Below are 59,328 nucleotides of genomic sequence, written 5' to 3'. Positions count from 1 at the left end.
TAATAGTGTGCAGTTGAAAGAGGTAGTTGAAGAGAGGTCACAACTCCTCTTTCCTTTCTCTCTTTGTAATGAAAGGGGCTTGAGTTTGTACATAAGGAGAGGCTCATGGGCATGATTATGGCCGGTCAAGTATGAGGCCCAACATTAATGAGTGTGAAATGGTGGGCAAGTATATAAGTGAATATTGTAACTAAGGTCATAACACACTTTTACTAATGAAATCATACTTCTTGGAGCTCCATGCTTTCATGGCGATAGTGGTACTCCCTTGAATGCATGTGGTACTCCATCACGAGTGCATGCGGTACTCCATTATGAGTGCAATCTTTCTTTCTTTCTTCTCCCCATCATTACAATGGTATCAGAGCCTTGTCTTGGATCCAAGATTTCTGAAAATTGTCATGTTTTTCTTGATTTTGATTGATCTCTTGATCAAGAAATGGGGCACGGGGAGTGTGGAATGCTATAATTCCCTTTAAATTTTGAATTGATTAAAGTATTGGGGTCATGGGTTGGCTGAGGACCAAATTCTGAGGCGGTCGCTCCAAAATTTGAAAGAAGGGACCAAATTTGGGAGAAAATTTTGTTAATCTTAATTAAGTTTTCTTAATCAAAATGTTTATGATTTTTCTTCCTTCCCCACATACTTGATTCTGAGGGAAAATAGGGTTTCATCCTCTTGCCATGGAGTAGCATTGATCTAGGGTTTTGATGGAGCATCTCATGAGATTTCCAAAGATCTACTGAATGTTGGTTCACGTTTTTTTTTTCTCCATGGAGGTTCACAGCCTATTAGCGCACATTTTCATATCATTGGCCGATTTACGCGATTTTGGTCCACACAGCCATTCTTAAGCTTCCTTAACCTTGGATCAAGGCTTCTATGAATGCTTCTCACGATTAGACCGCTATAGTTTTGCACGTTTTCTATGGATGTTCAACATCGTTTTGTTGCGATTTCCATAGCCGGATATTCAACGCATTTTGTTGTGATTCTAGCCATGGAGCAATCAAAAACGTGCTTAAGCTTGTCTTAATAAGCAAGAAGTGCTTTCAACAGCTGCGTTCGCATGGCCGTGGGGGGAGTTGCTGCTGTGAACAAAAGAGTTCCTTAAGTTGCAAATTGGAGTGATTACAACCATTTCCTTCAAGTCTTCAAGGTCTCAAGTCATTTTAAGCAGCATCAAGGATGTTGTTTTTGTGGTGATTCACAATCACAACTCACATGTAAATGTTAATTTTGTGGTGATTGATGTGACGGAGCCATTTTGGATGAATGGGGAAAGCACGAGTACATGCTCTTTGTAATGATGAAATGAAATAGCATGAGTTATGTTAAAAACATTGTAACTACTCCTATCTTATCCTTTTGAAGCTACGTCAACATACCCTTCACTTGTATCCCACTTCAATTCATAGTATCTAGTATGCTTGTGAGGGTACCTTGGGCATTGGAGGAGAGTTCCGGGGGGAGCATGACATGAACTCTCCTTGTCGTGAGTGCTTGTGGTGGTAAAGCGGCAAGGAGGGGGATTAGGTACTCGAATGTGATGAATTGGCCCCAACTTGTGCCTAGAATCGAGCTAGGTACGAGGGTCGGAAGGAAGGCTTGGTCGGGAGATCGGCAAGAATAAAGCTCTTCTTCGACACACAATCGACTATATTGCAAGCATGTCGAGGCTATGGAAGCCAATGGTCACTTGACTGGGCATGCCATGGATGTTTGTTAGTGGTCAAAGCATAAGGGCTACATGTGCAAGTATATGCTTTAAAAGATGATAATTTGGGGCATTATATCATAAGTGAATATTGGACAAGTGCTTTTGCATTTTGATTGAGATTTGAGCCAAATTGAGGGGAGATTATGGCAAAATTTTGTGATTTTCTTACACTCTGCAGTGGGTAAAGAAGTGCAATTCAGTCCCAATCCGCTCAAGATCTCTCAAGGGTCTTTGGAAGTCTTGAAATTTCAGGTTCTACACAGGTGTTTTCGTCATTTTGTGCAGAAACTTCGACAGTGCAGTTTTCTGCAAAACAGGCATACGTGTTCTATTGTGGACCGTGCTACATAGCACGAGTTTTCTTCTGTTCTGTCTTTGCTTCATTACAGGTAGCTTTTACATCAGTTTCAGTCAGTGGCCATGGCTGATAACAGTAATGATGTATTTCGCATGTTGTCTGCTAACTACTACTGATGACAAATTGGATGGAGACAGCAACTACCCGCTTTGGGCATATATGATGCAGCATGTTTTGGTTGCAAAAGGAGTGTGGGACATTGTGTAGGGTATGGATGTAGATCCAGGTTCTGTGGATGTAGGATCTATTGAGAATGTTGCAGGTTCTAGCAGCTCTACTATTGCTGCTGTTTTACCCACTGCTGAACAAGCTCGTTGGGATGGTAAAGATGCGCAAATATGCCTTGATTGCACTTTCTATCAAACATAACATCACCCCACATATTCGTTCAGCTAAAACAGCAAAACAGGCTTGGGATATTCTAGCTGGTTTGTATGCAGGTCGTAACGAGGCAAAAATCTCTTACCTACGTAAAGAGCTAGAATCGAAGATTATGTAGAAAGATGATGACATGAATGTTTTTCTTGCTGAGATTAAAGATCTCAAGGAACAGTTGATTTCTGCAGGTGAGATTATTCCTGATCATTCTCTTGTGGAGACTTTTCTTGATGCTTTACCTTAGTTATATCAGACTTTTGCTTCCACATGGAGACTTGTTACTGATGAGGACAGACCTGATGTTGTCAAGTATGATACTTTAGTCAACAAGCTCTTGCAAGAAGCGCAGTCCAGGAAAAACAGGGCTAGGCAGCGTGCAGTTGATCAAGCATTTGTTGCCCAGCAGAGAAGAAGTGGTAAGGCTGTCCCTTCCACTGTTTCTTCTCCTATTAGTAGGTCTGCAACATCTTCTCCTTCCACAGGTAGCAACAATAGGTCTGAGAAAGCTCTTGATAAATGCAAGAAAAAAATGAGGTGCAACTATTGTAAGGCAACTGATCATGTCATTAAGAATTGCCCTAAGCTAAAGGCTAAAGAGGCAAAGAAGAAAGAGTTAAATGCAGCCACAATAGCGGATGCTTCTACAAATGCAGATTCTGCAAATGTTGTGCAGGACACAGAATGGGGGTTTAGCGTGTATTGCCAGTATGATCCATCTGTACATGATGCATGTTTGGCAGTTTCTGTTGACTCTCATGTATGGTATTTTGACAGTGGTGCTACAAAGCACATTACCTCGCATCGTGATATGTTCACTTATCTTGAGGCTGTCCCTAATGGGAATACTGTCACATGTGCCAATAATGCTTCTTACCCAGTGAAGGGCATTGGTAAAATTATGCTTACTACTGCAAATGGCAGCGCTTTCACACTTTCAGATGTTTTGTATGTGCCAAGGATAAAGAAGAATCTATTGTCTGTCTCTACGCTTGCTAGACTTGGACTTGTAGTCAAATTCGTGGATGACAGATGTACTGTTCATTATTTGACTTCTGGTGATACGATTATTGCATCTGGCACCTTGTTTCATGGGCTGTATAGGCTCAATTCTTATGACAAGTGTGTGGAAGATTTAGCAAATGTAGTTTCTGATGAAAAGGCAGTTTCAGATGCAAAACTATGGCATGCTCGTTTTGGTCATCTGAACTTTGCTAGTTTGATGCGTTTGCAGAAATTTGATATGGTTGCTTCATTGTCCCCTCTTGAGGCAGCATTGAAACATGTTTGTGAAGGTTGTATTTTGGGCAAAATGCAGTGTTCTGCGTTTCCAAACGATGGTTCTGTGCGGGCCACTCGCGAATTGCAACTTGTACATAGTGATGTATGTGGGCCTATGCAAACTCTGTCATTTGGTAAACACTTGTACTTCGTGACTTTCATTGATGATTACTCAAGGCATGCATGGGTATATCCACTGAAGGCAAAGTTCGAAGTGTTTTTGTGCTTCAAACAGTTTTTACTTATGGTTGAAAATGTATCCAATTGTACTGTGGGCACCCTCCGTTTTGATCGAGGGGGGGAGTACATGTCTAAAGAGTTTGATGCATTTCTGGCTAGTCGTGGGATAAAACAGCAATGTACAGTGCCGTATACGTCTTAGCAAAATGGTGTTGCTGAGAGGAAAAACAGGTCACTTAAAGGTGTCCCAATAAGGCCTTGCAGTCTGTTACTCCATACGAAGCTTGGCATGGCAGGAAGCCTTCTATTGGTCAGTTGCGTGTCTTTGGTTGCTTGGCCTATGCTTTAGTGCCTGTGCAACAACGTAGAAAATTGGATGATAAGGCTGTCAAATGCATTTTTGTTGGTTACAGTGCTGAGAGCAAGGGTTACAGATTGTATCATCCGCAGTCAAAGCGTATCTTGATTAGTCGAGATGTTGTTTTTGTGGAAGATGTTGTGCAGCCTTTGTTATCATGTACCAAAGAGACAGGTGTGAGCTCACGGGATGTATTTGATACATTGTTGCCTCTATTTACAGGTGGGAATTCAAATTTAAGTCCTAATGAGGCAAATATTCAGCCTATGTAGATTTCAAATGACATCATCAGCCCATTTCTGATGCAGATTTACAGGATGTACTTTATGAGGATAGGGCTGAAAATGAGCAAGCTATAGGTATGCCTAAATGGCTGGTGCAAACCTTGCGTGATAGTAAAATTGATGCACCTATGTCTAGTCGTACTCGTTCAGGTTTTCAGCATGCCTCTTATGCATCAGATTGTTATGCTTTGGCTGTGTCTACTAGTATGTGTGAAGAGGAAGAACCTCTTTCATTTGATGAGGCACAAAAATCAAAAAATTGGCTGGCTGCAATGCAAAGTGAATATGATGCTATAATGAAGAATGGTACATGGTCTTTGTGTGATTTGCCTATTGGTAAAAAGGTCATTGGATGTAAGTGGATTTTTAAGTTGAAACGAAAGCCATACGGCAGTGTTGATCGCTATAAGGCTAGACTTGTTGCAAAGGGTTATGCTCAAGAAAAGGGCATTGATTTTGATGAGACCTTTGCTCCCACTTGTCGTATGACTACCATTCGTAGCATTTGTGCATTGGCAGCTCATAATGGTTGGAATGTACATCAGTTGGACATAAAGACTGCGTTCTTGAATGGAGATTTGCATGAGGAGGTGTATGTATCGCAGCCTCGTGGTTTTGTTCAAAGAGGCCAGGAAAACAAAGTGTGCAAGTTGAAAAAGACTTTATATGGTTTAAAGCAAGCTCCACGAGCTTGGTATGAAAAGATACATGCATATTTGACTATACATGGTTTTGAGAATAGTCCAACAGAAAGCACTTTGTATATTAAACATGTGGATGATGTACATCTAATCATTGCTCTCTATGTCGATGACATGCTGCTCACAGGACCAAATGAGAGTCATATTGCTGATCTTAAGGCTGATTTGAATGCCTCTTTTGAGATGTCAGATTTGGGGCATTTGCATCATTATTTGGAGATACAATTTAAACAGTGTGATGGAGGTATTGCTTTGTGTCAGACAAAGTATATTGAGACATTGTTGCGGAGATTTGGCCTTGAAGACTGCAAGCCTATTGCTACTCCAATGGAGACAGGTTTGAAGTTGAGTCTTCATGATGCTAGAGATCACTTTGATGTCACACTCTATCAGACAGCTGTTGGTTGCCTCATTTATGTATGCATTACGAGGCCGGACATTCAGTTTGCAGTCTCACAGGTGAGCAGGTTTATGCATAGCCCAGGGTCTCAACATTTGAAGGTAGTTAAACGCATCTTTCACTACTTGAGTGGCACCATACATCTTGGGTTGTTTTATCCCAAGGGGGGATCGTTGCCGCCAGATTTACATGCTTTTTCGGAATCAGATTGGGCTGGTTGCTATGACACAAGAGTGTCCACAAGTGGTTTTTATTTCATGCTCGGTAGCTCATACATATCTTGGTTGAGCAATAAGCAACCTACTGTGGCCACTTCTAGTTGTGAAGATGAGTACAAGGCAGCTTTCACAGCTACGGTTGAGTGTGTGTGGCTCAGACGGCTTATGGCTGACTTGGGTGTTGGACAGGAGTCTGCCACCTCTATCTACACTGACAGTCAGAGCGCATTGGCAGTTGCAAGAAACCCAGTTTTTCATGCTCGCACAAAGCACATTGAGGTGCATTATCACTATGTCAGGGAGAGACTCTCAGCAGGAGAGATTAGCTTGGCCTATGTGCCAACACAGGACAACCTCTCCGATCTTTTCACAAAGGCACTTCCTCGTGAGAAGTTCGAAGCTTTCCGTAAAGCTTTGGGCTTGCTCCCCTTTATGGACTGATCTACTTCGGGCATGGCACTTCCCTATACATGAGTGCCAGCTCTTGTTCACACCATCACTCCCAAGGGGGATTTGTTGCCATATATATAGGCAGTGATGTGTGTGAATACACTTAGGACAGCCGGGGCACCTTTTTCCTCTTTAGGAGGTTTGTTTTTTCCCCCGGCTTGTATATATGCCCATCATTCTAGGGCTAACTTATCTTTGTACATTGACACAATCTAATACATTGTGTGTTGTGTGCATTCTTGCTTCTTCTTCTCCAAGCTTGGTGTGCTTTTCTGTAACCCTAATTCCAACATTTCACTATACGGGCTGATGCAAGTGGGAGAGGAATTGGTGCCGTGCTATGTCAAGAACATGGGGTAATTTGCTTATGAGAGTAGAAAGCTCACCACGATGGAGAGGGAGCTTCATGTGTATGATCAAGAAATGTTGGCCATTTTGTATGCCATAAACAAGTGGCATCACTATTTGTATGGTGGGCATTTCAAAGTAAGGACCGATCATCGAGTACTCCAATTTTTCCTCACCCAACAAAACCTTTCTCCCAAGCAAAAGAGATGGCTTGCTACCTTGCAAAATTATGATTTCGAGATCTTTTACACCGTGGGAAAGGATAATGTTGTGGCAGATGCACTTTCTAGGATGTGCGCTTGCACTTTATATGCTATTTCAAAGGTACATTATGATTGGATTCATGAGATACAAGAGGAGTATTTGATGGATGGCATGGCTGGTCCAATGTTTCAGAAATTACAGCAAGGGTACCTATCACATGAGTATTGGTATGTCTCGATTTGAAGCCATGTATGGGTATAAGGTGCATATATCTTCCATTGCATTCAATGAGGAAAAGGTGAATCCTCAAGCCAAAGAGGAGATTGAGAAGATGTGTGCAATAATACAAAGGTGCAAGGATAACATGACTAAGGCACAAAAACCAAATGAAGCAATATACCGATGAATCAAGGAAGCATGTGGAGTTCAAGGAAGGGGATTATGTGTTCTTAAGAATCCCTAAGTCAAAGTATCCTTCTTTGAAGGGAGACACCTATACAAAGCTTGCTTCTCGCTTTTATGGACCATACAAAGTGCATATATCTTCCATTGCATTCAATGAGGAAAAGGTGAATCCTCAAGCCAAAGAGGAGATTGAGAAGATGTGTGCAATAATACAAAGGTGCAAGGATAACATGGCTAAGGCACAAAACCAAATGAAGCAATATATCGATAAATCAAGGAAGCATGTGGAGCTCAAGGAAGGGGATTATGTGTTGTTAAGAATCCCTAAGTCAAAGTATGCTTCTTTGAAGGGAGACACCAATACAAAGCTCGCTTATCGCTTTTATGGACCATACAAGGTGTTGAGAAGGATTGGTGAAGTAGCCTATCAATTGTTATTACCTTCTACCACAAGGTGTTGAGAAGGATTGGTGAAGTAGCCGATCAATTGTTATTACCTTCTACCACGAGGATCCACAATGTATTTCATGTGTCACATTTGAAGAAGTATGTGGGCCCTCAATTGGAAGTAATTGATGAATTTGCCTCCAATGGATGAAGAGGGAATGATTCAATATGTGGCAGAGAAGGTGATTAGAATGAGGGAGAGACACCTTCGTAATAGGTCTACTGTTGAGTACCTTGTGAAGTGGAGAGGCTTGCCTAATGAAGAGGCTTCTTAGCAGTCCAAAGGCTTCATGAAAGACCATCGGGAGCTTCTACAAGCAATGAATCAAAGTGGATAAAGTGTACAAGTGTTGGTGTTTTTGGACAGCTATTTGCATGGATTTGGATGATGATATGAAGGATGCCATTGCTGTAAATTTACGGTATATGGACAGACATGGTCATTGGTATACTTCACTACTCATCAATCAAATTCAACAAGACTCTGCGGGCTTATGGATATCATAGAGAGCAGTCCATATATGTACATCAAATAAGTGGACAACTTTATGTGGAGTTTTCTTGTGTAAGGAATTTTTGGAATTGCAACAAATGTACTTACACATTCATGTGGGAAGTCAAGAAAGATTCATACAGCTCATACATTACTCCATACATGGGTTCAAGGATGAAACCTTTGGGTGGGGATGGTTTGTAATGAAAGGGGCTTGAGTTTGTACATAAGGAGAGGCTCATGGGCATGGTTATGGCCGGTCAAGTATGAGTCCCAACATTAATGAGTGTGAAATGGTGGGCAAGTATACAAGTGAATATTGTAACTAAGGTCATAACACACTTTTACTAATGAAATCATACTTCTTGGAGCTCCATGCTTTCATGGCTATGGTGGTACTCCCTTGAGTGCATGTGGTACTCCATTATGAGTGCAATTTTTCTTTCTTTCTTCTCCCCATCATTACACTCTTCTTCTTCCTTCCCTCCACTACACTCTTCTTCTTCCTTCCCTCCACTACAATCCCCTACTCATCCCATTGCAACTCTTATTAAATGTCTTTTGCATTTTTATTATACCCTTTACTTTGTGAACTTGGGTGAGAGCTTTGTTCTTTTAAGGGCCTTCCAGTGGTCTTCATTTTGGTATGGGATAAGAGGAAGCCATGAAGAACTTTACAAGCATGGAAGAAAGAGGCGATGATGAAAGATAAACCACCATATGTATAAATCAAAGTGTAAGACTTTTTATTGGAAAAATAAAGAGAAGAAGCATCAAGATTAGTTTCACATTGTTACAAAACTTTGCTAACTGAGCCACCATATGACATGTGGAGATAAAAACTCGTGGTAAAAAATACAAGATTTATCATTTTTATTATGTAAGAGACACTTTAATTCATAGTTTTGGCAATGTATATATATGAGTTCAGATTTCCCATCCCATGGACCAACAATTTTAATTATCTATATACTTCATGTTTCTTTTGAGATCTAAGCATGATCCAATAAAATTTATTTACTTGGATTTAGCAACTACTGAGCACCTTCACGCACGCGCACACACACACACACACACACACACACACACACACTTTTTCTCAGTCTACATCAATAACATGACGCCATTAAGACATCTCATTTGTTTTCTTTCTTTACACCTATGCTTATGTCATGCATGAGAAATAGATGGGCAGAGGGCATTTTTACAAATTTTTTATGAGGGGTGTTCATCATTTCCATATCCTCTTTTGGGTTAAATATGAGCTTTGTCTAGAGGTGTTTTCTTATAATTATTCATTGGTTGTCAGGTTTTCTTCATGTGACAAATTTATTTAGTGGTGTTTTCTTATACTTATTCATTGGGTGTCAGGTTTTCTTTATGTGACAAATTTAAGAATTATTCTATCATCGATGGGAGAACAATTATCTTTTCATGGAGTATTTCAATGTGGGAGAGTAAGTGAGTTAGACATATCCTCCGTATTTAGTCATGGCTTAGTCATCCTAATGCTATCATGGTCTACTACCCTTTTCTTTATCAACATCTAAAAGACCCTTGGAGTTGATTTATGATTCTTATTTGAAATTTACCTCTCAATGTAGTAAAATACAAAAGACAATTTTCTTATGAGCGCAATTTGCCTTAGTGTGAGGAAAATATGAAGATAATTTGTGTATAAGGACAATTTACCTCTTAGTGTAGGAAAATATGACGATAATTTGCTTATGAGGACAATTTTCCTCATCCTAATGCTATCATGGCCTACTGCCCTCTTCTTTATCAACATCTAAAAGAACCTTGGAGCTTAAATATGATTCTTATTTGACTTGTAATTTGCCACTTAGTGTAGTAAAATACGAAGATAATTTGCTTTATGAGGAGAATTTGCCTCGGTGTGTAGGAGAATATAAGATAATTTGCTTATGAGGACAATATACCTCTTAATGTAAGAAAATTCACCTCAATGTGTAGGAAAATATGAAGACAAATTGCCTCAATGTGTAACAAAATATGAAGATAATTTGCTTATGAGGACAATTTACCTCTTAATGTCAAAAAATATGAAGATAGTTTACTTATGAGGATAATTTACCTCTTAGTGTAGTAAAATACGATGATGAGGACAATTTGCCTGAGTCTGTAGAAAAATATGAAGACAATTTAATTATGAGGACAATTTACCTCAATGTGTAGAAAAATATGAAGATAATTTGATTATGAGGATAATTTACCTCTTAGTGTAGGAAAATATAAGACAATTTGCTTATGAGGATAATTTGCCTCTTAGTGAAGGAAAATATGAAGACAATTTCCTCATGAGGACAATTTACCTCTTAGTGTAAGAATATTTATACCTCTTAGTGTAAAAAAATATGAGGACAACACATTTTAGTGGTAATTTCGTCATTTTTCATATATGCTTCATTAATGAAACCAATGTTTGATTATTCTTTTATGGCAGTTTAATGCCCTTGATGTAACATTTTATATATCATTCTCATTTACAATCTATTTAGGATATTAGTAGGTGTCCAGATGTAAGTACAATCTCTTCGACTTGATAGAGGCATAACAACTCACTCCAATTTGCTAGATATATCATTCTCATTTACAATCTATTTAGGATATTAGTAGGTGTCCAAATGTAAGTACAATCTCTTGGACTTGATAGAGGCATAACAACTCACTCCAATTTGCTAGATATAGCAAAGAATACACAATAAAACCCTACTATTTTAATAAACTAAGGTGGTTTTCAGTGAGTACTTGGAAAAGGTAGTTGAAGAGGGGCATGACTCCTCTCACCTCCCTCTCTCTTCTTTTTCTTCTTCTTCTCTCGCTCCTTCCTGTTACATTCACCTCCTCTTCCCATTGCAACTCTTCTTATTATCTTTTGCATTTTTACATTCACCTCCTCTTCCCATTGCAACTCTTGTTAATATTTTTTGCATTCACCAACTCTTCCCATTGCAGCTCTTCTTAATATCTTTTGCATTTTTATCATTTCATCCTTGTGAATTTGAATGAGATCTTTGTCCTCTTTTGAGTGTTGGGCAACAAGACACATTGGGCCTAACTTTAGTAATAAAGCCAACACATTATGGCCTTTTTTGGGCTTATAATACATTCCCTCCTTTGATTAGACCTTCTTGTCAAATATTAGTTCTAGCAAGGAATTTGAAAAGGCGCCAATTAAAAAGCCTATTAATAAAATCCTCACGACACATTAGGCCTAACTTTAGTAATAAATCCAACACATTATAGCCCTTTTGGGCTTATAATATATTCCCTCCTTTGATAAGAACTTCTTGTCAAATATTAAAGTCTCTAGAAAGGAATTTGAAAATGCACCACTTATTAAAAAAAGGCCTCTTGAGCCCATAACATCTACAAATATTCACAAAATCCTCTCTTTAAAATTTTTATAATTTAACACTATTTGTAATCCTTCATGCATTTTTAATCATATTGTAGAGTTTCTAGAGTTCCAAAGGAAAGATACTCAACTGCATAAACCATCAGCTTGTGTCGACATCCAAAAGGTCCAAAAATACACCCCTCATAGCTAACATCCATATGGGCATAGGTGTGATCATCCAAATACACATGCTCACTGTGTATACAGAAATATCCACCATCAAGCATAGAGTAAGCATCATCATAGTGGGTATCTCCATTGTCAAAACTATCATCAAATGCTCCACCATCAAGCATGCATGCATCATCATAATCATCCATGTCTTCATGATAGGTGATAGTACAATGATAATATGACAAACCCTCCATAGGTACGACTCTCTCTATGTCATCCTCTATGTAATGAGCATAGCACCTGTTATTGTCCCATGTATAAAAGGAGAATCGCCATCATACACATCTCGAAAACAAGAAGCATCTCCAATAGGTGTATGTAAGGCATCCCTGCAATACACAACACTCTAATCAATACATATAAAATCATCATGTGCATAACCATCACCACATGTGTAATCTGCCCATGTGTCCAAGGTACAATCCTCAAGACCATCATAAGCATGATCCTCATCAACACTAGACTTCGATAAGGCATCCACACATGAAGCAGTTCCATAGAGCTCACAATCATAGACTTTCCACTCCGAACCCGGAAAAACATCATAAGTTGGATTCACAAATGTAGTCCACAAACCATCCTTCAAAGCATCTATAGGTGAATCCCTAACAAGGCTGTCCCCACCAATCAATGCATGTGTATCACCTACCATAGGTGGATAAAAAACAAAGCTATCCACACTATGAGTATCACATATGTCCACATCATGAGCATCACAATCATGAACATCACACAAACTAGATGCATAACTATCTAATCTTTTGTGAACATAGGCATCCATCTCTTCTGCAAAGTCATCATACCCATGAATACATGCATCAATATAGAAGGTATAGTGCCCAAAGAAAAACCATTCACCTCTATAACACATATAGACTCCATCATCTTATGCATATCAATATCTCTTGAGGATGACTCCATATCAACCCAAAGAAAAGATAAGTCACCACAAGAAACTTGGTGCCAATCCACATGTGTATACTGCCCATAACTATCATCAATCGATGCATCACCAAGCCAAGTGTGAAGAGTATTTGAAGAAGGTGAAAGAGGCTCCATCAACGAGCTGTGAATTTACAGCCATCACAAAGCTCATCATTGGCTCACAATGGGCAGCTACATCAACACATATGGATGTTTCCAACATAGGAAAAAGATCTATGCATGCCAGAACACAATCAGTACATGAGATAATGTCCAAAACTTCTTATACTTGAGTCTATGGTTTCACAATCACTTGCTTTATAAAATTTTCAGCAAGTGTGGTATCCCTAAGGATACCCTCAATGAACTCACAAAGGCCAACATATGTATTGACCATTTGATTCTTGCAGAAGCAGAAAGCTAGATATGTGGTGAGGGTACCTTGGCAATAAGGAGAAGAGGCCAAGGAGAGTGTGTCTTAAACTCACCATACCATAAGTGCCTTGGTAAAGTGGTATGGTGAGGAATTGGGTACTTAGTGAGACATGGCCCAAACTTGTGCCCTCGGAATTCAAACTTGGGTACAAGGGTTGGAAGAGCTTGGCTAGGAGATTAGCAAGCTTCAACACGCTTCTTCAACTTTGCTTCATCGACTACCAATTGTGGCAAATGATGTATTCACATTGGGCATAGTGTTAACAAATTGGATAGTGGATGCATTACAAAAGACAAAGTGTTATGCACATTGGATGCAATTGGGAACACTAATTGGATGATCTTGGATGCCTATTGATGCAGTGTGAATGCCTTCTAATGGCAATTACAAGAGGAGTTAATGGGATTCAAAAAAAAATTGTTTATATTGAGATTCGACTCTAAAACCAAACAAAATGCTGCTAAAATTTCTAAAAATCCATGCATACCTGCAATTAAGCCCTAAATTCAGTCATGGGGGTTTTTAGGTCTTGCCTAGGGCTTTATACCCTCTTGTAGTGCTCCATAAGTACTTCGCATCAGGCCTTAAAGATCTTGATTACGACATCAATTAGGGGGCTAAATTAGGGTTTACTAAAAATTACAAAACCCTAATTCAGTCATAAACCCAAGTCCTATGTCCCATATTATGTGCTTAGGCTCTCATCCTACATGTGCATGTGTAGTAGTACAACCAAACATATAATTTCCTACATTACGCAATGCCTTATGTACCCATGATTATCATCATCTATTGTTGTGTCGTGAGTGAGAGTTTGTCTAAGTGAGAGAGTGAGAGTCGAGAGTCAAGAGCAAGGGCACGAGCATGATTAGTCTAGGCTTAGCAACCTGGATGTGGTGACTGCAAGTCACTTGGCAATCATGAACCCCCAAGTCCCTAACTCTTACAAGAATCTCAACCAAGAGTAGGAAGGTGGACAACTCATCAACTTTGTTAAGCCTTGAGTGATAGTCACGATCACTCTTTACAAGGCAAAGTTGAGAAAGAACTAAAAGGTATTTTCTCAAAGTTGTCAGCGAGAATCCAAGTATCCACTTTTGGAAAATTTGAGACATAACCAAATACCTTGAGTGTATTGCAAGCTTGGTGGGTAAGATTAAAGGAAGACATAGATGTGTGTGTGTGTGTGTGTGTGCACGCGTGTGTTTATGTGTGTGTGTTTGTGTCACACACACACACACACACACATGTATGTATGTATAATCGCTCTCCCTTCCTCCCAACCCCCTCTCTCTCTCTCTCTCTCTCTCTCTCTCTCTCTCTCTCTCGGAATGTTAATTGTGCTACAATTGCTAACATGATAATTTTTATGTGGTGCACATGGAATCATGGACATAGAGTGCATGTCATTACATATGGTAGACCAAATATTACTATAGGTCTGAAGAGTTTACCACAAAATGCACACATTATATTCCTACTTTCCAACCAATGTATCATGTGTGTAGTAGAGAGTAATTAATTGCTTGAGGATTGCAAGGGCATGAGGAAATGAGAACAAAAAAGAGAAGCAAGGTTAAGGATGACACAATTAAAGACACAAAACACAGTATTAGAGGATTTATAGAGGTGGGAGATTTCTAATAGTCTAGCATAGTAATCTTTGTAAGCTTACTGATGTTATAGACACAAAATATAGAAATGGCATTTTTTATTGCTTGCTAGAGACACCCTAAATGAAAGGGCTTACATGACATAAGAAAGAAGGACAAAGTAAATCTTGAGGCAACAACTCTAAGAATTCATAACTCTATCAAGAATTCACAATATCTTGAGGCAACAACTCTATTAAGAATTTCACATCTCTATCAAGAATCCACAATATCCTGAGGCAACAACTCTATCAAGAATTCACATCTCTATCAAGAATCCACAATATCCTGAGGCAATAACTCTATCAAGAATTCACAATATCCTCAGTGTGGTGAAATAACCCAAACCTAATGATAACTCTTTCTCAAATTATTTAGTTTATTGATGTTGATTCAAGATTAATTGAATTAAGCATTGCTACATCCACAAGGGTTCTCAACATACATAAATAAGGTTTTAGTTACGTGGGATCAAATTATTATTAAGTAAAGGACTAGGTGTGAAGCATCCTAGATTATATGTTTTTAATGCATGTAAGTCAAATTCCAATGGACTTTTAGATAAATTTTGCTCTAAACTTTTGTTTACTCCACTCTCCCTTAAGATTCTTATTTGTTAACTTGCTATATATATCCATTATTGTATTTTTTAATGTATGTAAGTCACAATGTCTACATTTTAATGGACTGTTAGACAAGTTTTGCTCTAAGCTTTTGTTTGCTCACCCTAAAGCTTCTTATTTGTTAACTTGTTATAATTTCCATAAATAGTATCCTAGGGTCACTCTTGCTTGTTGAGAAGAGGTGCTTATTACTATCACTACTAGTTTTGGAGATTTCAACCCATGATTCTTCCTCTTATAAAAGAGGGTTTTGCTAAAAGAATGAAGCTTTGAACCTATATGAATCTAATGTGTGTGAAAATACACACATTGTAGATTGGAGTATCAAGACAATAAGATTATAGGCTTCAATCTCTTAGAATTTGTCCCGAATTTGTAATAGGAATACTCTTTTACAAGAGGGATGGAGTTTACAAACATGAAGAGAAACAGAACTAGTGGATGGAAAACCCTATGAAATATGTGAAGTCTAGGTGTTGTGTACAAGAAGAAATGTTATGGTGCTGGAAGGGAAAGTTGGAGTGAAGAACAAGGAAAAAGTAGGAGGAGATACTTTAAGTTTGAGGGCAAGTAGGAGTGAAGAACGATGAAAAAAGTAGGAGACACTTGTAGGGAGAGGGTTTTGGAAAAAAATTCCTTATATAATTGTTATTTGAACTCACCATATTGAAATGGAATCAATGTACTAGAGTAGAATTGCTCATATAGGAGTGGATTCAATGTATTGGAATGGAATTTCTTGTACTCAAGTGGACTTATACTATGATGGGCTCACTACTCTCAGATAGTCTTTTACTACAATGGGCTCACTGTACTCAAGTGGACTTGTACTACAATGGGCTCACTGTACTCAAGTGAACTTGTACTACAATGGGCTCACTGTACTCAAGTGGACTTGTACTACAATGGGCTCATTGTACTCAAGTGAACTTGTTGTACTATAGTGGGCTCACTATACTCAAGTGGACTTCTTATACTACAATGGGATCATGTACTCAAGTGGACTTGTTATACTACAATGGGATCATTGTACTCAAGTGGACTTGTTATACTACAATGGGTTTATAACATCGAGTGGAACTCATCGCACTAGAGTGGAACAACTTTATTATAGTGGGACTCACCATACCGGAGTGAAACTCGAAGTATTGGAATTGGATTGGAGCTAGAGCGGAAGACATTCTCTAAATTAAGGTTGGGAAGTTCCATACATTTAGGGATATGAGAGCAGAAGATGGTGAGAAATAAGAGTGGGATAAGTAGTCAAAAGCCACACTACCACAACCAAAAAATACCAAAGAAAACTTATAAATAGAAAAACCTAAAAAGCAATAAATTGCTCAACTCATTTAAGTGATAGATATGTATAGTTGTAGGGTTGATCACCTACATTAATGTACATGGTATTTTGCATCATTGCTTATGGAGCTTATCCCTTATAAAAATAATTGATAGCCAAAATGCTGTGGTGTAATGACACCATCACAATCTTCCTTGAAAAGAATTCTTCTCACATCATCTTCCTTGGAAAGATATCTTCCCACACTATCTTCCTTGGAAATAAATATTCCTTTTAAATAACTCTTGCCACACCATCTTACACCTAAGTTTTGATTCTTTCTTGGCTCTCTAAATATTGTGAGCTACAAGACATCCTCGTTATTTTGCACCCCCCAAGCTCAACCCATGTAAGACATTTTGGTTGTTCTACAACCCCTAAGCTCATCCCATGCACCTCATGAAAAACCTACCTTATTGTTCGATAGAACTCCTCAAGTGCTACTACCTCAAGTTCAAGAGAGATCACCTTTTTTATGACGTCTATGCAAAACAAAGTTTTTTATCAATTATATATTATAAGGAGATGACCTTATTCATGGAATTTTCAACTTGTTAAGAACACTCACTAGCTATTACAAGCAATGCTTTATAAAATTTGTAGCAAGGATTAATTACTAGTGATGCATTAAAGAACTGTTTGACTACTTGTAAGCACTTTATTAATTCTTATAAGTAGTGATGCATTAAAGAACTATTTGACTACTTGTAAGCACTTTATTAATTCTTATAAGTAGTGATGCATTAAAGAATTGTTTGACTACTTGTAAGCACTTTATTAATTCTTATAAGTAGAGTAATGCTTTCTTTAGTACTTTTAAAACTACTTTAATTCTTTTAACCACTTATTCAATTACTTCTAAGTAGTGTAAAAAGACTAGTAGGCATCATTTTAGTAGTGTTTTGAAACATTGCTTATCCATGAAAGGGACTTTAGTGCTTTAAGCACCTTTATTTTGTTGGAATTAGGGTTGCAGGAAAGCACACAAAGCTTGGAGAAGAAAAAGCAAGAATGCACACAACACAAAGTGTATTAGATTGTGTCAATGTACAAAAGATAAGTTAGCCCTAGAAGGATGGGCGTATATACAAGCCGGGGGAAAAAACCTCCTAAAGAGGGAAAAAGTGGCCCAGTGGTCCTAAGTGTGTTCACACACATCACTGCCTATATATATGGCAACAAATCCCCCCTGGGAGTGATGGTGTGAATGAGAGCTGACACTCATGTATAGGGGAGTGCCATGCCTGAAGTAGATCAATCCACAAAGGGGAGCAAGCCCAAAGCTTTGCGAAAAGCTTCGAACTTCTCACGAGGAAGCGCCTTTGTGAAAAGATCGGCGAGGTTGTCCTGTGTTGGCACATAGGCCAAGCTGATCTCTCCTGCTCAGAGTCTCTCCCTGACATAGTGATAATGCACCTCAATGTGCTTTGTGCGAGCATGCAAAACTAGGTTTCTCGTAATTGCCAATGCGCTCTGACTATCAGTGAAGATAGAGGTGGCAGACTCTTGTCCAACACCCAAGTCAGCCACCATAAGCCGTCTAAGCCACACACACTCAACCGTAGCTGTGAAAGCTGCCTTGTACTCAGCTTCACAACTAGAAGTGGCCACAGTAGGTTGCTTCTTGCTCAACCAAGATATGCATGAGCTACCGAGCATGAAACAAAAACCACTTGTGGACACTCTTGTGTCATAGCAACCAGCCCAATTTGAGTCCGAAAAAGCATGCAAATCTGGCGGCAACGATCCCCCTTGGGATAAAACAACCCAAGATTCATGGTGCCACTCAAGTAGTGAAAGATGCGTTTAAGTGCCTTCCAATGCTGAGACCCTGGGCTATGCATAAACCTGCTCACCAATGAGAGTGCAAACTGAATGTCCGGCCTCGTAATGCATACATAAATGAGGCAGCCAACAGCTGTCTGATAAAGTGTGACATCAAAGTGATCTCCAGCATCATGAAGACTCAACTTCAAACCTGTCTCCATTGGAGTAGCAATAGGCTTGCAGTCTTCAAGGCCAAATCTCCGCAACAATGTCTCAATATACTTTGTTTGACACAAAGCAATACCCCCATCACACTGCTTAAACTGTATCCCCAAATAATGATGCAAATGCCCCTGTATCCAACTGTATCTCAAAAGAGGCATTCAAATCAGCTTTAAAATCAGCAATATGACTCTCATTTGGTCCTGTGAGCAGCATGTCATCGACATAGAGAGCAATGATTAGATGTACATCATCCACATGTTTAACATACAAAGTGCTTTCTGTTGGACTATTCTCAAAACCATGTGCAGTCAAATATGCATGTATCTTTTCATACCAAGCTCGTGGAGCTTGCTTTAAACCATATAAAGCCTTTTTCAACCTACACACTTTGTTTTCCTGCCCTCTTTGAACAAAACCACGAGGCTACGATACATACACCTCCTCATGCAAATCTCCATTCAAGAACGCAGTCTTTATATCCAATTGATGTACATTCCAACCATTATGAGCTACCAATGCACAAATGCTACAAATGGTAGTCATACGACAAGTGGGAGCAAAGGTCTCATCAAAATCAATGCCCTTTTCTTGAGCATAACCCTTTGCAACAAGTCTAGCTTTATAGCGATCAACACTGCCATTTGGCTTTCGTTTCAACTTAAAAACCCATTTACATCCAATGGCCTTTTTACCAATAGGCAAATCACACAAAGACCATGTACCATTCTTCATCATAGCATCATATTCACTTTGCATTGCAGCCAACCAATTTTTTGATTTTTGTGCCTCATCAAATGAAAGAGGTTCTTCCTCTTCACACATACTCGACACAGCCAAAGCATAACAATCTGATGCATAAGAGGCATGCTGAAAGCCTGAACGAGTACGACTAGACATAGGTGCATCAATTTTACTATCACGCAAGGTTTGCACCAGCCATTTAGGCATACCTCTAGCCTGCACATTTTCAGCCCTATCCTCATAGATTACATCCTGTAAATCTGCATCAGAAATAGGCTGATCTATGATGTCGTTTGAAATCTGCATAGGCTGAATATTTGCCTCATTAGGACTTACATTTGAATTCCCACATATAAACAGAGGCAACAGCGTATCAAATACATCCCGTGAGCTCACATCTGTCTCTTTGGTACATGATAACAAAGGCTGTACACAATCTTCCACAAAAACAACATCTCGACTAATCAAGATACGCTTTGCGGATGATACAATCTGTAACCCTTGCTCTCAGCACTGTAACCAACAAAAATGCATTTGACAGCCTTATCATCCAATTTTCTGCGTTGTTGCACAGGCACTAAAGCGTAGGCCAAGCAACCAAAGACACGCAAGTGCCAAGCTTCATATGGAGCCTTAGTGGGACACTTGTTGAGTACATATGCAGCACACATGACATCCCCTCAAGCCAAAACGCATGTGGCAAAGCTTGGCTCTTGACCATGCATCGTGCCATCTCCATAAGTGACCTATTTTTTCTCTCAACAACACCATTTTGCTGAGGGGTATACGGCACTGTACATTGGTGTTTTATCCCATGACTAGCCAAAAATGCATCAAACTCTTTAGACATGTACTCCCCCCCCTTGATCAGAACGGAGGGTGCCCACATTACAACAATTGGATACATTTTTAACCATAAGCAAAAACTGTTTGAAGCACAAAAACACTTCGGACTTTGCCTTCAGTGGATATACCCATGCATGCCTTGAGTAATCATCGATGAAAGTCACGAAGTACAAGTGTTTACCAAATGACGGAGTTTGCATAGGCCCACATACATCACTATGTACAAGTTGCAATTTGGGAGTGGCCCGCACAGAACCATCCTTTGGAAACGCAGAACACTGCATTTTGCCCAAAATACAACCTTCACAAACATGTTTCAATGGTGCCTCAAGAGGGGACAATGAAGCAACCATATTAAATTTCTGCAAACGCATTAAACTAGCAAAGTTTAGATGACCAAAACGAGCATGCCATAGTTTTGCATCTGAAACTGCCTTTTCATCAGAAACTGCATTTGCTAAATCTTCCACACACTTGTCATAAGAATTGAGCCTATACAGCCCATGAAACAAGGTGCCAGATGCAATAATCGTATCACCAGAAGTCAAATCATGAACAATACATCTGTCATCCACGAATTTGACTACAAGTCCAAGTCTAGCAAGCGCAGAGACAGACAATAGATTCTTCTTTATCCTTGGCACATACAAAACATCTGAAAGTGTGAAAGCGCTGCCATTTGCAGTAGTAAGCATAATTTTACCAATGCCCTTCACTGGGTAAGAAGCATTATTGGCACATATGACAGTATTCCCATTAGGGACAGCCTCAAGACAAGTGAACATATCACGATGCGAGGTAATGTGCTTTGTAGCACCACTGTCAAAATACCATACATGAGAGTCAACAGAAACTGCCAAACATGCATCATGTACAGATGGATCATACTGGCAATACACGCTAAACGCCCATTCTGTGTCCTGCACAACATTTGCAGAATCTGCATTTATAGAAGCATCCGCTATTGTGGCTGCATTTAACTCTTTCTTCTTTGCCTCTTTAGCCTTTAGCTTAGGGCAATTCTTAATGACATGATCAGTTGCCTTACAATAGTTGCACCTCATTTTTTTCTTGCCTTTATCAAGAGCCTTCTCAGACTTGCTACCTGTGGAAGGGGAAGAAGTTGCAGACCTATTAATAGGAGAAGAAACAATGGAAGGGGCTGCCTTACCACTTCTTTTCTGCCGGGCAGCAGCAATAAATGCCTAATCAACTGCACGCTGCCTAGCCCTGTTTTGCCTGGATTGCGCTTCTTGTAAGAGCTTGTTGACTAAAGTATCATACTTGACAACATCCGGTCTGTCCTCAGTGTGACAAGTCTCCACATGGCAGCAAAAGTCTGATATGACTCAGGTAAAGCATCAAGAACAGTCTGCACAAGAGAATGATCAGGTATAATCTCACCTGCAGAAATCAAATGTTCCTTGAGATCTTTAATCTCAGCAAGAAAAACATTCATGTCATCATCTTCCTGTATAATCTTTGATTCTAGCTCTTTATGCAGGTAAGAGATTTTTGCCTCGTTATGACCTGCATACAAACCAGCTAGAATATCCCAAGCCTGTTTTGCTGTTTTAGCTGAACGAATATGTGGGGTGATGTTACATTTGACAGAAAGTGCAATCAAGGCATGAGCCTGCGCATCTTTACCATCCCAACGAGCTTGTTCAGCAGTGGGTAAAATAGCAGCAACAGTAGAGCTGCTAGAACCTGCAACATCCTCAACAAATCCTACATCCACAGAACCTGGACGTACATCCATACCCTGCACAATGTTCCACACTTCTTTTGCAACCAAAACATGCTGCATCATATATGCCCAAAGTGGGTAGTTGCTGTCTCCATCCAATTTGTCATCAGCAGATAACATGCGAAATACATCATTGCTGTTATCAGCCATGGCCACTGACTGAAACTGATGCAAAAGCTACCTGTAATGAAGCAAAGACTGAACAGAAAACAACTCGTGCTATGTAGCACGGTCCACAATAGAACATGTATGCTTGTTTTGCAGAAAACTGGACTGTCGAAATTTCTGCAGAAAATGTTACACCTGTGCAGAACTTGAAATGCAAAAACGGAGCCTGAAATGACCTCAGATGCGATTTCTGAGAACGTAAAACCCTACGGGCCTATTTACAGAGTTTAGGGATCTGCAAACGCTTGTGAAACCTCACCTCAATCGGAGAACGTGAGTCGGAGGGTGTCGGCGGCGTAGCCCTGGGAGCCGATGCCTGCTCTGATACCAATTGTTGGAATTAGGGTTGCAGGAAAGCACACAAAGCTTGGAGAAGAAGAAGCAAGAATGCACACAACACAAAGTGTATTAGATTGTGTCAATGTACAAAAGATAAGTTAGCCCTAGAAGGATGGGCGTATATACAAGCCGGGGGAAAAAACCTCCTAAAGAGGGAAAAAGTGCCCCGGCGGTCCTAAGTGTGTTTACACACATCACTGCCTATATATATGGCAACATATTTCACTTGCAAGTAAAGCATTGAGAGCATGCTTTTAAGAAATAACACATTTCCCTACAATATGCATGGTGTTTTTAATGTCTGCAATCTTAACGTGAAGTTCTATATATATATAAATTACAAGAAACACAATGTAAAGTAAACTTACCCCAAAATACAAGATCAAAGGCATAAATTTCTAATATACATTGTAACACACTACAAAAATGAAGTTATAGCAAGAAACTATTTCTTACATGTACAATCCTAGAAACTTATTTTTTAGGTTTATAGAAGCTATTTCATATATGTACAATCCTAGAATAAAGCTATAGCAAGAAACTATTTCATATATGTATAATCCTAGAAACTTATTTTCATGCATGTTGGTGTTACTAATGATTACAATCTTGATGTGAAGTCCTATCAAACAAAATTATACAAAAAACACAATAATGTGAAGTCTTCGCAAGTAAACTTAACCTAGAATACAAGATCAAAGAAGTGTATGTAAATGAAAGCAAACTAAATGGACTGAATTCTCACTGTTAGTTAAGTTTGCTTATAATAGTTCTTGGCATAGTTATATTGGGATGTCTCCTTTGAGCTTATCTATGGTCAAGATTACAAGATGCCTACAAATTTTTTAGATCCTACTAATTGAATAGAGGTATCTTGTGAGATGTTAGATAGGATGGAGAATGCTGCCAATTGGTGTATAAAGAAGGCCCAAGATAGAAAGAAAAAATATTATGATAAGAAGAGGATTCCACGTGAGTTCAAAGGAGGAGAAATGGTCTTTCTAAGAGAGAAGTAACTTAAAATTAGGGAGAGATAAGAGCGTATCTCATAGGTATGATGGTTCCTTCAAGGTCTTAAAAGAGATCACATGGTATAAAAACTCATCATGTTTTTCATGTTAGTTTGCTATGTGCTCCACTCACATTTTATAGGACGCAAATAGATTAGGAGAACACAAGTTATCAAAGTGAATTGTGAAGCAATCTTAGATAGGAGGATTAGGTAGCTTATTAGGAATAAGACTATAGAAGAAGCATTAGTTAATTGGGATGTTCACCTTGTAGAAGATGCTACTTGGGATGATTTAGAAAGATTAGTTTTGGAGTTTCCTTCCTTTAGCTCTAGGGACAAAGCTTTTTGAGAGAGCGTTAGATGTGATGCCCTATATTTTTTTGGGCTTAAAATTATTAGCCATGTCTAGAACCATATACTTTTTTGGAAGAGAGTTGTGGGTTTTTCATAGTAGTCAACTTTGCTTAGAATGCCTAGCCATGCCTAAAACTTAATTTCCTATCATTTTATGATCATATACTTTTTTGGAAGAGAATTGTGGGTTTTTAATAGTAAAACAACTTTGCTTCCTTACAACCTAGCTTATTCACTCATTTGAGTCCCTAAACAATGGTTGTAACTTGATATTAAAGTTGTTTTACGTTGAAACATTGCCTTTGTGCCACAAGATTGCAGGGTTGTTTTAGAGCCCTAAATGACGAAATTTTGCTCCAAGACCCCCAGACAAAGTTGTGAGTTTTCAGAGAGCTTAAAAATGGTCTCGTGGAAAGTCTTATGATTCCTCGCAATTTGGGAGATATTGCCTCTCAAAAAGGGTTGTTTTTATAGTGGAAAAAAAAGCACCACTTTTGCCACCTCATGGGGCCATTCTATTAGCAACGAATCACATGCCACTTTGAGGCGATTTGGCTATTTTTGGCGCACGTTTTTGAGGCACCTTTGTTTGGGGGAAAGAATGCCATTTTTTTGGGTGTCATCTTGGACATCTCAAGGAACCAAATATGCTCATACACATTTTTACATAATTTGGGCTTTTATTTTAATGGAACACTAAGAATTGTGGAGTGTGAGTGTGATAGCTCAACAGTAGCCCAGGAGGCTCGTGAGCAGTTAATTACACTTGACCAACAAGCATGAATATTTAAAAATGAGAGGGAGAAAAAAAGGGGGGCGGTGGGGGACGCGAGCAGAGGGGGTGTAACTTTAGAGAGAGAGAGAGAGAGAGAGAGAGAGAGAGAGAGAGAGAGAGAGAGAGAGAGAGAGAGAGAGAGGGGAAAACAATGGACCTCAAAAAGTGTGTGGAGCAGAAAGTACAAATGCCAGAGAGAAAACACCAGATTGGGTAGTACTAAGTGCCCCCCCCAAGCATGTGCCAAAAGCATCCCCGCTTGAGTATTTATAATTTTATTATTACTAAAAACAGGTTACAAGGCCATTTTTGCTTGAGCTTGCTCTACAAGTTTTCTCTTACAAAAATTGAGTAATAAAATATCAAAAAAATCTCACTCCTATGATAGTCCTCCATGTTGAGAAGATAATTGTCCTCGATTGTAAATATCAGCGCACATGGGTGACTAAACGCATTAATCGTTCCCATGTGTAAGCAATGATTGCAAGGCATCCCTATTTGACCAAAGAGGTTATGACTAACATACCCTCTTGTCAGTGCACACAATTGATTAACACACAGTTAATCCTAACAATATACCAGTGCACACACTTGGTTAACATATAGTTAACCTTGGTTTAAACCAAAATATGTCAACGCACACAGCCAATTAACATGTAGTTAATCTTGACAAAATTATACAAGTGCACAGAGCTGGTTAATGCAAGGTAACCTTGGTTTGAACAAAAATATGTCTGCTCACACAGCCGCTTAACACGCAATTAATCCTGACAAAATTATACCAGTGCACACAACTAGTTAACGTAGAGTTAACCCTGGTTTAAGCCAAAATTGGTATGGTTTGCGAAGTAAACTCAGAGGTCCGAACATGACTTAGAGGCTGATCAGTCATGGCTCAGAGGTTCTCATGGACATGGAATACCTCAGACAAACTCAGAGTTCAGTGAGTAACACTCGAATCCAATTGTATAAATCCAAAATTCACTTTGTTTCTACAAAATAAATTGCAACACTAAGATCAAAATGTTAGTAAGTTAGTTCAAATCCATTATGTATTGCGAGTTTGGAATATAAATTTTGTTTTCCCAAGGTATTGGCAAAATAAATTAAGACTAGAAAAACATACATAAATCTATATATTATTTGTTAGCTTAATGTCAAAACAGGTGATGAAAATAAGATAGCATGTGCATTTGAAACTTTTTAAAAGTTGCTACAAAAATAAACTTAAATAACAAATATTAAATAAAACTTGATGACATAAAATAAAATCAAAAAGTAAGAAAGCCTTACCTTGATGTATTGTTGGCTACAAAATGAAAAAGCTAAAAAAATAGAGAATTTAAAACAATTCATAAATAACTAAAAATGTAATGATTTGGTAAAGATGAGGACTTATCATGTGTAAATCGACCTGATAATTGTCAGAATTTAAGGATGGTCTTAAATAACTGCTTCTCGTATTCCGTAGCTAAGGCCCCGCTCTAATTATTGGACAGTTCGTTCGGTCTCGTTTGTCGATTGGATTCGGTTTCCGAAGACCGAATGCCCGTGGCTGTGCAACCTCACTGCCCTCCACCTGCTGCGAGGATTTGTCAACTTCCATGAAACGATTGGAGCGGGACTGCACCATCTGTTCTAGTGCCTTAAACTACACCACACAAAGCAACATGCCTACCCGCATGCATAATCTCAAGTCTATAAACTAGTTAACTGAAATAACCACACGGCATAGAATAACGTTGGCCTTGAGTTAGGTGCATAATTGGAAAATCTACCCAAGTCCCGAAAAAACATCTAAAACCATTGTATCTGGGCTGGTCAAAATCATATAACAATAAACACTTTTGGGCTCATAATCGCTTCTTTTTTCTTTCTTTCTTTCTCTTCTTCTTCTCTCTCTTCTTTCTCTTATTCTTCTCCCTCTTCTTCATCTTCGTATTCTCTTCTTCATCTTCTTCTCTCTCTTCTTTCTCTTATTCTTCTCCCTCTTCTTTCTCTTCTTCATCTTCCTCTTCTTTCTCTTCTTCTTCCTCTTCTTTGTCTCCTCCTCCTCCTCCTCCTCCTCTTCTCTCCTCCTCCTCTTCTCCTTCTCTCTCTCTCTCTCTCTCTCTCTCTCTCTCTCTCTCTCTCTCTCTCTCTCTCTCTCTCTCTCTCTCCTCCTCCTCCTCCTCTTCTTCTTCTTCTTCTTCTTCCTCTTCTTCTTCTTCTTCTTCGCTTGCGCTACTATGGAGCCTTCCTTTTATCCCATATGGTGTTTTGAAGGGCTCACAAAGAGGATGGAAAGGGTAGAACGAAGTCTCTATTGTATTTGTCACTTAAAGAGACATGCGTGCTACTTGCTCCTTGTTGCCAATGTGTGTGCCAGCACCGTCGACTATTGACACCGGTGATGCTAGACGTCCGTTGCTCCACTGTCGACCGTATGGGTAACAATTGCCTCTTGCTTTGTTGGCCCGCGTTGGAGGGTATCCCGTCATTGTAATACCTTGTGGTGTGCGCTTGGCCTATGCTGGTGTTCACTATTGCGGGCCGTCCTAGTCGGCGTTGCTTGTCCATGCTGGTCTCTCGGGCTTCGTGTCGACACTCTGTTACCTTCACACACAAGGTTATTAATCCCATGCTGGGCCATCCGAGTGCCCTAAACACACACCCTTTGATGGACAGAGCGTAGCCATGCTCTGATACCAATGTGACGGAAAACATCGGACCTCGGAAAGTGTGCAAAGCAGAAAGTACAAATGCCAAAAAGAAAACACCAGATTGGGTACCAACTGCCTTCCCTAAGCGTGTGTCAAAAGCATCTCCGCTTGAGTATTTATAGTTTTATTATTACTAAAAATAGGTTACAAGGCTATTTTTGCGTGAGCTTGCTCTACAAGATTTCTTTTACAAAAATTGAGTAATAAAATATAAAAAAATCTCACTCCTGTGATAGAGATATTTATTGAGACAGGCTAAAATGCCCTATGAGACTAAGAAATGTACCATGTTTATGAAGCTGCGGAGCATTGCTAAGATCTATAACAATAAAGAAATAGAAGATGACCTAGGTTGGCTGATGTAAAAAAGCATATGCATGACTAGTCAAAGGAAGCACCAATGGGCTCATGTCGTGTATACCTCTACTTTTATTGAGATGAGCACATGTGAAGTACATGATGTCAAGCCAAATGTGTGCTTGAAAGGCATCAAACATGTCTTCAAGGAGCATTGTGGTATTGAAACATCAAAGAAGGCACATGAATAAGAATCTTAGGCAGTGGAGTGGATCGAAGTTGTCCACCCTCGGACTCATGAATAGGGAGGTTGACTCTCGAGCTGCATTTGGCCATGGGGATAAAGCCACCTCAATTTTAAGCCTTGGCCATGAAGCACACCTTAGGGCGTTTACACACTGCCCTGGATGGGGAGGGAAGATCTTCCCCCTTTTTAAGGCTTTTTTTCCCCTTTTATGCTTCCTTTAAAAAAAATTAAAAAAATAATAAAATGATGCAAAATAGATGCCAAATAGAAATGTAGTGTATCCTAGCTCGATAGCTTTGAGAGCAAGGGGGCCAGTATGTTGATGTGCGTGCTCTTCACCAACACAGCGGGCAATATTCTCCTGGAACGGTATGTCTTCTCGCTATCACCTTTTGCAAATTTCTGACGATATGCATGTCACCTTGATCGCTCCAAAAAAACACGAAGATCTGTAGTTCAGATCAGCTCTTTGCAAATGGGAACAGCAATGTTGTGCAGGTGGCATTTTCGACCATGACCGGATCTGAGAGCACAAAAGGATCTGGGTGACCAGGGAGCAGGTGTGTACGGCACCATAGGCAGATGTGGGCTTGCAATTCTCATAGAGGGTTAGGTGGAAGGCTGGCCAAGCATGGTCGGTCAAGGTTGGCTGTTGGTGTCGGTGGCGGGAGAGTTTCCCCCACTCATTTTGAGATCACGAAAACTTTGAATTTGCAACATAAAATGCTTCCTCTGTATTCCGACCCCAGCCAGCACCATGCATGTCATCATCGTGCTTGGGGTGGAGCTTCTTCTCAATGTAGATATCCTCCCCCCCCCCTCCCCGTCCTTACCTTTTTCGATATTGCAGAGTGGATGGTGGCGATCATGTCTTGACCTGTCGCGTAACTGTGCTGTGTGCGACAGTGTTGCTTTAGCAGCAGCTTGAGGAGAAGAGCCAGGAGCCCTATGACTCAGCAGGGCCAGCATCCAAAGCTCCCCAGGCCAAGTAAGATTGCAGGTCCAGTTGGTGGACAGAGGACAGACACGGAAAGTGTGTGAGTTCAACGACTGGGGTAGTTGCTCTTCCTTTGCTGTTTGGCTCTGGAAGAGAGTTGGCCCAGGCAAGTTGGGAGGAGGATAAATCCATTGACGAAGACTGGCGGAGATGAAGATTTTGGCAGGCAGAGTCTCTCCTGCTATTATGATGGGAGTGCCTCAGAAGGACTTCCAAGGCATCTCTCCAAATTGAAGGGCCGCGGACATTGAGCATACAAAGTAGGGATCTGCTAAGAATCTCTAGGTCTATGATGCCTAGGCCTCACTGATGAAGACCTAAGATGATGTTATCCAAGGGACTTCATATGCTAGAAACTCATATGCCCAAGCACAACTTGACTTTCCTTGGCATGCCAGGTTCTCGTCACCATGATGTGGTAATTACCTATTTTTGGTCTTTCTTGCCAGGGCTAAAACCTGCTGTACCAGGGCTACCAATTGCTGATCCAGCTTTGCTTTGGTGCAGGGGGACTTGGCAGGGCAGTTCTGTGGGTGAGTGGCAAGCTCTAAACCTAGCCCTACTATTTAAAAGCTCTTAACTGCTCCAATCAGTCAGCCTTTTGCAAGCCTAAAAATAATGCAAGAAAAATCACTTAATGTGCTCATACTGCGCTTAAGAGGTGCGCAACCCTTGGCCCCTTGGCTAGGCTTGTTTACACATGCTTTGGCTTCCCAAAACTGGTCCTCAACTGCCCCAAACCCGTCCATAAACTACCAGATTATGTCCACATGCCACCAAATTGATTGGTGCATGTGACACTACATTGCCCGAATCGGGATGCTTATTGAGAGTTATCTATGATGAAGAAAAGATGGCAATCGCAACACCCATGCTAAGGCCTCCTTGGATACCATCATTATACCTTTCCATTAGGGGTGCCTAGGCATCATCAACCAAGATTTGAGTCCTACTATGTAATATCACTGTTTGCGGTCGTCAGCTTGCACAAGGGAGCCTTGGAGGCATGTGCATTGTGATTCTCCCAAACAAAGATAATTTAGTCTATGTTGGAGTGAGAAAAAAACGAAGAAGAGGTAATAGAGGCCTATCTGTCCAAATGCAAGTGGTAACAAGGGATGGGAACAAAGGAAGAATTGGGAAGGTTTACAAGCAGACATACTTATGAGAGCACATCATCATACTACGAGACATCAGAGCATAAGTGACCTGTTCAGTTTCCTCTGACTGACGAACACAAGAACTACCAACATCAGTACTGGAAAGTTCCTGCCAAATGCTACCATCTACTGGCAAGCTATCCACCATTTGGTCCCGGAAAGCCTGCACCTGCAGCGTATCCACACTTAAGTGGCCATTAACAGACTATCACTCATCACAAACCTGAGGACCTGGGAGAGAGAGTGCTGAAAGCTTGTAAACTCCATTCTCCACTCCGCCTTCCCAAACTACCTGGCCTGTTGCTTTGTCTCGAAGAGCAACAAAATGCTCATCAAACTCCACCGGTACGCCAGTCTTGCAAACCTGATGCACTGACAACAGATGAAAAACAAGTGACGGAACATACAACACCTGGGAGGAATGCTTCCCCCCTCTGCCAGCAAGGAGGGTGGGAGGGCCTCTTTATAGGTTTACTTTGTGCTCTTTTACTAGTCAGATGCAGGTTGGTCTGCACATGGCCAGCTGAGCAGGAATTTGGACTGCCTTGCATAGGATACCCGTGAACTTGATAAGGAATTGAAGCGCCGTGCTTGAATTGATGAACGTTTACTTGTTTTAGAATCACACCTTTGTTGAAGTGGGCATCTCGCTTGCATGTGGGCATCTCACTTGTTTATGCTGACCTTTTGGATGTCATTGTTAGGATTCGGGGCTCAGTGTGTGTAAACACCCTCTTAAGGTGTGAACACCCTTTTATGAGAGGATAGGATGTGTGCCATGTGTCATTAGTGTAGTGTGTGTGTGATTTCTATGGGACAAAAGATAAGGCTACTAGCCTACCAAAGCCTATGCTTGTGAAGTGTTTCGATATCAATCAATAACCATCACTGAGTCGTGCAATTCTTTCTCTCTCTTGAGCTTTGGCATCTCTCTCTTTCTCTACAGTCGCCATAGCTCTCTCTCTCTTCTCTTACCTTCTGCACAGCTCATGACCACCATGTAAAGCGTACATGGTATTAGAGCAAGGTTCTTTGTGTGAGGACTTCTTAGCCTAAGGATACTTAATATTGAACGTAAAGATAAGTACAATGGAAAGCTACTTCGGCTGGCCTACTGTTCTACCAAGGACAATGCTGGCTGATCTCTTCACCAAACCACTTCTGAGAGCTACTTTGGAGGTGCTACTGTCAAAATACGCAGCGGAGATGATAACCAAACCTGAGACCACAAGAGCAAGTAGAGTGCAGAAAATAGACAGCTCAAGAGAAGGAGAGAGATAGGCGTGTAACTCTTCTCTATACACAAGATCCCGAATCTGAAAACTGGATACAATGATGTGGGAGCCATGGGACCATTTTATATGGCCCCATACATGCAGTCGGCTTGTGCAAAAAACAGCCGACTTGGCCTATATGTCCATGACCAGCCCACTCCAGCAGGTCGGCCAACTGCGCATAGTGGGCCAGTATGCAGGAGAGGTCGGGGACCACACAGGGAAGTCGGCCAGCATCTAGATCATCCGACCAGTAGTCGGCCACCATCTGGATCAGCCGGGGTGCAGAAAACTGCCTCCCACACCATGGGAAAAATAGGGAAAAATGGGGAAAAAATACGGGGAGTGAGGAAAAATGAGAAAACACCTATACAGGGCGGGCACACCCACAACAAAGGCCCTGGTGTCTGATAAAGACAGGAGATGACTTCTAACACCCCCTCTCAGCTCCTGGCTGTGAAATCAACCCTAGGGAGCTAGAGTGCCGCCTGAGCGTAGCCTGAGGTAGAGACTTCGTGAAGAGGTCCGCCGCATTTTCCTCCATCGAACAATAAAGTAGCAAGATGTCACCAGCCAAGATCTTCTCACGTACAAAGTGATACTGTATCTCTATGTGCTTGGTCCGGGCATGGAAGACCGGGTTCCGAGCAATAGCTATACAACTGTGGTTATCACACTGGAAGACTGTGGACTCCTTCTGTGGAAACCCAATCTCGCCTAGCAGCCTCCGTAGCCACACAACAGCACCACAAGCAGCCCAGTACTCTGCCTCTGTCGAAGATAGGGCAATAGTTGGCTGCCTCCTCCCCAATCTAAGTCACTCCAACCTTGGAGTCTGACTCCATTCCTGTGTAAAAGATTCCTAGATCCTTTGTACTTTGCAAATACCGCAAGATCCGCAATCCTGCGTCCCAATGAGACTTCAATGGTGTCTGCATAAAAGAGCTCAACAGCCCCACGGAGAAGCTCAAGTCCAATTTGGTGTTCAACAACCAGATAAATGAACCAACCAACTTCCGATACTGCAAGGCATCAACTGGCTCACAAGGATCATTAACAGTTAACTTTGTGTTTGGGTCCATCGGCGAAGTAATAGGCTTGCAGTTCTCCATCCCAAAGGCCTCAAGCAACTCATGAACATACCGCTGCTGAGAGACAAAAAACTCCCTCTGGGTCTGCTAGATCTCCAATCCCAAAAAGAAGTGGAGTAAGCCTAGGTTGGTCATCTCAAACTCCTTTGACAAGGTAGCCTTCGTCACGCCAATGTGCTCCACTTGACCGCCGGTGAGAATGAGATCATCCACATAAAGGATGATAATCGTAACCATGGCGCGTTCCCGAAAGAGATACAGGTTGGGATTTGCAACCGATCTCTGAAAACCAGTCCGAACAAAGAAGGAATCAATCTTCTGATTCCAAGCCCTGGGAGCTTGCTTAAGACCATACAAGGCCTTACGTAACCTGTAAACCATCCCTTCTGATCCTAGAACAACAAAGCCTGGAGGCTTCTCAACATACACCTCCTCGTGCAGGTCACCATTAAGGAATGCAGATTTTACATCCATCTGATACACTGGCCACCTCTGAGAAGAAGCAAGGGCAAGAACGGTCCGAATCGTGGTCATCCGTGCTGTCGGTACAAAGGTATCCTCGTAGTCAATGCCTGGCCACTGAGCATAACCTTTAGCCACAAGTTTGGCTTTGTGTTTGTCCACCGACCCATCCGACGCATATTTGGTCTTAAAGACCCATTTGACACCAATGACTGACCGTTTCGACGGCCTCGGTACCAACTCCCATGTTTTGTTCTTCTCGATGGCATCAAGTTCCACCTGCATGGCTTTCCTCCAAGTATCCTGTGAAAGGGCTTCCTTAACGGAAGCGGGCTCCTTGTCCCGCATAATACGAGACATCAAAGCATAGTTTACCTGAAGAAGCTCCGCTGTATTGCTTTTGTCGCGGATTCTGTGCGATCTTCGAGGGCCGTCCTCTGTGGTCCACTCGGAGGGTAGCTCCGTGACACCTGACTCCCGAAGGGTGTCCAACAACCACCTGGGTACTCGAACGGATGTGGAGCCTCCTGCCGTTGCAGGGGCTCTACTCCAGCTACGGGCTCAACCTCCTGTACTGACTGAGGTTGATCAATTGGAGTAATAGTCTGGGAATCATCATCAGACTCTTTTGGATCTCCAAGAAGTGGCGGCTCCTCGACAGTGGATACTGGAACATGCTCATCAAAGACCACATCTCGGCTGACAACAATCTCATTCCTCTCTGGATCATACAATCTGTATCCCTTGGAAAGAGAATTATATCCCACAAATATAAGCTTGCGGGATTTGGAGTCAAGCTTCCCCCTCTGCTTCTTCGGAATATGTACATACGCATCACTCCCAAAAACACGAAAGTGTGAGACATCAGGTTTCCCGCCAAAGTATGCCTCAAACGGAGTTATATTAGGTACTGAAGTCGTTGGAGACCTGTTGAGGGTATGGATAGCCGTTGTTGCCAGAGCCTCTTTCCAAAGTGGACGAGGAAGATCACGATGCTCTAGCATGGTCCTCGCCATCTCCACCACAGTCCTCGCCATCTCCACCACAGTCCTGTTTTTGCGTTCTACAACTCCTTTCTTTGACGGCGATCCTGTATTGGCCAGTTCCCTCTTGATGCCATGATCTGCACAAAATCTGAGAAATACATTCGAGGAGAATTCATCCCCTTTGTCAGCCTTGAGAGTCTTTACCTGCAATCCAGACTCTTTTTCCACCATCACGTGCCAATCCTTGAACCGTGTAAAAGCTTGGTTCTTTTGTGAAAGAAGATAGACCCACGTGAATCTGGTACAGTCATCAACAAGCAGCATAAAATAGAGAGATCCTCCTAATGATGGTGTTTGCTGAGGTCCACATAAGTCAGTGTGAATCAACTCCAATGGTTTTGAAGCCCGCCTAGAAGCCTGCTTCGGAAAGGATTCCCTGTGCTGCTTACCACGTATGCAAGAACTGCAACGTCCTTGCCTGCTACCAACATTTGGCAAGCCAACCACCATCTGGTCCCGGAAAGCTCGCCGTCGCAGTGCATCCACATTTAAGTGGCCAAAACGAAAGCGCCACAGATCTCCAACTTGAGAACTTGCCAATGAGGAGATTGCAGAGAGCTTGTAGATACCATTCTCCACACCGCCTTCCCAAACAACCTGGCCAGTCTCACGGTCTCGTAGAGCAACTGAATGCTCCTCAAATTCCACCCGAAAGCCAGTCTGGCATACTTCATGCACTGACAGAAGATGAAAACCAAGAGCAGGGACGTAAAGAACACGGGAGGCATGCTTGCCCCCCTTGCCGTCGGGAATAATCCCCATCCGGCCCTCACTGTGTATCAGAATGGTGGAGTTGTCGCCAATGAAAATGCGACCTGACTGTCGTTTCAGATCCAAAAAGAAGTCATGGGACGGAGTCATGTGCCTGGAAGCTCTACTGTCAAGAATCCATTCCCAGGTATCCTTCGCGATGAAGCCAACTGCCTCCTCGCTCGAAGACAATGAAGCATCGGAGTCCATCATCTCTAAGTGCACAAATGCAGGAGTCTGTGCAGTTGAGGTTGAAGAATCAGCACTCTTCCCAGTCCGCTTAGGACACTTACTCCAATAGTGGCCTTTCTCGCCACAATCATTGCAAACCGCTTGGCCTTGAGTTTCTCTCGTTCTATGTCAAGCTTCTTCTCAAAAGACTTCTCCGGTGAAGCCTTCCCTTTGCCCTTGTTGTTATTCCGGCCTTTCGGCCATTGGCCAGTTAAGGCCTCCGAACCTCCGCTGTGAGGAGGGTTCGTGAAACGTTCCTCCTGGTCCAAGACCATGGGCACAAGCTCCTCCCAGGTCATGGTGCTGAGCCTGCCACTAGTAATCAAAGAGGAGTAGAAAGTGGAATACTGAGCAGGCAAGTGGGACAGCAAAGTAATGGCCATATCTTCTGATAATATCTCCTTCCCAGTCTGGAGGACTTCTTGCTGAAGGGCCTGCAGCTTGTTAATGTGCTCCCGCATCGTCGACGACTTTGCAGGGTTCATAACCCGCATCTGCACTTCCAAGGAAATCCTCTTCATAGGCGGTACCCTGTTATAAAGAGAAGCCAAGTGCCATATGCCTCTGGCCAGCGTCATATGCTTAACGTGATTGATTACTTGCAGTGTGCAGTTGAGGAAGATAAATGACCGGTCCCTGGCGTTGACACGATCCCACATCTGTGTCTGTGCCTCGCGGTCCTTCTTCGTTGACAGTAACTCCCCTTCCTTTGCTTCCGGCCGTGAAACCCCGATAACGATGAAATCAGCAAGGTCATATGACTCCAGCACAGACTCCATCATAACCTTCTAGATGCTGTGGTTGTTCCCGTCCAACTGACGGTCCACTGGGAACGTAGGGAGAGTTGGGATCTTCACATGCTTCTCAGCCAGCTCTAACAAATCTGCCATCGCAGGGATGTAACTGAAAAGGGTGGGTGGGTAAAAAAAAAACTTTAAACGTGCAAGTGGCTGTCCAGCAACTTAGCCTGCCTTCCTCTTGCTACTTCTCTTCCCGAACAGTCCCTAACAGTCCACCAATCAGCAACGCAACAATCCCCCTCTTGCTCAGGAAAAGACCTTTAAAGAGCCTAGGGCTTTGATACCATGTCAAAATACGCAGCGGAGATGATAACCAAATCTGAGACCACAAGAGCAAGTAGAGTGCAGAAAATAGACAGCACAAGAGAAGGAGAGAGATAGGCGTGTAACTCTTCTCTATACACAAGATCCTGAATCTGAAAACTGGATACAATGATGTGGGGGCCATGGGGCCATTTTATATGGCCCCATACATGCAGTCGGCATGTGCAAAAAACAGCCGACTTGGCCTACATGTCCACGACCAGCCCACTCCAGCAGTCGGCCAGCTGCGCATAGTCGGCCAGTATGCAGGAGAGGTGGACCACACAGTCGGCTAGCATCCAGATCATCCGGCCACCATTTGGATCAGCTGGGGTGCAGAAAACTGCCTCCCACACCATGGGAAAAATGGGGAAAAAATATGGGGAGTGAGGAAAAATGAGAAAACACCTATACAGGGCGGGCACACCCACAACAGAGGCCCTGGTGTCTGATAAAGACAGGAGATGACTTCTAAGAGCTACTTCAGCGTGTTGGTATTGGACTGCCCCTTTGGCACTGAAGAGGAGGTGTTGGAATATATCATCTCTAGAGGGTCTACATCACCTTTTCATGCTTGTACTGGTCATTTTATCAGACCCTACGTTGGCATATTTATCTGATTTTTAATCCATTTTTAAGGCATTTTATAGTAGCTCTCTGGAGGGAAATATAAGGGTTCTCACCCGTCCCCTCGCTTTTCATCTCATTCTTGCATATCTGTTGGAGGTCATTGGCTGTAGCAATAGTCTCTTATGCTTGTAAGCACCTACGGGTTTCCCTCGTGCTCATTTTCAGCAATAATCAATTGTTTCCAGCCTTCTACAGTTTGTGCTTTGGGCATGGTGTGTGTCCGGCCGCTGGTGGGCACTGAAAGGCCAGATCTAGGAAGGCATAAGGGTAGCCAGATCCACAACCCTATTCAAGCTGCAAGACATCACTTAGAAGCGGCCATTTACAACAACAAAACGCATTAAAAGGGCGCCTCCAAGAGGGTGCTTTAGGCCGGCTTGTGTGGATTGAGGGGGCACATATTGGACACTATAAATAGGAGTCTAGGCCTTAGCCATATTCATTTATTGATCAATCAGTCATCATTGAGTCATTGAGAACTCACGAGAAGTGCTACCATTGGGTATCTCTATTCAGCATTGTATATACTTCATGTTAGTAATACATGGTAGAATAGGTCATCTCTATGCGGTGTATTGGGCATGAAGAAGTAGTTTGTTGTGCATGGGTTTATCTCTCATTAGGTGCTTATCACAATTAATCAATCATAAACATGCTTCCGCAAGCACCCATGTTACATTGGTATCAAAGTGTCGGGTTTTGAAGGCGGAAAGGCTGTAATTTTTTCTCGTAAGGGTGTGGAGATTTATCGTGAAGATTTGCATTTTGCAAATTTCAGGAGCAGTGCTTCCATTGGGCATCTCTATTCAACATTGTATATATACTTCATGATAGTGATACATGGTAGATTAGGTCATCCCCCTCTACTGTGTGTTGAGCATGAAGAAGCAGTAGTTTGTTGTGCATGGATTTAAGTCTCTGATTAGGCACTAATTGCAATCAATCAATCATAAAGGTATCAGAGCATCAAGTTTTGATGACAGAAAGGTTGCAATTCTTGGCATGGAGATCCGTTGTGAAGAACCCTACTGTTATCAGTGTTTTCACTCAAATTTGCGTTTTTTTCATCAAGGCTGCCTTTTTCAAATTCTATACTAGATAGTTCTTTTGTGTGAAAAAGGGAAGCTCAGCAAAGGGCAAGAGAGATTGCCAAATGCACCAAGTAGAGGGTGGATAGAGCAAGCATGCAAGGCAGCTTGTTGGTGCTTCAAAAGCAGCCAGGCGGGTGGAAGAAGGTGCATCAGGGAGATCCAGTGGAGGGCACTCAAAGGCTGGGTCTGGGAGAGCATAAGAGCGGCCGGATCCAGCAAAAAATGCAGCCCTATTCAGGCTGCAGAACATCATAAAATAGTAGCCATCCAGAACAACAATAGAAGGGTGCCTACAAGGGGGTGCTACAAGCCAGCCAGTTTGTGGACGGAGGGGGCAGATAGGGTAGCGTCTATATATCTGAGTATATGTCCATGTGACAGCTGCTGGAGAATACCTTGGATCTGAAGCTATCATATGGAGCCTTCTGGCCTGCTGCAGATGATGGGCTCTGTGCAGGTTGACTTAAGGTCGGGATTGTGCAAGTAGAGGGTGGATAGAGCAAGCACGCAAGGTGGGTTGTTGGTGCTTCAAAAGCAGCCAGACGGGTGAAGGTGCATCAGGGAGATCCAGTGGTGGGCTCTCAAAGGCTGGCATAAGAGCGGCCAGATCCAGCAAAAAACGCAGCCCTATTCAGGCTGCAGGACATCATAAAATAGTAGTCATCCACAGCAACAATAGAAGGGTGCCTACAAGGGGGTGCTACAAGCCAGCCAGTTTGTGGAAGGAGGGGGCAGATAGGGTAGCCTCTATATAGCTGAGTATATGTCCATGTGACAGCTGCTGGAGAATACCTTGGATCTGAAGCTATCATATGGAGGTCTGCCTCAGGCTAGAGTGCCTTCTCGCCCGCTGCAGATGATGGGATCTGTGCAGGGTGACTTAAGGTCGGGATCGTGCAGCCCCCAGCTGTATGCGTAGTTTGGTCCTCGTTTTTGGGGGCAAGGGGGGATCCTTGGACTCCTATGTCCCTCGGATTCAACGTCTACAAGGGTGTATGGGACCAAAAGGATGTTACATGTAATCCATTTGTAATCTGGATGTCAAGACAACATGAAAAGGGGTTATGAACTACGTAGGCCTCACGTATTCAATGAGAGAGTTAAAATCAAACGTCTATCAAAGACCCAAAGGGCTTCATCCCTCCCTAATAGAACATGCTCGCACTCCTGCGCGCACGTGCACGCACGCGCGCGCGCGCGCTGTCGTGCCATGGCACGTCTATGATGTGAAACCGTGCATGTGAGGCCATCAAATACACATCTAGATGCATGGGTTAAGTGCCATGACGAGTCATTATATGATGCCATGTACATATGTTCATATTGTAAATGAGGTTCAATAAGACGAGCTGAGGCTGAGCCAGATCTAGGAGTTTTTGTATATGAGTATGGAGGATGATGTTTTTGCTGTTACTCAGAGCTCATGGGCAAGTTAGAAGCATCCAGTTATATATGATGGCATGAGGGCATACCAATGCACAAAGGAATGTATTTATGAAGGCATGGAGAAATACTTGAATGAGCAATTGGGGATTCTATAAACCACATGGGCCGATACGATGATTTATAAACTATGAAGGTGTCAAGAGAAATGGAGATTTAATGAACATCACAGTGCCGAAGAGTTCATTGAATGTGGGGGAAATGTGGAGATAGAAAACATGGGGCTTGTAAGCATGTTTTCATAGGTGTGAGAATGCTTTGGGAATCTTGTGGTTATGCCTTGCAACCTTAATGCTAAGGTTAAAAACAAAGCACTAAGGCTAGCAGCATACGTGGCTAGCAGCATACGTGGAAAAGGGAAGATAATTCTTTTATTTAGAATTTTCTGGAGCAAGCGCAGCATTTTGTAATTGGAATATCCGGATGAATAGCTGCAAAAGGGTGGTAAGCCGAGTTCTCCGCGGGGAAAGAGAGATAGATACCGGAGGCAGACGACGGCGAAGGGGAGTGTGAGAAAAATTTCTGCAGAGTTAGGGAACAGTGGCGTTGATGACCAGGCGATTTCAATTGAAGGCTACGTCTTCTGTGTATAGCTTTTAGGTGTTAGAAATGAAGGGAAAATCAAATACTACAGGATGATATGCTTTTTGAAAAATCGAAGCTTACAGTCAGCGCAGAAGCGACTGCTGCATCACGTTTTTCTTCATCGCGTTATCAGCGCAGAGGCGACTGTACATGATGTAAAAAGAAACGAAATCTGAAATTCGCTTCTTTTCTTTAAAAGAGATAAGTGAATGTTTTTTTTTAAATGGTTTCTCTCCAAAAGGCTTTGGGAATGAGGTCTTGTATAGTTTTTTTTATATACTTTGGAGAACCATAAAGCTTGGATTTCAAATATTATTTAACTGGGCTTTAGAGTGCAAGATAGGGAACTTTCAAAAATTACAGAATTATGTGGTACATATGCCATGCTATTTTGCTTGTGAGATGTTAGAATATTAAGGCAGGTTTTCAGGTGATAAAAAGTGCATCTCGAAATAATAGTTTTGATGGCACTGGATTAAAAGGATGTAACTGGACACATGTATATTGGAAAAATGGGAAGGCTTTGTTATGCCCACATGTGAATGGTTCAAAGGATTTCATGCAATTTTGTGCAATCATCGGGATGAATTCAAGGATGTATTGAGGTGAATCGACACATGTATTGTCATTGGAAATAGTGATGTTCAATACTCCTTGGGAAATTTTGTGCGTGAGTTTCCTTGTTGGATTTGACATTCACTCTCACAGCTAGAAGTTTCGTACTTTCCTGGCTGTACCGCACACATCACGACAGCTTTTTGGTGAACCCGACGTGAAACTGCTAGGGTGAGAGTGTGGTGAAATATACAGGGAAGCTATGGCTGAGAATTTTAAGGTCAGGGGGTTCATTTTGACCCCGGAGTTATGCAGATGTTTCAAATGTTTACCATGTACATGCAACAGCAACAGGCTGCTGAGAGGGGACAGATTTCCACGACCAAGGCATTACAATCAATTGTGAAAAAGGTGGATCAATTTGATGGGAAGGACATTACAAAGTACCTGCGCAATTATATAAAGGAGATGGAGCTAAACAGGGTGACTGAGGAGGATATGGTTCGAAGTTTCGAGCTGGTATGCGTTCTTGAAATAAGAGAGCGCATAAAAGGATTGCAGACAGCACAGGGTGGCAGAAATTGGGAAGAGTTCAAGCTTGCTTTAAAGGATGAATACTTCATGGAGGATTCTGAGCGAGTGACCAAACGAACTTTCTTGGAATGGGTCACAAAACCTAAAATGGGAATTTCTGCCACAGAATTGCTAAGGGAGTTTGAGAAGCGTTATGCCCAGTTGTCAAGAATAGAGCGTGCAACTTTGGACAGAGAAAAGACAGAGCTCTTCTTGCAAGCAGCTGGGAAAGATCTCCAGGAGAAATTGGAAATCCTCCTTGAGGATAAGGATACAGAGCAGGGATTAAAGAGTGATTGGAATGATGTTGAGGATGCAGTCACTATGTTAGCAAAGCGACAGCGGAGGAGGGATAAAATGGTGATGGGCTCTGCAACCCCCATAACTGCTGTCACCCCTGAGAATCTATCCAAACCAGCTGCTACAATTCCAAAGATAGATGGGCCGATGGATGAGCTTATCAAGGGTATGCGTGACTTAAAATTGAAGATGTCCAGGATTGAAGAAAAAGGTCTACCATTGGGGCAGGCTTCTATGCAAAGGCCTCAAACCAAAGAAGGGTTTACATATAGATGCATATGGTGTGATGACCCAGAGCATGCAAAGAAGGACTGTACTAGCTATAAAGAAGCTCTTAAAAATCAACTTGTGTTTTTCAAAGATGGGAAAATCCATCTTACAGAGACTGGTCTTCCATTGAGTACAAACTTTGGGAAAGGAGGGATGAAAAGCTGGTAGAGGATATGGCTGCTAGTCATGCCATTTCTATGGTTGAGGCAGCAACCTATGGATTAAAGGTTGGTCAATTAAAGCAGGGATTTGAGAATGATGAGGATTATGAGAATGAGGATTTTTGGCCATCAACAATGGAATTAATTGCGTCAAAGAAAGTGTCAAAGCAAGCTTTGCATGAGGCAGGTGATTGTATACGTCTTGAGACTGGCTGGGAGGAGCCTGTGGATTCTTTATCCATTCATGCCTATATTGCCAAATGCCAAAATAATGAGGCACAGGTAGAGGAGAAGCGAAAAAGGGAAAATGAGGAAGGAGGGCCATCAAAAAGAGTTACACGTGGAAGTGAAAAGAAGGATCCTGGGCCATCACATATGCCTCCACAGCATAGCAGACCTCCACATGATGTTTCAATGGAAGAAGTGCCAGCAAAAATGAAGGACAGGGGTAAAGGGAAAAGTCCACTCTACAAGCTTCAATCTGATATTGAAGTTGCAACAGATCTCAAAAAGGTGCTTGAAGAGAGAATTCTAAACAGCAGGGTGGAATTCACACTAGGGGAAGTCTTGGGGATTGCAAAGAAAGAATTTCATGATGAGATAATTGATATTATACGAAGAAAAAGGCAGTCCATAATTGAATCTATTCCATCACAAGGGGAGGCAAGCACTTCCAAGACTCATGGTGTACAGGTACAGAAAAAGGAAGAGAGAGAAAATGTGGTGGAATGTAATCACTCTGCTGATGGGGCACGACAAGTGCGTTTTGTGAAAGAGGATGATGAAAAAGAAGTTCTTACAAAGAGTCATTACTCCAGGAGTCATTGGGCAAGAGCAACCACTGAAACCCTTGTCAAGATAGGTGATTTGGAAGAGCCATATGTCGCTCTAATTGATCATGGGTCTGAAATAAATCTTATGGCTAAAAATCTCTATAACAAATGTAAGTGGCCAATGGATGTGGATCATGGGTGGATGATTAAAGCAGCTAATAATTCATCTGGAGAGCTTTATGCAGCATGTCCAAATGTAAGGGTAACTATAGGGGATGTGAAGGATGATCAGAATTTCTTTGTTCAGGAAATGTCATCGTATCCCCTTATCCTTGGGCAACCCTACATTACAGCTGTAAGGATGGAAACAAAGGTTTTGGATGATGGTTCAGCATATGCAAGAATAAGGAGTAAAGATGGCAAAAAGGCTGTTCAGTTTTTGACAGTTTGCATTAATCATGGAAGGAATCGTGAGTCTCTTCGGGCACAGTCACTCCCAAAGATAAACAGAGAGTTTATGAATTACAGGGAGATGAGGGATTTTGGCCAGGTGCCATTGTAAAGCGGGATTCCAATGGTACAAGGGAAAATGAGTTCTCGCAGGACTCAATCAATGTAAATAGTTTTTCAGCAAATTTTCAGGGATTCTCCAGCTATGGGTCACTGGTTTTTGTTAAAAGCGAGGATTTGAAGCGTGGCATGCAAAAACATATACAAAATGAACAAAAAAGTTTTGAGCAGTGTGGTCTTTTGGAGAAGAATGAGTTTATTTCAGGGGTGCTTGATGAGGTGTCATTTATAGATACTATGGATGTGCTTTTTGATATGGGAAGAGCATGCTTACAGGGTGGAAATGAAATGATAAAGGTGTCATCTGTGGAGATGTATGATATAATCCAGGAATTTGAGGGGGTGGAATGTAAAAACATGAATTGTGAGATGGATGCTCATGTTGATACAAAGTACAAAACGGTTGCAAAGAAGGTGAAACCAGTTGCCTTGCCCTTGCCACCAGGAAGCAAGGAGAAGATAGATGAAGCTTCAAAGCAGCCAAATCTTAGAGATCCGAAGAAAATTGGACATAAATTTACTCAAGAAACTCTGAAAGAGCTGAAGATTGGTGAGAAGGATTTTCTGTTGGCAGTTGAAAGGGAATGCTTTGAGGAGATGCTTGTAAAACATGGGAAAGCCTTTGCTTTTCAGCCGCATGAGATAGGCTGTGTTGATCCAAGTGTAACAGCACCAATGGTGATCTTTACTGTTCCACATGTGCCCTGGAACCTGCGGCCAATTCCAGTACCAAAGGCTCTCTTGCCAAAGTTGATGGAATTACTAAAGGAAAAGATCAGGATGGGAATCTTGGAGCCTTCATGTGCCCCATATTCCAACAGATGGTTTACTGTACCAAAGAAAAATGGGACATTGCGCTTTATTCAAGACATGCAACCTGTAAACAAAGTCACAATCAGGAATGTGGGAGCAGGTCCAATTGTGGATGAGTTTGCAGAAGCATTTGCAGGGAAAGCTATATACTCTATGGGTGATCTGTATTCGGGATATGATCAGTTCCAGCTGGATATACAAAGCAGGGACTTGACCACAATGAGGACTCCTTTGGGATTAGTAAGGATGTGTACCTTACCACAGGGAGCCACTAACTCAGTGGCACATATGATGAATGGAATGAATAAAGTCTTACGAGACTTCATACCACAAAAAACTATGCCATTTTTGGATGATGTGCCAATAAAGGGCTGTGATGAGAAAGACAAAGATGAGGATTTGGATTCAAAAGGGTGCCGCAAGTTTGTGGCAAATCATATAAAGGATTGTGATATGATTCTATCCAGGCTTGAAGAAGTGAATCTTACTTTATCTGGGCTGAAATCAGTGTTTGGAGTTGGTGAAGTGCTAATAGTGGGACATCTTTGTAGTACTAGTGGACGTCGACCTTGTCCAGCCAAAATAGATGCAATACAAAGAATGAAAGAGACATGCATTAATGTTACAGAGCTGAGGAGATTTCTTGGAGCATGTGTCTTTTATGTTATTTGGATCCCACATTATGCACATGTAGCAGATCCTCTTTATCAACTTTTGAGGAAAAATCAAAAATTTCTGTGGAGTGCAGTACATATTAAAGCTATGCGGAAGCTGAAATATTTGCTCCAATCATCACCCACATTGAGAAAGGCAGATTATGAGTGTGGCAGGCCTGTGATTGTTACAGTTGATACTAGTCCTACTGGGATAGGATGGGCAGTAGGGCAAGATGATGAGGATGATCATAGGTATGTAATTAGATTTGGAGCAAAGGTATTAAGCTTTCGGCAGCGAAAGTATCCACAGATCAAGAGAGAATTATGGGGGATAGTCATTGCTCTAAAATGTGAAAAAGAATATCTTATTGGGGCATCTGTACTTGTGGAAACTGATTGCTTGCCACTTCTTGGGATGATAGCAAGTTGTACCACTCCAGATATTGCTATGCTTAGGTGGATTGCTTATATCAAGTCACTAAATCCTGAGTTTGAGCATATTGCGGGAAAAGATAATCCAGTTGCAGATATGCTATCAAGAGCCAGGTATGAAGATGAGAAAGAGATGATTAGTGACATTGATGATGTGGGTACAAAGTTCTATACTACAGCATATGCAAAAGGGGATCATATTTGCCTATCAAATGCACTTGAGTCTTTTATTGAGGAAATATATGAAGGAGATTGGTTGCTTATTGGTCAATATTTGAGTACTCTAACAAGGCAAGAAAATTGGTCTGACTCAGAATTTAAGAGGATCCGCAGAAAAGCATATGGTTACTTTCTAAAGGATGGGTATCTCTGGAAGCATCCTAAGCAGAGGAATGCTATGCCACAGAGAGTCATATGTGATAAAGAGACTCAAGGAAAGCTTGTGAAAGAATTCCATGAGAGTCTTTGGGCTGGACATAGAAGCGTATGGGCCACCTTTACCAAAATAAAGGAAAAATATTGGTGGAGAGGAATGTACAAGGATATTTTCCAATATGTGGAAACATGTATAGTATGCCAAATGTACTCAAATGTGCGGCATCGTGATGGCTTGCAACCAACCTACCCACCTGCCATACACTACAAATGGGTAGTGGATCTAGTTACAATGCCTTTGGGAATTTGGCAAATGCGATATATAGCACTTGCAAGAGAAGATTTGACAAATCAAGTAGAAGGGCGTGCTCTTAGAACAAAGAGTACGGAAATTGTATGCAAATTTCTCTTGGAAGATGTGATCTGCCGATATGGTTGTGTTGGGAAAATAACAGCTGATAGGGGTGAGCTAGATGTTGAAGAAGCAAGGGAATTCTTCTCTAGAATTGGTATCAAACTGTCCCTAACATGTGCTTACAATCCTGAGGGCAATGGGAAAAGTGAGCGAGGACATCCTCCAATCATTAAAGCTTTGGCTAAGGCATGCAGAGAAAGGATGAGAGAGTGGCCAAAGCTGCTACCATATGCCTTGTGGGCTGACCGTACAACTCATAGCTCAGTGACAGGATACATGCCTGCAGAATTAATGTATGGTCAGAAGCCAGTGATGCCAGTTAAAGAAGTAATTCTAACTTGGAATGTATTGCCCTGGGTGGATGGATTGAGCAGAGATGACCTCCTTGCATTGCGAATAAGACAGTTGGAGAGGAGGCCTGAAGATGTAGAGCTTGCTAAAGCTCGCTTGAAAGATGCAAGGCTGAAAAATAAAGAAAGATTTGATAGTAGACACAGACTCCGGCCAAAACCTATTGAAGAAGGTGATTGGGTTCTAATGTATGATAGTAGCCTTGACAACCAATTCACTGTTCAAAGAAAATTTGCAAAAAGATGGTTTGGCCCTTACATTGTCAAGCATGTGCATGGAAATGCCACGTATACTCTGTGTGAGCTTGATGGAACAAAAGTAAAGAATCTTGTGGCTGGCAAAAGAATCAAGATATTTAAAAGAAGGCATGATGGTGATCCTTTTGATTCACAAGAGATTCAGGATGAGAAGCTTGACAGTGGTAGTATGGATATGATTGAAGAGGAAGAGGATAATCTTCCTGGAACTGCAGAAGATGAAGACGACATCCAGTTATATGTGGACCTTGATGATGATTTGGCACATACCAGAGGATGTGCAGGTTTAGAGGGGGTGGATGTCGTGCCATGGCACGTCTATGATGTGAAACCGTGCATGTGAGGCCATCAAATACACATCTAGATGCATGGGTTAAGTGCCATGACGAGTCATTATATGATGCCATGTACATATGTTCATATTGTAAATGAGGTTCAATAAGACGAGCTGAGGCTGAGCCAGATCTAGGAGTTTTTGTATATGAGTATGGAGGATGATGTTTTTGCTGTTACTCAGAGCTCATGGGCAAGTTAGAAGCATCCAGTTATATATGATGGCATGAGGGCATACCAATGCACAAAGGAATGTATTTATGAAGGCATGGAGAAATACTTGAATGAGCAATTGGGGATTCTATAAACCACATGGGCCGATACGATGATTTATAAACTATGAAGGTGTCAAGAGAAATGGAGATTTAATGAACATCACAGTGCCGAAGAGTTCATTGAATGTGGGGGAAATGTGGAGATAGAAAACATGGGGCTTGTAAGCATGTTTTCATAGGTGTGAGAATGCTTTGGGAATCTTGTGGTTATGCCTTGCAACCTTAATGCTAAGGTTAAAAACAAAGCACTAAGGCTAGCAGCATACGTGGCTAGCAGCATACGTGGAAAAGGGAAGATAATTCTTTTATTTAGAATTTTCTGGAGCAAGCGCAGCATTTTGTAATTGGAATATCCGGATGAATAGCTGCAAAAGGGTGGTAAGCCGAGTTCTCCGCGGGGAAAGAGAGATAGATACCGGAGGCAGACGACGGCGAAGGGGAGTGTGAGAAAAATTTCTGCAGAGTTAGGGAACAGTGGCGTTGATGACCAGGCGATTTCAATTGAAGGCTACATCTTCTGTGTATAGCTTTTAGGTGTTAGAAATGAAGGGAAAATCAAATACTACAGGATGATATGCTTTTTGAAAAATCGAAGCTTACAGTCAGCGCAGAAGCGACTGCTGCATCACGTTTTTCTTCATCGCGTTATCAGCGCAGAGGCGACTGTACATGATGTAAAAAGAAACGAAATCTGAAATTCGCTTCTTTTCTTTAAAAGAGATAAGTGAATGTTTTTTTTAAAATGGTTTCCCTCCAAAAGGCTTTGGGAATGAGGTCTTGTATAGTTTTTTTTATATACTTTGGAGAACCATAAAGCTTGGATTTCAAATATTATTTAACTGGGCTTTAGAGTGCAAGATAGGGAACTTTCAAAAATTATAGAATTATGTGGTACATATGCCATGCTATTTTGCTTGTGAGATGTTAGAATATTAAGGCAGGTTTTCAGGTGATAAAAAGTGCATCTCGAAATAATAGTTTTGATGGCACTGGATTAAAAGGATGTAACTGGACACATGTATATTGGAAAAATGGGAAGGCTTTGTTATGCCCACATGTGAATGGTTCAAAGGATTTCATGCAATTTTGTGCAATCATCGGGATGAATTCAAGGATGTATTGAGGTGAATCGACACATGTATTGTCATTGGAAATAGTGATGTTCAATACTCCTTGGGAAATTTTGTGCGTGAGTTTCCTTGTTGGATTTGACATTCACTCTCACAGCTAGAAGTTTCGTACTTTCCTGGCTGTACCGCACACATCACGACAGCGCGCGCACACACACACACACACACACACACACACACACACACACACACACACGTGTGGCTCATACACTTGGGTTTTGGTTTTCTTTCTTCAAATATAACAAAGAAAGCAACTTTCTTTACAATATCAGCAAATAAAGTTAATGTCCTTAAATAGCTACCTTGTATGAATTAAGTTGTAAAATTTGGTGTCTTCAACATGAGATCAGTATTGCAAAGTTCATGGCCATCTTATGCTAAGTTGATGTCTTTGAAGGTTGATATTTGCAGGCACACATTCTTTTCTGTTGCTTTTTTTTTTTCAGATTTCATGGTGTTCCAGCTGAGGAACGTTTGCATTGGAGGTCCTTTCTGGTGAAGCTTGGGACAGATAATCTCAGTGGCGCTCACAATGAGGAGCTCTTTGTTGCATCTCATAAGTGAGTAACAGTTTCTCACTCCATGATTCACAAGCCTTTTAAAGCTTATTCCAAGCCGCACATCCAATCTTTTGCTAGTTGTAATTGTTGTGATTATGCCTCCTTAAAACAAGATGACTTTGGACTATGTAAGCATTTGTATCCCCCTCAAACCTTGAATCTAAGCTACAATCCCTGTAATCTCTAGAATGGTCACCATGTGTCCAAAATGACGCTAATTGCAAGGTTTTCGTGTGGCCTCACTGTGTGCGGTGGTAGGAAACATGCTCATTCAGGGTAACTTTAGTGTCTCTAAAGTGACCCCATCTGTTATGTTCAGTGCTAATATTTCCATTGGCTAGTTTCAACAACCTGTCTCCTTGAGTGGCTTTGGGTAAGCCGAAAGAAAACTGAGTGTGCTGGAGGGTGGCACGCTTGCCCCCTTGGAGTTCGCCAAGCAGAAGGCAGAAGGTCCCTTGTGAGTTGTAAAATTTGCCATGTCTAAATGTGAGCAAGAGCTGAAACATCATTGCTGGCAGCTGTGATTCTGTTTTATTTCCCTTTTGTGCTAGAAGATCTTCTGTTGGGAAGTCTGATCAAATATTATTCAAATATCAAGTAAAACTTGAGCTTGTTTCGTAAACAGCTGAGTTTTTTTTGGCAGGTCTGTATATGTAGTCTATACTGCAATTGGAGACATTTCCATATTTGTGGTTGGAAAAGATGAGTACGATGAACTGGCTTGTAAGTAATTTAATGTCTGTTTCATGATTCTAAGCACATGTGTGGCATTCCATTCTTGAGAAAGGGTACATCTCTAGTCATCTGCAAAATGAGATACATTTTTATGATTGTGAATTTTCTGATGCTTGTTTTCATTTATTCATGCATCAATTACACAGATCTTCAAGAGCAGTCGAAATTGTTTTCTACATAGTAAAGACTCTTAACTATTGAGAGAGAAGAAATGTATAGAACTTGATGCCTTGTCAATAAAAGACTCAAGGGCTAGACATGCAAAATATTTATGTTGTAGATGAGAATTCACAATACATGTATAAGTGTTGTGGGGGAATGGTTGTTGAGAAAGACTAATAGGTGTGTGTATATGCATGTGAGAAAAAGGAAGTTTATATTAATGTCTAAAAAAGACCAAGGGTGTATGAAACAAAGAGTGTTACAGTGAATCCCTGAAATATATATCAATGTCTAAAAAAAGATCTAAGGGTCTATGAAACAAAGAGTGTTACAATGAATCCATGAAGTAACTGTATCATGGAAAAACCCTTAGCCACCATAGACTCCCCAAATGAGTTTAAAGCGAAAGAACCCACATGTGGAGAAAAGATAAAAGATAATTCCCAAGGTGCCCATGAACTAACTAGGTCACGTAAGGACTCGAGCTACAATCCTGTGGTAGGACTTGAATAACCATGGATTTTTGTCATAATTCATGCAACAAAAGAAGTTGAAGCCCTTGTTTAGTAATAAGTATACTACAAGTGAATTCTTATGCAAGACTCAAGAGTCAAGAGTCAAGACTCACCAAGTGAGGGGTGCTGATGTCATATTTATCCCACCATGACACTGGCTGTAGCTGTGTCTCTCGTATCTTGGCCGTCACTGAATAAAAGCTACCATTTCAGAAAACAAGTAGCTCATCCTTCAGCTGCCTTAGCTTGTCCACATCCCCTCCTGTGTATCGCTGGATGTACTGCTGCCATCCATCCTCAAGCTCCTCATTATTGTATTACTCCTCATTTCTCCAAAGAGGAGCAATATATGAGCAATTGCATGGATTGGTCTATGAAACCAATCCATGCGTGTGTTCCACACGACTCGGATGTCCTAAACCCTAAAAAATAGCTAGGAAATATATAATGTCATAAACCTGATATTATACAAGATTGAAGAATCAAAGAGACTAAGAGACTAAGAGTGCATGCATAATGCAGTATACCTTTCTGTGCTAGTAAGATAGTGCAGTGGTTCAAAGCTTCACCAATTCTATCCATGAACTCGTACATGAGTCCTAGAGTGCTGCCCTCCATGTCTGTGATGCGAAGAACACTATAAATAAGCGCATCCATATTTTTTCCATGTTTCCTTGAGTGGCTCTACCTCCATCTCCAGAGCTTGTCTCTCCCTTCTGAGCTCCTGGGTGTGCAAGGCCGCATAACCAGCATGGCATGGACCCAAGACAGCTCAGTACTCCACTTCAGCAGATGAGCCAAGGCATCAGTGATTTTCTGCAGACCTGCAAAACAAAGCATCCCAGTTTCACTGCTTGGGAGGTATGTTCCGGCACAGATCCCATTCAAATCAGCAAGTTTCTATTTTGTGTTTAGCTGGGATACACAAGCTATCACTCAGCTGAGAAGGGAAGAAGATATATTCAAGTCAAGGATTCAGATCTGCATTGCACTCATTTCAACTTCTTATTAAAGCATATACACGGAAAGGTGGGCCATGGGGATCCTTCAATGGTTTATTGGGACCCAATCGGATCTCTGGTGTAGTTCAATGGAGTAGTTAAGGTACAGATGGGAGGCCTCTAGCACAATCTGTGTTATTATGGAACTGCTTTATGGGGTAGTCCATTGTACTCTCATCGTGGCAGTACATTGAGAGATTTTATGCAAAGTCATCCACCTTGTGAGTTGAGGCAAGGTGGATCGATGAAGCTAGAGCAAGCCATGGTAGCCTCTTTGTCTTCCAAGCATCCATTGTTTGCCCAAGGGTTTTAGCAAGTCTATTGAGTTGTGTCCAGAGGTATTCAAATTCATTATAAAGTTGTTTGATCAATCTGCTTCAGCACGATAGGGTAGGTATTTGACGTATTTGAGTAATTGCAGAATTTTTTTGATACCATACCTCACCTCTCATAATTCTAGTGTGGATAGGTTGGAGCATGCCAACTTCTTGGCCACATCCTTCTCCCTTGAATAGAGCTCTTATAATATCCCTTGATCTGTTTATGGAGTCTCTCAACCCAAACAATGCACCCGTGAATGCTTGTGTATGAAAGAATGCTGGTTTTTTTTCAGTAGTCAGTTTCATGGTGCTATGCTTTGGTTTAAGTGCATGCTTGCCTGGTGTCCAAGTCTTATTGTGCTTTGATTTGGTAACAGCATGTGCTTGCTTGGTGTCCTCCTCATGCAGTGGCAGAAGTGTTGTATGCAATAACGTCATCTGTAAAGGATGTTTGCAAGAAAGCTCCCAGTGAACGTGCCTTTCTTGACAAGTATGGGAGATTGTGTCTATGCCTTGATGAGATAGTTCTTGAGGTAAAACTTGCTCATTGATAGAAATTGGGTTTTCTGTTGGCATGCTTTGATATGTTGGCAGGGCCATTCCATTACCTACCACTCATATGAAGTCATGTTGCTATTATTGATTTCTTTCTTTTCATAGGGAACTTTGGAGCATACGGACAAGGACCGCATTAGAAGATTGGCTCGGCTCAAACCTCTTGTTGACTCATGAAGCTTTAAGGAAAAAAGGAAGAAAACATCATGTATTGGGTTTGCCTTCAGAATGCATACGAGTCTGCAAGTCAACATTGCTGTATTAGTACCTAAATGCTTTAGAGGAGCTTGGACCTGTCCATTACTAGGTAAAAGTGTTGAACTTTATTTTTTACATTTGTGATAGGTCCATTGATTATTTTGTTTTTACTTTCTATGTTTTTCTTTTCCATTGTCACGATAATACGATAAATCAATGATCTTAAGGTATGCTTTAAGGGCATCATGTTAATAGTTGCTTGTGCAAAGATCTCCTGTCATGAAGCTTACCAAAAAAAGGGTAACATCAATTAGGTGCCCTGGCCAAAAGTCTTTGATCATGGTGCATCCTTCCCGAGATACCACCACCCATTCTCCTTTCTTCCTTGCATGTGGACTTTTTGCAGTTTGATGGCCTTTTGTTTTAGCTGTTGAGAAGTGATGTTCACTGCTTTCTACAATTTTGTACCACCAAGAAACTTGGATTGATGAAATGATGTTTTTATAGCTGTCTCCAATGCATCCGTGTTCCATTTTAGCATTAATGTTAATTTCTTTAGCTCCTTGATGTCCTCATTGAAGTCACGACTCTCTTTCTTTCTCCACTTTGGCATGTCTTCAATTCGTTACATTCAAAGCTAGCTTTTCTCTTTGTTGCTTTTCCTTGAGCTCGAGGTTGACTTGCTTAGAATGTGTGGGCATTCTATTTGGTGAGTTTTTCTTAAATAAATAAAGTGAGGTTGTGAGTGTTTTTGGAGTAAGTTTTCTTCCTATTTTTGTCCATTTTCTAACCAGCGGGTCCGCTTCATCAAAAGTTAAGTTTCTATGTATAGCAAAATATAAATCACTCATCGTGACACACTATGCCATCATTGCAGCAACATGCAAGAGGTTGATCGAGTTCGAAACACACATGCATGGGCATGTGCACAAATCTTGTAGTCTTTCTCTTTGTCAATATTCATGTATTATCTATGCTTCTCTCTCTCCCCCTCACACACACACACACGCACACACACACACACACACACTGTGTGTGAGACCAAATGTGTGTGTGTGTGTGTGTGTGTGTGTGTGTTTGTGTGCGAAAACCATGCTTCTATTAACAATGACTTATGTACAATAGATAAGTCCATCTTCAAAGAACTTCAAACGTAGTGGAAAAGCACCTCGAACTAGTGAAAAGCAATGTCCTCCAACTATAAGTAGTCATGGAGGGATTGTCACAAATTCATCTTAAAGTAAGCATATTCCTCCAGAGGCGTTTGCCCAAACATAGTAGAAGTAGTCCTCTTGCTATTAATAGCTCCAAAACCACCTAGGAGTGGAGAGGGTAGTATGAGGAGGCGATGGGCACTAAGAGAGACTTGGTAATGATTAAAAGCTCACATCAGGGAGGAGGAAAGTAGGCACAATATTTAGCCACGAGAAGTGCTTACTCCCTGTCATTGACTATGCAGTGAGGCAATCCATGAAGCCTTACTATTTCTCTTACAAAGATATGGGTGACGTCCAACCATTGTAAAGGTCCTCTTAACTAGTAGCAAATGAGCTACCTTAGTTAATCTATCCACCTTATACAGTTGGGGTCCCAATGATGAAGTCCATACTAATACATTCCCACTTTATCTGCAAAAACTCTTAGCTTTGATCTTCTGACAAGAAAGGCATTGCTTTACATAATTTAATACATCCCTCTTAAAACTTGGCTAAAAGAAAGTTCTTTCAACTTAAGCATAGGCCTTTGCATAATAACATGGGTGTGCCAAGTCTAGCAAAAGGAGCTCGACGACTTCCCCATTTCGGTTAACGCCATGACAAAAAAAGAGGAAGAATCAATTGGTTCCTATCATACGCATCTACATGTCTGGTACAATTCATCACTGCAAATGTATGGAAATAGCAAAAAGAGAAAACCTTTATAAGGAATGTTCTGCCTTTGCACATATTTCTTAAAATTCTAGAAATAGCTCTCATTGCGCTTCAACACTATTCCTAGACTAAACTATCATACTATGGAGGAAAAACTTTGATGCACATGCATGCCAGCTTCTTCATTGGTTTGGGTGATCCCCACCACACCTATCCAATCTTTCATATTCTTTATCCATGATATAAACTACTCTGCTACTTGATATCACCATATCATGTTGGCCAAGGACCACTGCCAAGATCCTCCCAAATTGGGTCAAGTGAAGAGTAGTTGTGGTATTGGTGGGATCAAGAGGGGGGTAGCTTGTGCCAGTGTCGTAGATATGGTTGTGGTCAATTGAATTGGGTTTTTCCTTGTACCAAATAGCTATCTCATCAAATATCACATCACGACTAATAAGAAAATGTTTTGTCACTGGAGTGTAACACTTGTATGCTTTCCTATCTTGTGCATACCCAATGAATACACACTTTTATGTTTTTGAATCCAATTTCCTAATCTTCTCAAGCACATGTATATAAGACACATAACTAAAAACTTTCAACATAAGAAGATAGATTGTTGTAGAGTGTGTCTCTTTATGAGATAAGTAAAGGAGAAATATTTTTATTTAGCATAAAAGATTCTTTTTTGCTATAAGTTGATTCTTATGGTTTTGAACCATTATTGGTTCTTAAGAACTTGCCATGCTTTAGAAGTTGTGGTAATATATTGAATAAGGATCATCGGCAAAATTAAGGACGTTTGTGATGATGATAAATAGTGTATCTACATTACGTATTACATTCCTTTTTCTCCACGAGACCAAAGAGAGCAGGATCTAGCGACATGGTATGTAGTGGATTTGCTGGATCTATAGTAGGATGGCTTTGCATCAACCTCTGTTGTGGTTTCCCATAACTCATATGAGTTATGGTTTTCCATAACTCATATGAACCAAGAATAGACCTAATCTTGAACTTCTAGACAATGTAATTTTTCTCATCTAACTTTCCATTAGTGAAGGACGGTGCTACATTTTTTATAGGTTGAGAAATCTCTCTAAATCTACCTCCAAATAGCAACTTATTTAAACAAGATTTTACTAGAGCCTAAGCTATGATACTATGTAAGAAAACATAATAACAAAAGCAATGTGTCCTCCTTGGTTTGTTGTCTAGCACTCACTAATGCGGTCACATAGGCCACACAAGCATGCATCCTGCTTGGCAAAGGTGTAAGTCTATATAAGCCATATACTAACCATCTGGACACATTTGGACACCATCCATTGTCTAAATTGGGAATTTTCATGTTCTCAGGTTCCCATACCACAACGATGACTTCTCATATGGGGCTTACAAAATAGAGCACATTTGTCACCCATAGGAACAACACGAGGGCGGAGGATTGAGAAAATGCTTTTGTAATACCCACATGTAAACAATTTCAAAAACTTAGATAGCATTAATTCCATTCATTCTCATCATAAGAGATTACAACCAAGTGGAAAAATTAAACCAACAATGCAAGTATGCTATCTTGTATACACAACATGATCATTCAAGGTTCTTATTACAAGCTGGAAAAAGAACTCACCTAGCTCACCCAACCTTAGGTAATATGTTGGCAATCACACTCCCTCTTAATCTTGTTTTACTAACGTATAGACTATGGGTTTGACACAGCCAGGGGGGTCACTTCACTTCACGGCATCTCACCACCAAACTCGATGATGCACCCCCATACTACTTCCCCTAACCTCACCCAAGCATAACAGGAGAACCCGAGTCGGGGTTGGTGAAACCCTAGACTCGCTCTTTCTACGCGACAAGTGCAAACTTCCTCACTACCTTGGTCAACTTTGGTTCCACTTCCTATTATTATTCTTGAGATATAAGACCAGATTGAATATTTTTGAATTCATAACCTTTTAAATATTCTTCTAATGAAAAAGTAGATTCTCATAGTGCTTTGACATATTCATTTTCAGTTCTCTTCAACTCACCCACTCAGCTATTCTACTTCAAAAGAGAAGCTTTTATGATTAAAAAAACTTTCTTAACACCATCACTTGTGGTTTTTATCTAATAAGAAGTAACGAGACTTAGGTTTAAGAGAAGACATATTCTTTTTACTAATGCACACCAAGCCTTTCACAAATAATGAAATAAAAAGCTCTCTTTAACTTCGTTCTCACAAATATCTCCTCTTTCTCTCATAATACAAGCATAGGGAGACCATAGCTTGCGCTATGCTCAATAATAAAGGGATAAATTGGCCTCCCTTAATCCCAATTTAATTAAAGAAAAATCTAAAAAAGCTGATGATATTATCTCACAAATTTCAGCATATACTCTTTTGGAAAAGGGGAGAGCTGCATTAAACGCACTCCCATTTACACGAGGATGGACATAGAGTGGGTTTTTTATTACAACCACTCTCTCTCTATACCCATGTTTTGTCTTTTTTCTCCCCTCCTCCCTACTCCTAGCCTAGCCTAGCCCATCATTCCTCCTCCCCTCACCTCCCCAGTCTAAGCCTAGCCCCTCCCCCCCTCATGCGACCAACAAAACCTCCCTCTACACACTCTATCTCTATCTCTCTCCCTCTCTTTCTCTTCCTCCTTCAACCCTCCAATCCACTGTAACCAACATGCTCTCCCTTTACACACTCTATCTCTCTTCAACACGCACCCTCATGCTCTCTCCACCTCTGTCTATCCACCTCACTTCTCTACTGTCCTAGTCTCCCCCCCTCTCTCTCTCTCTCTCTCTCATTGACACCGTACGCTCTCTCCCCCTGTCTAGTCGTCCCCCCCTTGTCTCTCTCCATGCCATCCCTCCCTCTCTCTCTTTCTCCCTCGCTCACTCTCCCTCTAAACACTCTCTCTCCCTCTACGCTCTGTATTGCTCTTCCTCTAGACACACTCTCCCTCTACCTTTCTCTATTTCCCTTTGTCCTTCAACACCTACCCTCATGTTGTCTCCATTTCTGTATATCCCTCTCCCTCTCTCTCTCCCTCTCTCATTATGCCCTCCCTCTCTCCCTCTCTATATTTATGTACGTAGAGAGAGTGGGTTTCTAGTAATTATCCCCCTCTTTCTTATCCCCCCTTTTTTGGCTTTCTCCCTCTTTCTTATACTTAGTCTCTCTCTCTCTCTCTCTCTCTCCCTGTTCCTTATGGTTAGTCTCTCTATCTCTCGCTTTCTCTCTACATCTCATTCTATCTCTTTCGACCTCTATATGAAAATTCCCTAATTCATTACTTTGAGAGGAGAGATAGTGAAGGGAAAAAACAAGCGATACCTTACTTGCTCAAATAAACTCATGTACACAATAAATAATGTTTTCCAAGGAAACTACATTCCTTAGTTAAGAAAAACTCCATAAAAACAAGAGTTTTCTAACTAACTGAAAAGAGCAAATCCACACAATATATATTCTATTTGTAATTATTACTCTCCTTTATTTAATAAATGGGCAACACTACATGGTCTACACATCATAATAGAACAAAAGGTCAACACTTTGATGGATGCTGCCCCACCGAGCTGCCTAAGCTGTCCTCCTACCCACCCTAAAACCCCACCCAAATCCTTGAACTTAACTTCCGAGCCCTCTAGCTCAATCTTCTCTAGCTTCCTTAATGACCCTCTCATCGCCTCTACCCTCTCCTACCTCATCACCAAAATCCCTCCCCCCTCCATTAACCTCCTTTATTTAATAAATGGGCAACACTACATGGTCTACACATCATAATAGAACAAAAGGTCAACACTTTGATGGATGCTGCCACCGAGCTGCCTAAGCTGTCCTCCTACCCACCCTAAAACCCCACCCAAATCCTTGAACTTAACTTCCGAGCCCTCTAGCTCAATCTTCTCTAGCTTCCTTAATGACCCTCTCATCGCCTCTACCCTCTCCTACCTCATCACCAAAATCCCTCCCCCCTCCATTAACCTCCTTGTCACCCTCTTCTTCCAAAACCAAATTTCCTTCGACAACCCCACCATCCTCTTCACCCTCCCCATCCATTCTCTCACTGCTGCCAGCCTCTCCAATTGGGCTAACCTCCTACGATACGGGCAGGCCACTGATACCGATGTCTCTCTCAAACTCACCATACCCATTAGCCTTTGTCCACACCCCCATGCCTCTTCCAAATCTATCACCGCCATCACCTACCTGGATCGGCAAGGCTGGACTACAATTTACGCAGCCTACAAGGCCCTTCGTGCCGTATAACCTCGAACCCTACTCCCCCCCCCACAGGCTCCTTTAGCTACTTTGTTATCAACTATAGCTTTTGATCCCCATGCAGAAAGCCAATATACTCATGAGGATCCACAATATAGATGAAGGTGATTTGTATAACTTAAAAAGTAATCCTTAGATTGTTTAAGTGTAATACACTTAATTAATTTGTGCAATATTTTCTTGGAACTCAAGAATCCCTTTGTATAACAATGAGCAAGGTGCACATGGCCAAAAGAGTCCAAGCATATCCACATTGATTAATGAGGGGCCACCTAGAGATTGCACAGGTAATATTGGTGTTAAATTCTATACACTATTAGTATTGAATCCACTACATAGACTTATGTCACTCTCGGTTTAAATTTCGTAGTATTATTTGACTTTGGAAGAATAATAACGGTGCTTGGAAATCCTATTGAGATGGGAAGGGCATTTAGAAATAATATAGCCCTTGATGAATTTGGGTGCCTTTGTGTTGCACTGCAAGGTGTGTGCGCCACAAATGACACGTTCACAATTCAAGGCATTCCTTCTAACGTTTGGTGCCATGCATCCCTGGCTATCTTGGGAAGACTTCTCTAGTAGATACGTGGTTTAGCCCGATTTATACTGAGTTTGCTGAAAGATCCCTGCCCCCTCCGCGCAACGAATTCGGGGGTGCTAGCAGCGGAAGTAGCACTTCTTGTGCGGGGCAGGGCTACACACAAATGAAAGTTCAACGTGTAGCCCTTTTTGGCAAAGTCTCCAAGGTGCATGTATCGGTAAGGTAAGAGACTAAATTTAACAATAATGGTTAAGTTCAATGGAAGAGCTAATTTAAGAAGATACATTGATCATGTTTGGTTGTAGAGAAGTAGGAAGATAGAAGAAAATTCAGCCACCCATTTCTTTCATGTGTGCTTGTCTACTCTTGTGTGTGTGTGAAGAAGTTTGCTTGCAAGGAGCTCAAGCTCACCCTCTCCCCCACATTCTTCTCATGGTATTAGAGCATCAC

The 59,328-nt window shown here is 41.4% G+C and overlaps 1 protein-coding gene across 1 annotated transcript; it reads left to right on the top strand.

Annotated features, from left to right (window-relative positions):
- The first annotated feature begins 28,226 nt into the window (after positions 1-28,226).
- LOC147621307 (SNARE-like superfamily protein) lies at positions 28,227-52,431 on the top strand. The gene is made up of 5 exons (XM_086824026.1): positions 28,227-28,384; positions 48,564-48,677; positions 49,321-49,400; positions 51,819-51,943; positions 52,071-52,431. The coding sequence occupies exons 1-5, from the start codon at positions 28,332-28,334 to the stop codon at positions 52,140-52,142; spliced, it is 444 nt and encodes a 147-aa protein (XP_086680152.1). The 5' UTR covers positions 28,227-28,331; the 3' UTR covers positions 52,143-52,431.
- Positions 52,432-59,328: the final 6,897 nt, after the last annotated feature.

The sequence above is a fragment of the Cibotium barometz genome, chromosome 30, assembly GCF_041138505.1.
Source record: "Cibotium barometz isolate CiBa-2024 chromosome 30, ASM4113850v1, whole genome shotgun sequence".
NCBI classification, from domain to species: Eukaryota; Viridiplantae; Streptophyta; class Polypodiopsida; order Cyatheales; family Cibotiaceae; genus Cibotium; species Cibotium barometz.
Note: the sequence above shows the minus strand (reverse complement) of the source record. Positions and strands in the feature narration are given on the sequence as shown.

Coding starts and splice junctions, on each gene's coding strand:
- LOC147621307 (XM_086824026.1), top strand. CDS start 28,332: ATGTTGATGTGCGTGCTCTTCACCAACACAGCGGGCAATATTCTCCTG. Junction 49,401..51,818: donor TGAGTACGATGAACTGGCTT/GTAAGTAATTTA, acceptor CTCCTCATGCAG/TGGCAGAAGTGTTGTATGCA. Junction 51,944..52,070: donor TTGATGAGATAGTTCTTGAG/GTAAAACTTGCT, acceptor TTCTTTTCATAG/GGAACTTTGGAGCATACGGA.